The 72,089-nt window shown below is 45.3% G+C and overlaps 2 protein-coding genes across 4 annotated transcripts; one reads left to right on the top strand and one right to left on the bottom strand.

Moving 5' to 3' along the window:
* Positions 1 to 33,151: 33,151 nt before the first annotated feature.
* LOC109783094 (uncharacterized) lies at positions 33,152 to 38,850 on the bottom strand. 3 transcript variants are annotated; one of them, XM_073501010.1, is made up of 12 exons: positions 38,676 to 38,850; positions 37,871 to 37,958; positions 37,719 to 37,787; positions 36,953 to 37,330; positions 36,739 to 36,808; positions 36,477 to 36,636; positions 36,325 to 36,405; positions 35,959 to 36,132; positions 35,224 to 35,430; positions 34,397 to 34,749; positions 34,142 to 34,279; positions 33,152 to 33,431 (listed from the first exon to the last, which is right to left on the bottom strand). In XM_073501010.1, the coding sequence occupies exons 1-4, from the start codon at positions 38,749 to 38,751 to the stop codon at positions 37,246 to 37,248; spliced, it is 318 nt and encodes a 105-aa protein (XP_073357111.1). In that variant the 5' UTR covers positions 38,752 to 38,850; the 3' UTR covers positions 33,152 to 33,431; positions 34,142 to 34,279; positions 34,397 to 34,749; positions 35,224 to 35,430; positions 35,959 to 36,132; positions 36,325 to 36,405; positions 36,477 to 36,636; positions 36,739 to 36,808; positions 36,953 to 37,245. The 3 variants fall into 3 exon arrangements, 1 of the variants encoding a protein (XP_073357111.1); XR_012187153.1 differs by lacking the exons at positions 33,152 to 33,431; positions 34,142 to 34,279; positions 34,397 to 34,749; ... (4 more) ...; positions 36,739 to 36,808; positions 38,676 to 38,850 and adding exons at positions 38,179 to 38,240; positions 38,352 to 38,432 and having other exon boundaries at positions 37,045 to 37,330; XR_005759304.3 differs by lacking the exons at positions 33,152 to 33,431; positions 34,142 to 34,279; positions 34,397 to 34,749; ... (4 more) ...; positions 36,739 to 36,808; positions 38,676 to 38,850 and adding an exon at positions 38,179 to 38,355 and having other exon boundaries at positions 37,045 to 37,330.
* Positions 38,851 to 45,225: 6,375 nt separating this feature from the next.
* On the top strand, positions 45,226 to 47,357 carry LOC123494442 (protein FAR1-RELATED SEQUENCE 5-like). Its single transcript, XM_045230306.2, has 5 exons — positions 45,226 to 45,369; positions 45,444 to 45,509; positions 45,604 to 45,729; positions 45,809 to 46,604; positions 46,675 to 47,357. Exons 1-5 carry the CDS (start codon positions 45,226 to 45,228, stop codon positions 47,355 to 47,357), a joined length of 1,815 nt encoding a protein of 604 aa, XP_045086241.1.
* The last annotated feature ends 24,732 nt before the right edge of the window (positions 47,358 to 72,089 follow it).

Here is a 72,089-nt window from a genome sequence, read left to right as displayed (position 1 = left end):
GGGGAGGTGTAGGGATCACCGGTGGTGGGGGCGTCCCCGCCTTCTTCTTCATGCTGGCCGCATCCACAACTGTTGTATCCCGCGACGGATGCTTCCCAGCGAGTTTGCTCTCTGCGTGGCACCCTTGGCAGTGGATGGCGGCGTCCTTCAGTGTTACAATGGCGACGATGGTTGGTGGATGCAAAAGCCCTAGGCGGCAAACGGCCTTTGTCTTTGGCCCGGTAGCAGTGGTGACCACGGGAGCGACGACAACAAGGGAAGCTGGCAGCGGTGGCCGCGGGGATGCCTTCCATGGCATCTCGACGTCCAGAGCGGTCACGGCGGGTGGAATGTTCTCGCGCAGGTGGTTAGCTTTCCCATAGTTGTTTTTTGGTCCTTTTGATGTGTGGTAGGTTGGAACCAAATATGGATCCTTGGTAGCAAAATATGGGTGGCTAACTAATTTTTTTGGCCTCTCGTAGTCTAACATATATGTATTTTTTGTTAACATGGTATACAGACGTAGACGCTCATACATACGTACATACACACATCTTTATGAACGCACACACCCACACCTTATCCCTATGAGCACCTCCGGTTGACTGAGCTGGAACCTCATCTTGAGACTGACGAAGTCGGAGACGAGCCGTTTTCAAAATTTATGTTTCTAGGTTTTTGGCTAAAATTTAGGGCTATTATTGGAGATTTTTTTAGGGTGATCTATTATTGGAGATGCTCTAAACTTCTATGGATTAGGCTTTTGGCTGGTGCGTTCTGACTTTGATGGGTTCAGCTTTGAATTTCCATTGGGTTCATATATAGACGAGTTGATCGAGTACCTATATATACAGATATAGGTACGTGGCACGTAAAATTCGTTGGTCACCTGAATCCATTTACTCTGATACTCAGCGCACCATCTTGAGCAGTTTTGCCTCAGTGGTTTCTAAAGCCTGAATGATAGGTTGCAACCGGAATTAGGGGGCCAACGGTAATGATCCGACCGTGGAGAGCAATTTGAGTGAAACTAACGTTTTTACAAGCCAATGTGTAATAGTCGGCCCCATAAATGTATGTAGCCGATGTCGAGTTTGGAACACTTGCATTGATGTTTACAAGTCTCCACAAACATGTAAGGCTGGTCAATCAAGAGCCCTCTCAGGGCCTCCGGGGAAGAGCTATTTCCTGCCGTTCGATCTTCATTTGTTTCTATCTTTTCAATCTCAGGCTCCCGTGGAATGCATGCTCATCTTAGAACCAGAGTTCCACTTGACATGGCTCCCAGCCTTCGATACTCTTTAAATGGATTGGTAACATTGTACTGTTAGGGCGGAGCTTCCTAAGGACCATACCGGGCCACGGCATGGTCTTTCTAACACGAAAACATAGGTATTAGCCCCAATAAAATCAGTAAATGGTGGTCCATGTGAGATAATTTGCTTATTTGGCATGTGCTACTAGGGCATACCAATTAGCCCCTCCCTACTTTGTTGTCACACTCCGCCTCCTACTGTACATGCTCATTTTTTACCTTTATGTGTAATGACGTAAGGGAATACCTAGTGCGACCAATTCGGCTACTAATTTGACTTTGGCAAGTAGCATGTAAATTCTAAATATCATGAGTTGGCACGTATTGGCTTCAAACTATACTTGAATTTTGCAGTTGACCAAGTCTTCAACTCACTTCTCCATTTACAGTAATATCCCGCATTTCTGATCAGGCAGTGAGGCCTCCCGCAAGGCAAATGAGAAAAAAAAAGTCTTAGGCTCAGAGGCTTCTAGACTTCAGCATGAACATGCCTCGTTTACACTTTACATACATGCATGCATGCAATGTTAGGAGTGGACAACCCTGCGATTTACTCTCATGCAACTCAATTGCTCCCAACTACTACATGGTACTACTAGCGAGTTAGTAATTATCACATTGATGGTGATATCTCCATATATGTGCCCAGATCAAGAGAATTTGGAGCCCAAATCGGACAACCATATATCGTTGATATCTCAATAGGTCGAGTAGTGTTACTAGCTATGGCTATGCAGAGGTGGAGCACACTAGTATATGGTACTCCACGCATGAGTGTCTGGTTCATACAAATACTGGGTGTATATGGTCTCTTTGCATGTTCATGGTGCGGCTTGGGAGGCAGCGGGAATTCATGATGTGCAGAAACAGACGATCATACTTGCAGAATGCAAATCTTTAGCAGCCATCAAAATGGATGTCGCATATGCTAGGTTCTTTTCGTGTTGCACATCTGGATTAGCCTATTGACCGGTACTCACATGACACATTTTGCAAAGCAAATAAGCAGCACGACCGAATGTACAAGCAGAAGCAGGAACCGTTAGAATATTTACATGCCTAATTGATAGGCTGAACTGGAAGGTGCTACGAACATTAAGACCTGAATATTTGACAGGGCTACTGATGATCCACAGAGTCAGTCAGTCATCTCATGTACTAGTTGAGCTGTTCAGTCGATTCACACCCTGCTTTGTTATCATTAATCCTTGCATCAGGTGTTTGATTGTTATTAATATAGGTAAAATGTTTTTTTGACTGAATATAGATAAAGGCGACTACAAGAACCCAAGGCAGGCAAACCGACGACTACAAGAACCGAAACCAGCTGAAGGCACACCACCGTGTCACCAGAGCCAGACAAACCTTGTTGTAGTAGATAGTCGGAAAGTCGTCATGGTAAGGTCCCGATGACCAACGCACCGGAACAATAACCGTCTTCATGAAGAGAAGCGTAGATTGGAAGGATCCAACATGTAGCACACAAACAAAGACAAATGAAGGCCAGACCCAAGCACACAAACCGAAGACAAACACCTACCGAATCCCGGGATCACCGGAGACACAGCTCCACATTCCCTCCGACGTTGGACGCACCGGGATGGGGGCTAGGCAGGGAGAACCTTATTAAGTCTACAGGCCGCCGCCTGTCCTTTCTGAGCAGGATACATACCTTAAATAAACTCTGAAAAAACACTTTAAAATGAAAGAGCACCCCCCCCCCCCCCCCCCCCCCCGACAAGGGCTAAGATCCACCGCGTCTCCATGGCCCTAAGGCCACAAAGCACGAGGTACTGTATGTTATGGGTTAACTATTTTGATGGTTAATTTATATCATGTTCCTGTGTATATGTATAGAGTATATAATTGTTCACTTGACACGAAAGTGCATTCACCTAATGTTTTTTGGACTTCAAAACTTTAGGTTATAAGAATGTTGGACTACTTAAAGCCATGTTCAGCAATAAGTAGGAGCCCTTTTGCCAAAATAAAAAAGGCTAGGAACCATATACTAGAGAATTTTCTTGTCAAGTCACGACGTAAACATGCGTGCTATTGTTTGTCCTTGTTCACATCACAATGCTGTCTATTTTGTGGCCATGAGCTCGGCTTGGAAGGCATGGGGAATTTATAAGACCGACAAGCCTGAGAAAAGTGTATGACTTCTACTTGCCATAGACGGGCCTCAGCGGATTGCATGTACATCCAATCAGCCTTCCTCTTGATCGCAACATATAGGGTACATGTTTATTTTTCACCATTCTACGTAACGTAGTGATGTAAGGCCAGCTACGGAAATTTCAGTTACATTGTATCTACAATTATACCACACTGAAAAAGTAGCATGTAAATTTTCAGCATCATGAGTTGGCACATATTGGCTTAAAACTCCATGCAATTTTTTTTTGGCTTAAAACTACTATGGAATATTGCAGTTGATCACCTATCCAACTTATTTTTCTTTCTATAGAGATGTCTTTGACATACGGATTCCAATTCAGCTCTGGGGAACATTTGCTCGTACGCGCCAGAAATGTTACTGCCAGTGTAAAACTTATGATTATTTTAGACATGTTCATGTAAAAATGTTATCTGCACATGTTTAGGGGAAAAGGCCAAACAATTGAAATTTTCAATCTGTGCAAACAAAAAAGTTGAATGCCAAAATTTTGACCTTTCTAGTCCACCGGACTTTTTTTATGATGAAACAGTATTGTTCGTTGCACATTAAAATTGTCAAGCACGATTTGGATACCAACATGGACATTTAAAAATAGCAAAATATTTTGATATTGGTTTTGAATTTACTGTTCATCTCGGTAGCAAAAATGTTCTCCAGGGGCGCCAAAACAGTGTGCACCTTAGACGTATGAGTGGCTGTCTTCCGGGCTTCGACCACACTTCTTGCAGACATTGTCAACCCCCACTCATCCTATTGGCCATACACCATGCTTGTTGTCATTAATCCTTGCATCAGATACTATTTGATAAGTAGTACTATGCCAAGTACTTTGATGGTTCTTATTATACCAGAACAAAGATACAGATAAAATGAAGTTGAGGATAATGCCGAATGGAGTGATGTATTTCTGTTGCTTGGCAACTAATTTTACCTTCATTATTCAGATCTGGAATATCTTCCTAGTCTATAATCTAGGTCTGGACGATTTTGCATGACTTATCTTGCTTACAACTAGCTCAAACTAAAAATTGCAAGACACAAGTTTCAGATAAAGAATTTTCTGTTTTGAGTGATGCATCGCATCAAAGTCAAACTGCACCAAATGAAACTAGCCACCGTTGCCTTCCATCCGGACCTCACTCTTTGATATCATCTGATCTGAGCAAGGATAGATCTCACTAGTCACTACTACAAAAAAACGACAACTCACATGTGTCATCACTTCCTGGTTGTGATCAGCACATCAGTGGTCTAGATAAGCGCTAATGGGCTGCTGAAAAGCCATCAATGGTGACATACAAACGACGACGCTAATAGGTTGCCGATAACGTGTCACAAGCCCACCCCAGTCAGAGGTGGATGTAGCACCTACATTCAGGTCATGCATAGCCGACGGCGAGTGACCACTGACTACGGTCTCACGGGCTAGGTGGAGGCTTGTGAGTGGCTTTGCACAAAAAGCTGAAGCTTTGGGTGCATTAGTTCTGCTTCAAGGATGGAGCGATGGAAGATGGAGCTGACGGCCCTTGCAGCATGCGGTGTTTACTGGGAGTGTGCCGGACCGATGTGTGCCCCAATCCAGGTAGTGGCTTGGATGGGACACCCGGCTTTAGATGTTAGGTTTTGGTGCGATGTCTGTTTGGTATTAGGCCCGGACATTCGGCACGCCTTCGTCAACGAGATAGGTGTAGCAACAGCGTTGCCAAGTTGGTGGCTTCAGGCTTATTGATGTATCACCTTGTATGATCTTTGTGAATAATTAATAATATGGCTGCATGCATCGTTCAGATGCAGAGGCCGGGGGTACATCCTTCATTTCTAAAAAAATTCACTGACGTTGTGGGATGCCGTCAATGGTGACACTTTATTAGATGTATGTTATGTGTTCAATATTTTGATGGTTACTGAATGCCATGTGTCAAACTTAAAAGTACGGATGGACAAAACTTTAATTATAAATTATTTACCCTTAAAATTAAATAAATGGAGCATCAATTTAAGTTAGTGATTTATTTTTATTTTTTGCGAAAGAAGTTAGTGATTTATGTCTGCGCTAATCTCTTGAAAGTATGTATACCATCCTCAAATAATATTGGGAAGCAAGATTGTTCTCTCATGTTCGCTGGATGAACAGATCTTTAATTATAAACTATTTACCTTCAAAGTGAAATAAATGAATTATATATTTAAACATGGGATTTATGTTTGTGTAAATCTCTTGCAAGTATTGTTCTCATGGTGCTCAGCTCCACCGATGCGCCATCTATAGCTCAAGATACCCATATGCTGCTAACCATGTGTGCTTCTCAATGCTCCTGCCCTATCTGCCATTTCTTCAAGGTCATACGGCTCAAGTAATGGGCTCGAAATACTAAAGAAGAAATTTCCACCCATTGAATGGAAATTCCGCTCAGCTCCACCGATGCGCCATCTATATGCTGGGGTCGAATGTTTCGCCCCGAGTGTCAACCATGGGAAAGATTGTCCCAAGTGTTTCACTAGTTTCAACCAATGGAAAAAATAGTGTGCTATGACAAAATAGCGTGGCCCTTCAAATATGCTATTAGTGTGCTATATCGTACTATAGCGTGCTATTAGTGAGACATTGTATACTGATTTATTTAACGATGCATTTCTCAGAACGTTATAGCATGCTATTAACGACACTATAGCGCGCTATTTTTTCAACGGTCTCAAGTTTCAACCAGAGTTTTGGTAACCGCCGGAAGAATTCGGTGACCAGGCGGTAACCGCAGATCTCGGTGCCCCATGAGAAATCACCTTACTAACAAAATATCCTGAATTTTTTAATTTAAATAAAATTTAACTAAACTGAATATTGGATTAATTTTATCCGGACACAAAATTCATTCAAAAATTTCGTTCCGTAACCGATCGGTATTCTCTTTGTTGGTTACGGCGGTTACTAAAAATCTCGGTGTCCCACAAGATATTTTTTTTTCATCTGGTATCCAAAACCTTGGTTTCAATGAGTGTTTGGGGCACTCGGTAGACTAGCAAATTCTGGTAGTGAGTGTATACCTACTCTGAGTGTGTTGCAGGTTCTTGATAATTGCAAGATATGGTATATCTCATCTTTTTCTTGGAGTAAATAAAATGAGAGAGTTAGGGCAAAATAGTTGCTGGCGTGAAAACTTTAAGGGTTTTGGCCTTCAAAACTGTAGGTTGTAAGAGCATCTCCAGCCGCGCCCCCAACAAGGCCCCCAGGCGACTTTTCGGCCGCCGGCGCCGAAAAATCGGCCCAGTCGCGCCCCCAAGGGCCCATTTTTCGCCGGCTCAGGCCGAAATTGGCGCCGGCGGACCCAACCCGAACCCGACGCGCTGGGGGGGCGCTCGGGGGCGCCGGGCGAATCGTTTTTGGCGCGAAAGAGCCGCGGATCCTCCTTGCCAGCGACTCGTCTCGCTTCTCGCCGCTTCGTCGTCCTCATCGCCTCGTTTTCCGTGGTGAATCAATACCAAAACTGCTGCGCGCTGCCGCGCCGGTCAGCCTCCGCCATTGATGCCTCACGGGCAGCGCAGTGAAAACGAGACGACGCGCGTCCCCTCGCATGCCACGCGTACGCGTGGCGCCTCCGCCTACATAAAGCCGACCCCCAGCGCGCCGGTGGCACGCACAGAGTCTCCACCGCCGACGCCACCTTTCTCCCCCTTCCTCCCTCTCCTCTCGCCGTCTCCAGCTCAAAAAATGGCCGAACGCTTCCCAGGCGACGGCGCGGCGGCGAACGGCTTCGGCCGCCGCCACCTTCACGAGGACGAAGCTCGGCTCCTCTTCGAGGCTGAGTACCCGGTCTCGCCGGACATGCGGGTGCCCGGGGCGTGGAGAATCAGCGCCGGCGGGGTCCCAGTGCCACCACCGCCCACCGGGGCGGCGCGGCGTGCGGAGATCGCGCGTATCCGCGCCTCCCTGCCGCGGGCGGCGAGGGAGGGGCCACGCTACGTCCCCGACAACCCGCTCTGGGAGCCATATTTCCGCCGCCGCCACGCCGAGCAGCTCGAGGCCACCAACGGCGTCGTGCCCTCCGGCAGGCTAAACTCTGAGGGGCGGCGCCGATGGTGGGGCGTGCCGGCCGCACGCTGGAGGCCGTCCTCAAGTACATCGAGGGCGGCAACACACCGAGGCTGGAGTACCCCGCCCCCCCCCCCCCCCCCCCGTCCTTCTCTCGCCGCCGTGGGAGCTCGTGGACGCCGAGGCGCATGGACCCCGGGGCGTCCTCCTCCTCGTCAGGTCGGTCGACCGGCTTTCACTGCCTCCGCCCCGTCAAGCCGGAGCCCCAGGACACGCCTGTCAGCCGGCGCACCCGCAGCTCCGGCGTCTGCCTCGACGACTCCACCCCGCCTCTGGCCGCCTCGTCCTCGTTGCGCCCAAGCCGGAGCCCGGCCTCCCTGCGGAGTACGAGGAGATAGCCCGGCGCGGCATCTCCGACGAGGACGCCCTGCAGTGGGCGCGGGACGACTACCTCCGCGACGAGATGGTCCGGCAGCGCCGGGCCCTGGAGGAGATAGCCACCCGCAAACGTGGGCGCGAGGACGAGCACGGCGTCGTGATCCTCGACAGCGACAACGACGAGGACGCCCCCGGACCGTCCAGCCCGCCGCGCTAACCGGGGGAGGGTTGCAGCAGGGACGGCGGCCGTGGCGGGGGCGGCGACGACGACGACGACGGCGGCGGCGGCGACTACACGCGGTTCTACAGCCTCCTCGGCATGTAGAACTGCAAGGACGGCGGCCGGCGAGGAGCGGCGAGGGAGACGGCGAGGAGCAGCCTAGTAGCTTTTTTTTTCTTTTTGTAAAATATTTTAAATATGAACGAACTCGCCGAAGTTTGGTTGAATTTGCGCCGTGTTTGTGCCGTAATTTATATTTAAAAAACCATGGGCGCCGCGACTGGGAGGCATCACACCCCAACGCGTGGTTTATCGCCGGTGCGTCTTAGGGGGCGATTTTTAGCGCCTCCCGAGGGGCCAACGGCCGGAGATGCTCTAAGAACCGGCAGACTACTAAAGTCATGTGCAGCAATACGTACGAGCTTTTGGCCAAAATAAAGAAGGTGAGGCAAGGCTAGGAGCAAAAATTGCTTTTGGAGCTCGGCCTCCATGCAGGCCGGTTTTTTGACAAATTCAAACTTCAACAAAATTCATATTTTTATATTTAAAAAATTATGAAAAAAAATACAGACATATATGGAGGCATAACACACATGTGTGCAGATTTTCAAGACGAAATACGTTGAAATGAAGGTTGTGCAAAAAAGACAAATTTGTGGCTTTTCAACACATGATACTATTCATCCCTAAAGTCCATAAATTTGTTCTTTTTGCACAGATCGCATCTCAAGGTATTCCATTCTAAATTTTACACACATACACATCACATCACATCCTTGTGTAGTTGTAGAATTCTTTTCAGATTTTTTGAAACAAAAAAAAATGAATTTTGCATTATTTTTAAATCAGCCTCCATGGAGCTCCAAAATGCCGTTCTCGGCTAGGAGCCATAAACTAGTGGACTTTCTTTTCAAGTTATATGACCCAAACTTGTGTGCTAATTTTTTCTTGTTCACAGCACAATGTTCTATCTATTCTATGGCCATGAGCTCGAGCTTGGGAGCCAGGGGAAATTTATACTACCGACATTCCAGAGAAATCGAGTATGAGTTCTACTCGATTGGGTGAACATGCAATCCACTAGGCCTTCAATCATCCTAGTACCGGAGTTGTACTTTACATAGCGCTGAGCCTTCGATGCTCTTTAAATGGCTTGGTCAGTCTTCCTCTTGACCGCAATGTTTATTTTTCACCGTTCTATATAGTGATGTAAGAGAATACGTGGTAGGACCAGGCCAGCTACTAATTTGACTGCAAAGACAAGTCAAGCTTCGGGAAGACTATATTACTGTCTTTTCTGGAAAAAGAGGATACAGAAATTTGAGTTACATTGTATCTATATTTAGACCAAACTGAAAAAGTCGCAAGTAAATTTCTCAGCATCATGAGTTGGCACATCTTGGCTTAAAACTACAATGGAATATTGCAGTTGATGACGTACCCAAATCATTTTTCTTTCTAAAGAGATGTCATTGACAAACGAATACCAATTTAGCTCTGAGGAGCATTTGCTCCTACACGCCAAAATGTTATTGCAAATGCAAAACATACAGTGTCTCTCGCGTCGCTCCCGGGGGGCGGCACGGGTGAAACCTAGCCGCCGCCGCCCCCGTTTTCCCCACCTCCACCCCAGCTCCCCTCGCCGCCGCCAGGTGAATCCGACAGGCAAAGCCCGCTCGGTGTTCGGCGACGGCGGGGACTTCTCCTCGCGAGACGCGTAGCGGTGGCCCTGGACGATGCGAGGCGACTGGCGTCGGCCCCGGGCATGGTGGCGGCGCCGTTCTCTCCTCTCCTCCCTCCCTGTGGGTCGTGTGGGGCGGTGCTGGGCCGGCCGCCGCGGATCTGGCGCCAGGAGGCTGGAACCGTCGGTGGGGCTGCCCATGCGTGTGGCTCCGGCTGCACGTCCGGCTGGTTGAGCTGTGGTGGTGGCGGCGTGCTGCAGCTCCTGGATGGCGGCGCGGCGGCGCCGCGTAGGTGGATGTGCTGCGGCGGTCGCGGGGAGCGGTCCCTGGCCTCCGGGGCGGTGTGTGCTCTGCCAGCTCCGGCCGTGCGAGCAGTGGAGAGGTGGTCATGGCTGTTGGCGGCGGCTCCGGGTCGGTGTCGTGTGGCATGGCCGCTGGTGCTTCCGGTGAGGGTGGTGGCTCCCTGTATGTGTCAAGGGCTGCGGCGCGGTGGGCTGTCCTCGCGGCAGTACGGTGATGGTGGTTGTCGTGGGGCTCTGGACGAAAGTTTCTGCCCGACTTGATCGGTGCCGGTGACGGCGGCGCTCTGTGGCGCCGTTTCCATTTTGATGGCATCGTCGAGGAGCCCCGACCCGCCTCCAACCAAAGGAACCTCGTCTTCCGGGTGAAAACCTAGATTTAGTTTGCTGGATTGGATGGCGGCGGCGTCTTCTTGGACGTCATTTTCTTTCTTGGAGGCGCCATCTTTGGAGGCGAGGTTCGGTTGGCGCTTGTGGCTTTTGTGCTTCTGGTGGTATGCCGAGACGGTGGATGCCGGAGCGGCGGCTCCGGACGGTGGATGTATGCCGAGGCGGCGGCCTCGGACGGTCATGCAACGGCGGTCCTATGGGGTAGGTCCGCTGCTTTGCTTGGCATGGGCGGCGACCTGGTGCTGCGAGGGTGGCCAGTTCGTCGGCTCGGTCGACGCGATCTGTGGGGTCGGTCTGGCTGGAAGTCGGGGCGGCGGCCCCAGATGTATGGTACAACGTTCATGGTCTGCGGGCGGTCGTCTCATGTAGCAAGGGCTACGAGGCGCTTGAACCGCGCGGCATTGTGGCTCGCGTGCGGGCGGGGGGTGTCGGAGCGGCGGCTCCGGAGTCGGGGGTGTGTGTTTGTTGCAATGTTGCCTTGGGTCATGTGGTCGGCAAGGGTTCGTTGCGTGTGCGGTTTTTCGGTCTGGTTTTCCTCATAAACTGGTCCACTCTGTTAGGTTTTCGATCTGGTTTCCCTCATAAACTGGATCAACTCTCTTTTTCTATAATGCAAAGCCAGAGCACCTAGCCCTCTGACGAGGTTCCGTAAAAAAATGATTCTTTGACATGTTCATGTACAAATGTTATCTGCTCACGTTTAGGTGGAAAGCCCAATCATTTCAATCAGTGCAAAGTGCAAACATAAAAAAAACAAGTTGGTGCCAAAATTTTGGTATTTCTAGACCATTGGGCTTTTTCCCCAGATGAAACACTATTGTTCTGTTGTGCATGAAAATTGTCAAAGCTCGCTTTGGACACAACATGAACATGTAAAAATCAATATTCTCTTATTGATTTCAATTTTACTGTTCATCTGAGAAGCAAATGCTTCCGACAGCCAAAACAATGCGCCCTTTACACGGTTACACCCGAGTGTCTGATCAAGACCCACAAGAAAAAAAAGGTCTTTAGCATGACGACCATGCCATGTTTACGTTCCAGTACTACAAATCAACCGGCTGATGCTAACGATATTTAAGTCGCCTCCCTGGCCGTTTGATCAGCCAGATCGCACCGTTGGATCCCTTCTGTTAACCGGTTTGAATGGTCAATGCGCACCCGATCTTCTCCTCACATCGCACAACAAACCCCTTCTCTCCTTCGATCTCGCAACACCCGGAGCAGCCGGCAACGCTTCACTGAAGCGACAAACATTGACACGGCGGCGCTCCATGGCAGCACCCAACGCCGCCGGCGATGCTCCATTGAAACATCGGCCGCTCGACGAAGTTTCATGGCAACCTCGGCGGCCCCGTGAAGCCCATTGCAGCACTGGTGGCACCCCAGCGAAGCTCCATTGCAACACTAAATGACCTCGACGAAGCTTCATAGAAACACCGCCCCCCGCGAAGCTCCATCGAAGTGCCGTCGTCCCGACACGGCGGCGCTCCCGGTGATGCTTCACTGCAACGCCATCGATGCTCCATGCAGCACACAATGGTCTCGACGATGTTTCACCTCAGCACCGCGACGACGCGGCAGGCTCCATTGCAGCACCGCAACGGCTCCGCCGGTGGAGCTTCACTGCAACGGCACCACCGCGCGTTGGTGCTCCCTCACGGCACCGGCTGGCCCCGTCCAAACTCCATCGCAGCACCCCGTGGCTCGGCGAAGCTTCACTGCACAGGGCCATCACCGGCGCGCGGCCGGCTCCATTGTAGCACCGCGACAGCGCCGCCGGCGGAGCTTCACTGCAACGGCACCACCGCGGGTTGGTGCTCCATCGCGGCACCGGCTTCCCCCGTCGAAATCACAGCACCTAATGGCTCGGCGAAGCTTCACCGGCGCGGCGGCGACGAGTGTATGCTGCGACACAGCATGGCGGCAACGGGAATGCCGCGACGCAGCACGCGGCGGTGACGATGGCGATGGCGGATGCTTCGTCGTCTGTAGTACAAGCGGCCGCCATTGCAGCCCTCCCTGTGGCGCGCGGGAGCTTCGCCATGCAGCACGCAATGATATGTGGAATTGGCCGGCGTTGCCTCTTCCTTGCAAAAGCAGCAGGTGGCAGCAGCCCACGCGAACTGATAGTTTTCAGTGTTCGCTCGTCGGTCAGAGTTGCAAATGAGAGAGAGGGGAAAAAAGAAGGAAGAAGATGAGAAGTGGAATGAGCGGAAGAGAGAGCGTCCGAGGGGATAAGGTGGGGATGAAAGCGGTGGCTGAGTGGGGCACGTGGCGCGCGTACGAGGCGGCTTACAGAGCCAGAAAATCAACCGGTTTAAAGCAAACATTTTCCATATTCTATCGTGCCGCTCAATTGCTCTCAACCACTATATATGGTACGTTGGTACAACTAACTAGTTAATTAATTGCATCGATGGTGATACGTCCATATATGTGGCCAGATGGAGAGATAGATTGGAATCCAAATCAGACAGTCCTGCATCATCGATATCTCTATTGGTTAGTTATATTCATCAATCAGGCCGAGTAGTGCTACTAGCTACAACTAGGCAGATGTGGAGCACACTAGTTCGTGATAAATCACACATATGCATGAACGTATGATTCATATACATGCTGAATGTATATGAACTCTTTCATGTTCATAAGGGTGTGGCTTGGGAGGCAGCCGAAATCTAGGACCCGCGGAACCACATGATCATGCTTGCAAAACGCGAAGAGTCACCAGCTGCAGGAAGGAGTTTCGTATAGGCTCGATTTTCTCCAAGTTGCATATCCAGATCACCATGTCGACTGGTCCTCGAGAAACATGGTCCGTAGATTTGTTTTTTCCGAGAGAAACAAGAGGGCCAGCAAGGAGCCGGAGGCACGGAGCCACAGCAGCAATATCAGCGTGATCCGCCCCGCCGAATAGGGGAAGTTGCAGACCTGCCCAGATAATGACCGCTCCTTCCTGGTTCCTCGCCACCATTCCTGTGCTACCCTGCCCAATCTGCACAATAAACGATTGAGCCGCCAGTCCAGTTTAACCCACCTAGGGTCAGGCTTACTGCATGTCTCCTCTCGAGTGCCTACTCTGGTGTTTCTTTTGCCAACGAGCAGCAGCAGACATGTTCTGTTTTCCTTTCACATCCTCGGTAACACTCGACTCACGCCGTGTAAAGAAGAGGTAATTCTGGAGGTATCTCCCGTGGAGAAGAGCTACGCCGGGCGGCCGCCGCCCAGGTCTGCCTCCTAGACCGGGTCGCCTCAGCCTGGTTGAGACGCCCGCGCGATGTTTTCCTCTCCGTCGCCGACTCGCCATGCAGGGGCGACACGGAAGGAGAGAGAGAGAGTAATAGTACCAAAAGTCCGACACTGACTACAATGGAACAAATTAAATCCCTAAAAAAAGACTACAATGGAACAAATTAAATCCCTAAAAAAAGACTACAATGGAATATTGCAGTTGATCACGGATCCAACTCATTTTTTTGGTGTTGAGGGAAACTCATTTTTCTTTCTATGGAGATGTCTTTGACATACGGTTCCAATTCAGTTCTGCGGAGCATTTGCTTCTGCGCGCCAAAAATGTTACTGCAAATGTAAAACATATGATCTTCCTAGACATGTTCAAGTACAAATGTTATCTGCGCATGTTTATGTGGAAAGCCCAAGCACTTGAAGTCTTCAATCTGTGGCAAAAAATACAAGCGGAGTGCCATTTTTTTTTGGCATTTCCAGACCACCAGACTTCATTTTTCTTTACATGAAACACTATTGTTCCGTCGCGCATTAAAGTTGTTAAGCACACTTTGGACACCATTTCTTGCTGTTTATTTTGAATTTACTACTCATCTCAGGAGCAAATGCTCTCCATAGCTCAAACAGTATGCCCTTTTTGGACCCAAGAGTGTCTGATCAAGCCTCCCACAAGAAGAAGAAAAGGCGTTTGTTTTAGATTCAGAGGCTTCTGGGCTTTAGCATGAGCAAGCCAAGTTACATCCCAGCGACTACATGAATAATACAGAGGACGGTAAATTCTATCGTGCAACTCAATTGCTCTCAACCACTATATAAGGTACAAGTAGAGAGCAAATTAATTGCATTGATGGTGATGTGTCCATATATGTGGCCAGATGGAGAGACAGCTTGGAATCCAAATAAAACAGTCCCGCGTCATCGATATCTCTAGTGGTTGAGTAGCTATGACTGGGCAAATGTGGAGCACACTAGTTTGTAATACCCCTTGCTGGTTCCTCGCCACCATTCCTATGCCGCCCTGCCCAGTCTGCTCAATAAACACGAGTCAGTATTCAGTTTAACACACCCGGTACCAGGCTTGCTCCATGTCTCTCTCTCAAGTGGCCTACTCTGGTGTTTCTTTTGCCAACGGCAGCACCAAACATGTGCTGTTTTCCTTTCACATCCTGACCAAGAGGTAAAACTCCTAAAAAACAACTTGATCTATGTTGAAAGTTTATGTCAGCAAGCAAAGAGATTGCCTAGGGCGAAATAAAATAAAAAAGAGAATAAGAAAATAAGTGTTTCAAGCCTAAGCAAAAGACATTGTGAACCCCCAAAATTCGTCTCACCCTATTGGCCTTTACACCATGCTTGCAGCGGGTACTATTTGATAAGTAGTAACATGGTCAAGTACTTTGTAAGTAGGAGCTATATGTGCTAGGGAACTTTCTTTTCAAGTCGCATGACACACACTAGTAGGAAAAGGGGTTTTTACCCCGGTTCATAAGGGCCTTTAGTCCCGGTTCTGGAACCGGGACTAAAGGGTCGTTACTAATGCCCTAGCCCTTTAGTCCCGGTTCTTACACGAACCGGGACTAAAGGCCGTCCACGTGGCCGGTGCGGGGAGCCCAGGCAGGAGGGCCTTTGGTCCCAGTTGGTGCCACCAACCGGGAGCAATAGGCATCCACGCGTCAGCATCTGGCGGGAGCTGAGGTTTTTGTTTTTTTGAAAGGGGTGGTTTAGGGGTTTTGGGGGGTTAATTTAGGTGTTTCATATATTGTGTTAGCTAGCTAATTAATAGAGAGAAGTGTCCTCTCTTATCTCCGTGCTTGGTCGACGCTACGTACTATATACGTATGGAGAGGAGTAGACACGCTAGCTAGTAATCAAATGAAGGAAACAGAAAATCGTCATGAACATATGCATACAGAGAGAAGTGATATCGACCACCTCTCCTTCTCCGAGATATTGGTCGAACAACAAGGTCTCGTATATCTATCCGACACTACCGGCTATATATATACAATAATTATCTCTTACAATACAATCTCCTAATTATATTGTAGGAACACAGGGTCCACATAGTATTCTCCGTTTTCAGCGATCACGTGGTCAAGGAAGAACGCCGCCAATTCCTCTTGAATTCCTCGCATACGATCTTCTGCTAGGAGTTCATCCCGCATCCGAAAGATCTAATTTGAAGAAGGGGGTCAATACATATATATATATATATATATATATATATATATATATATATATATATATATATATATATATATATGAATAAATGAAACTCAACACAAATGATGGTAATAAAATAAAATTGTGAATATTATTGCTTACGCACTTCATATTGTTCTTCAGTGTAGCCCCGCTCACAAGTATGGTAGCGGATGGACTCGCAAACGTGGTATCCACAGTAATTATTCCCGGGTTCCTGCCACAACCACTTTACAAGAAATAGAGGTCAATCAAACTGATAAGCAAGCATGCTAAATGGTATTGATGAAACTACCGCTTGAATCACTAGGAGATGCGCGGAACATGCTACTATAGTACTTACTTTCGGGTGATTAAATTGCAGCTTTTTCGGCAGTCCCGGAGCTTTTGAGGTGAATTTTCTCCAAACCCTGCCAGACAAAGAAAACAATTACTTGATATCAGGAAATGAACAAAGTTGCTGATATGGTGGATAATGATCGATTTAACTTACTTCTGGAGCATTTGAGTCATGTTCGCATAGTCTTGGGGATCTTTTCGTCTCGAGTCTAAGACGGTTACTACTCCCGGCTCAAGCTTAATCTCTAGGATAATATAGTGTAAGATGCGCATGCATGCATAAGTCATCAATTACATTACCATAACCTGGACTAATAAAGGAAACCGAATATGCACAAGATAGTAACACTCACTTGAAGTTGTAAGGAAAGAGTATTATATCTTTGTTTTCATTTAATACCAACGATTGTAGCAAGTTGGCCTCGGCTTCTTTGGGATGTTTTTCAACCGTATATGCATCTATGAGATTTGTGTTAATGAACCCAATATCACCGATTTGTCTTTTCTTCAATTCGGCGATCTTCAATCTGCATAATATAGTGAGGATAAGTATAAATACATGCAATGAAGGAGCTGACCTATATAGAGAGACTTAATGACAGAAGTAGTACTACTTACAGACAGTAGCAAGTGATCGTTGTTTTATCGAGGGCCTTTTAATTGTAAAACTGGAACAAATCCTCAAATGGAACATTCAGCAGTTCAATTCCAACGAGGTCATGCTCTGGTTTAACTCTCAACGTCAAAGTACTCATCCCATCAGACTCTCTGCAGGTTTTCATGTACCAATCATGTAGTCTTCGCATCATCGTGCTTAGAGATCTGACATCTTTGACGAGAGGCTTCCCGTAATGGTATTTGTGTTCGTCCACCTCCATGATTTCATAATGTACATCGTTGGGTAGGTAATCTCCAAGATTGCTATAACCGGGCACCATACTCGGATCATTAGCGACGATGTCTTTTGACACCTTGAGCGGGGGGCACGATTGGTTCGCTTGTTCGCCGAGCTGGGCAATTTTTTCCCAGCTCGTCGTTCTTTCATCCTTTTATCACAGACCGTACTTCCCGACCGCTCCGCTTCGGCATATGTCTTTGCAAGAACGCGCTCATAGTTGCCTCTCGGCGGAGACTTTGGTGGTTTTGTCAGGGCAGCCAGAGTGCGCTTTGCTTTCACCGGATCTACCTTCTCCTCCGGAGGTGGATGTTTCTTTGCTTTCACCCCTTCAAAGAAGTTCTTCACTTCGGCTCGCACGATCTTCGCGTTCTCCTCCTCGGTCCTCTCATATGGTAACTTCTCTGGAGTCTTCAGAGAAGGACCGAATCTGTATTGCCTCCCGCCTCTGGCAGCTGTACTGCTAGACGCCGGCAGAGCAGACGGAGCGGCTGCGGCTGTCTTCTTTCCTTGCTTACGAGGCGGAGGAGAAGGACTACGACGTGCCGGAGCAGCCGCAGCGGTGGCGGGTCTCTTCCGCCCTTGCTGACGAGGCGGAGAAGGAGGAGGCTGGCTGCTCTGACGCGCCGGCGCTGGCGGAGAAGGAGGCGGAGTGCCGCCACGCGCCGGAGAAGGAGGCTGAGTGCCCTGATCACTCGCCGGAGGAGGAGGCGGAGGAGGAGGAGGCGGAGTGCCCTTGCTCGCCGGAGCCGTCCAGTTCGGAAGCTTGATGAGCTCCTTCCGCCATAGGCATGGAGTCTTTAGAGCTAAACCTAGCCGAGTCTCCCCTTCACCGGTAGGGTGGTCAAGCTGGAGGTCCTCAAATCCCTCCGTTATTTCATCCACCATCACCCTAGCATATCCTTCTGGAATCGGCCGGCAGTGGTAGGTTGCGCCTTGTTTAGTAGGTAAAACAGAGCCAACAGCCGCCTTGACTTTCAAGTTCTGCCATTCCGCCATAAGGTGGCAATGTTGAGACTCCGTGATAGCATCCACGGGGTAGCTAGCAGGAGCCGCATGCTCCAGCTGAGGCAGCTCGGTGGAAACCACGCTGCTTCTCCGCTGAGATGGCGGTGTAGCTTGGGGGGCAGTTTCGGCATCTCGATTGCCGTCTCGTTCCTCTAGCGCTTGAACCCTTTCGTGCAGCTTCTGAATTTGGATCTGCTCCACTTTTTTTCCTCCTCTCCTGGGTTTTGTAACCGCCCGCGTCCGGAAAACCAGCCTTCCACAGAACGGAGCCTGGCGTGCCTCGTGTCCGTCCAGGGTGCTCAGGATTCCCGAGGGCCATTGTGAGCTCGTCATTCTCTCTGTCTGGAACGAACGTCCCTTGCTGCGCTGCATCGATATAGTGCTTAAGCTTCTTGACGGGTATTGCAAGTTGCTCGTCCGTCCAACGACACCTCCCTGATACAAGGTCCAAGGTTCCGCCAGCCCCGAAGAACCAAGTCCGGCAACGGTCTGGCCAGTTCATTGTCTCTGGTTCGATCCCTTTATCAAGCAGATCCCTCTCAGACTTGGCCCACTTAGGCCGGGCTTTGAGGTAGCCACCTGACCCCGTGCGATGGTGAAACTTCTTCTTCGCAGCATTCTTCTTGTTTGTCGCTGACATCTTCTTACTCTTTTCCGATGTCCTGTGGGCCACAAATGCGGGCCAGTGATCTTTGATCTTCTCATACCGGCCGATGAATTCTGGTGTCTCTTCTTTGTCGACAAACGTTTTCAGCTCATTCTTCCACCTCCTGAATAGGTCTGCCATCTTCTTAAGAGCATGAGACTTGATTAATTGCTCTATAACTGGCTTCTCCGGATCCTCCTCTGGCGGTAGGGTGAAATTTGCCTTCAGCTCAGTCCAAAGATCATCTTTCTGCATATCATTGACATAAGACACCTCAGAGTCTTCCTTCTTAGGCTTATACCATTGGTGGATGCTGATCGGGATCTTGTCCCTAACTAGAACCCCGCACTGAGCAGCAAAAGCATCCTTTGTCCGGAGGGGTTCAATCGGTTGGCCGTCGCGCGCGATTGCTGTGATCTCAAACCTTTCATCCAAGCGCAACTTTCTCTTCGGGCCTCGTCTCTTTACCGCAGTTGTGCTCGATCCGGAGGGCTAGAAAAAAGAAGAAAGACGAGTGTTAATTAATATGTGTACATACCAAAACAATGAATGCATCAATTAGCTAGTCAGCACATGCTTAACTAATATATTTACCTGGCCGGACTCTGTTCGGTCACCGGAGCCGTCACCACGGGCTCCCTCTTGCACCAGCATTGGGTCACCGTCATGTCTTTCCTCCTCCACTCTTCGATCACCGTATCCTGCTTCTTCACCCTGTTCTTCCAGACCATCATTGTCGTTAAGATACGACAAGATATCACCTCCGGCTAAGATTATGTCCCCCAACACCTCTTCTGCTTGCTCATCTCGTCTGTGCTCCATTGTTTCTGCAAATATTAAAACATGGCAATTATTACACAAACATGACAGCAGGTGGATATATTAGTGCAAACGTAGACCTAGCTTATTCCGGGTTTGGGGTGGCCTAGGCAACGCTTCAAGGGTAGGGGCGCGGCGGGAGGGGGTAGGAGATCGACATCGTTTTTTTCTAGGGTTTGGGTGTCCTCGAGAGTTTTGGTCGAGCGAGAGAGCCGGGGGGTGCTCCCGTGATATAAGTTATCACGGTCGAGAAGGGGTATACATATCGACCGTCCATCATGTCGAAGTTATCTGGGAGGGAGTTATATATATCGACAACGACGACATACATACACGGGAAAATAATGTTATCGGGGAGGGGGTATATTGACCCCCCCACGTGTTGAAGTTATCGGGAGGGGGTTTTATATCGACAACGACGACATACATACACGGGAAAATAATGTTATCGAGGAGGGGGTATATCGACCCCCCCTCGTGTTTAAGTTATCGGGAGGGGGTATTATCGGCAACGACAACATACATACACGGGGAAATAATGTTATCGGGGAGGGGGTATATCGACCCCCCCCCACGTGTTGAAGTTATCAGGAGGGGGTTATATCGACAACGACGACATATATACACGGGAAAATAATGTTATCGGGGAGGGGGTATATCGACACCCCCCTCGTGTTGAAGTTATCCCCCCTCGTGTTGAAGTTATCGGGAGGGGTATATATCGACGACGACAGACCCGATAAAACATAAGAAAACGAAGAAGAAATAAAAATAGGAGAAGAAGAAAGGAATAGAGGAGAGGATTGAAGAAAAAAAGAGAGGAGAAGAAGAATCTTCTTCTCCTCTATTCCTTTCTTCTATTATCTATTTTTTTCTTCTTCTCCTCTATTCCTTTCTTCTTCTCCTCTATTCCTTTCTTCTTCTCCTCTTCTTTTTCTTCTTTTTTCCTCTTCTTCCTCTCCTCTTCTTCTTTCTTTCCTCTTCTTATTTTCTTCTTTCCTATCCTTCTTTTTCTTCTTCTTCCCTTCCTAGCTAGATATATAAAACTTTTCTAAAATTGTAACTTTTGCATATATAAAACTTTTCCATGTGGGTCATCATTTCTCATATATATCGAATATATATCCATTGTCATATATAAAAACTTTCTATATATGAACAAAAAACTTTCTATGAACAAAAAAACATTTTTGACATATATATTCATACATTTTGAACATCTACATACATACAATTTTTTTTTGTTCACATATACATTATAGCCACATACACATATACATCACATATGAACAAAAAAATTAAACTAATAAAAATAAAAAACATATAGCCACATATGAACAAAAACATATATCCACATACATACACATATACATTATATATATATATATGATCAAAAACAATTAACTAATAAAAAACAGAGCCGGGGCGGCGGCTCTCACAGCGGGGGCGGCTAGGACGATGGCGACGGCGGGGGCGGGACGGGGCGGGGGCGGCGAGGGCGGCGGCGAGCACGCGCGGGCCGGGCAGGGGGGCTCGGGGCGCCGAGGCGGCGCGCGCGAGCAGGGGAGCACGAGGCGGGGCGGCGCGTGGGGGCAGGGCGACGGCGACGAGCACCGGGCGGCGACCCGTCGAGGCAAGGGCGCGGGGCGATGGCGACGAGGAGCGGGCGGCGACGGCGAGCACGGGCAGCCTGGCGGCGTCGGGGGCAACTGGCGAGGTATCTGAAAATTTCCCAAGTGTTGGCTTATATAGGCACACCTTTGGTCCCGGTTGGTGGCACCAACCGGGACCAATGCCACCCTTTAGTCCCGGTTGGTGCCACCAACCGGGACCAAAGGTCCCTTTTCAGCAGCCCAAAGGGCGGGAAGCCGCGGCCTTTGGTCCCGGTTGGTGGCACCAACCGGGACTAAAGGGGGGGGCATTGGTCCCGGTTGGTGCCACCAACCGGGACCAAAGGCCTTGCGCTGCCCGCGGCCAAAAGTTTAGTCCCACCTCGCTAGTTGAGAGGGGCTCAGAGTGGTTTATAAGCCCCACTGCGGCTGCCCTCTCGAGCTCCTCTCAAATGCAGGCTTACGGGCCTAATGTCACACTGTGCTGTCTGTGGGCCTATTGGGCCTTCTGCGGGCCTGAATCCTGGCCCAGGTTGGGTTTCTAGTCGTATTCAGGCCGTGGTGGCCCAATAGGTGGCAGTTTTTTAATTTTTTTTCCAGTTTTTTGGTTTTGTTTTTTGCATTATTTATTTTCTTTTGTTTTTTGCTTTATTTTTTAATTCTTTTTGCTTTTAGGTCAGCAAAATTATAAACTGTCTGTTAGTGCCATTAGTTTTAGAAAAAATATAAACTTTCTATTAGTGCCATTAGTTCTTTATATGAAAATTCTTTTTGCTGTATTTATTTTTTTGTTTTCTTTTTTGCTATATTTATTTTGTTTTGTTTCTACTTACAACAAAAAACTTATTTTAATTTATTTTATTTTGTTTCTGATTACTTATTTATTTTACTTTATGATCATTCTTTCTGCTATTAAAGTTTCTATCAAAAAAGTTCTTTATGAAAATTCTTTTTGCTTTTAATGATTAAAAATAAAAAAGAGGCGCAATGCGCGTTGATTTGCTTCAAGCCTTTCGGAATAGTGTAGACTGCACTGCACATAGCTCGATGCAGTCTACCTTATTCCTCAAGGCTTTAAGCTAAGCAACGTGAGCATTACGCCTCTTCTTCATCGTCTCTGCACTCGGGGCTTATAAACCGCTCCTAGTGCCTCTCAGCTAGCGAGGTGGGACTAAAAAACTCCTTAGCTAGTAAGAAACTCTAGTACCGGTTCGTGCCACGAACAGGTACTAAAGGTGCTCGTGGGGCCACAGCCTCATTAGTACCGGTTCGTGGCACCAACAGGGACCAAAGGGTGGAATTGGTCCCGGTTCGTGCCACCAACCGGGACCAATGGCCTTGCACAGCGGCGTGGTGGTGAGTTTAGTCCCACCTCGCTAGCTAAGAGAGAGCCGCACCTGTTTATAAGGTGCAGTGCGCCTGAGCTGTCGAGCTCCTCTCTAAAGCAGGCTTACGGGCCTAACCTCTCTGTACATGCCTGTGGGCCTACTGGACCTTCTGCGGGCCTGAATCCTGGCCCATGGATGGGTTTCTAATCATATTCAGGCCGTGGTGGCCCAGTAGGTGGCATAATTTTTAATTTTTGGCCTGTTATTTTTCATGCATTTACTAATTATTTTGAGCTATAAGACCCTAAAATTGAAAAGCATTTCAAATGAACTCTGAAAAGGTTGAAAGTTGGCATGGTATCACCATTTCATCCACATAGCATGTGCAAGAAAGTTGAGAGGGTTACGGCAAAAACTAGATGCACTTCTTGTACAAAACGGACAATGGTATCATACTCGTCTATTACAAAGTTGGCATGGTATCATCATAATAGTTGCGGGAGAAAGTCTTCACTTTTTCTTCGCTTGTGTCATTTGCTTATTGCGCCGTAACCATGGATAATCTTCATCGTTTATCAGGATGCTTGGGTCAGCCTTGACTTTGAAGGGAGGAATTTCATCAAACTTTTCATAATCTTCAGACATGTCTGTCTTGCCCTCCACTCCCACAATGTCCCTTTTTCCTGAAAGAACTATGTGCCGCTTTGGCTCATCGTATGACGTATTCGCTTCCTTATCTTTTCTTTTCCTCGGTCTGGTAGACATGTCATTCACATAGATAACCTGTGCCACATCATTGGCTAGGACGAACGGTTTGTCAGTGTATCCAAGATTGTTCAGATCCCTGTTGTCATTCCGTACTGTGGGTCTACCTGTACCCCGCCTCCTGACAGATTGACCCATTTGCACTTAAACAAAGGGACCTTAAAATCATGTCCGTAGTCAAGTTCCCATATGTCCATTATGTAACCATAATATGTGTCCTTTCCCCTCTCGGTTGCTGCATCAAAGCGGACACTGCTGTTTTGGTTGGTGCTCTTTTGATCTTGGGCGATCATGTAAAATGTATTCCCATTTATCTCGTATCCTTTGTAAGTCAATACAGTCGAAGATGGTCCCCTGGACAACGAGTACAACTCATCACAAACAGTGGTGTCACCTCTCAGACGTGTTTCCAACCAACTGCTGAAAGTCATGATGTGTTCACATGTAATCCAGTCGTCACACTGCTCCGGGTGTTTGGAGCGCAGACTGTTCTTGTGTTCATCGACATACGGGGTCACCAAGGTAGAGTTCTGTAGAACTGTGTAGTGTGCTTGAGACCAAGAATATCCGTCCCTGCATATTATTGAGTCTCCCCCTCCAAGCGTGCCTTTTCCAGTCAGTCTCCCCTCATACCGCGATTTAGGGAGACCTATCTTCTTAAGGCCAGGAATGAAGTCAACACAAAACCCAATGACATCCTCTGTTTGATGGCCCATGGAGATGCTTCCTTCTGGCCTAGCGCGGTTACGGACATATTTCTTTAGGACTCCCATGAACCTCTCAAAGGGGAACATATTGTGTAGAAATACGGGCCCCAGAATGACAATCTCGTCGACTAGATGAACTAGGACGTGCGTCATGATATTGAAGAAGGATGGTGGGAACACCAGCTCGAAACTGACAAGACATTGCGCCACATCACTCCTTAGCCTTGGTATGATTTCTGGATCGATCACCTTCTGAGAGATTGCATTGAGGAATGCACATAGCTTCACAATGGCTAATCGGACGTTTTCCGGTAGAAGCCCCCTCAATGCAACCGGAAGCAGTTGCGTCATAATCACGTGGCAGTCATGAGACTTTAGGTTCTGGGACTTTTTCTCTGGCATATTTATTATTCCCTTTATATTCGACGAGAAGCCAGTCGGGACCTTCATACTGAGCAGGCATTCATAGAAGATTTCTTTCTCTTCTTTCGTAAGAGCGTAGCTGGCAGGACCTTCATACTGCTTCGGAGGCATGCCGTCTTTTTCGTGCAAACATTGCAGGTCCTCCCGTGCCTCAGGTGTATCTTTTGTCTTCCCATACACACCCAAGAAGCCTAGCAGGTTCACGCAAAGGTTCTTCGTCACGTGCATCACGTCGATTGAAGAGCGGACCTCTAGCTCTTTCCAGTAGGGTAGGTCCCAAAATATATATTTCTTCTTCCACATGGGTGCGTGTCCCTCAGCGTCATTCGGAACAGCTAGTCCGCCGGGACCCTTTCCAAAGATTACGTGTAAATCATTGACCATAGCAAGTACGTGATCACCGGTACGCATGGCGGGCTTCTTCCGGTGATCTGCCTCGCCTTTGAAATGCTTGCCTTTCTTTCAACATTGATGGTTGGTCGGAAGAAATCGACGATGGCCCAGGTACACATTCTTCCTGCTTTTGTCCAGGTATATACTTTCAGTGTCATCTAAACAGTGCGTGCATGCGTGGTATCCCTTGTTTGTCTGTCCTGAAAGGTTACTGAGAGCGGGCCAATCGTTGATGGTTACAAACAGCAACGCGTGCAGGTTAAATTCCTCCTGTTTGTGCTCATCCCACGTACGTACACCATTTCCATTCCACAGCTGTAAAAGTTCTTCAACTAATGGCCTTAGGTACACATCAATGTCGTTGCCGGGTTGCTTAGGGCCTTGGATGAGAACTGGCATCATAATGAACTTCCGCTTCATGCACATCCAAGGAGGAAGGTTATACATACATAGAGTCACGGGCCAGGTGCTGTGATTGCTGCTCTGCTCCCCGAAAGGATTAATGCCATCCGCGCTTAAACCAAACCATACGTTCCTTGGGTCAGCTGCAAACTCAGCCCAGTACTTTCTCTCGATTTTTCTCCACTGCGACCCGTCAGCGGGTGCTCTCAACTTCTCGTCTTTCTTACGGTCCTCAATGTGCCATCGCATCAACTTGGCATGCTCTTCGTTTCTGAACAGACGTTTCAACCGTGGTATTATAGGAGCATACCACATCACCTTCGCAGGAACCCTCTTCCTGGGGGGCTCACCGTCAACATCACCAGGGTCATCTCGTCTGATCTTATACCGCAATGCACCGCATACCGGGCATGCGTTCAGATCCTTGTACGCACCGCGGTAGAGGATGCAGTCATTAGGGCATGCATGTATCTTTTGCACCTCCAATCCTAGAGGGCATACGACCTTCTTTGCTGCGTATGTACTGTCGGGCAATTCGTTATCCTTTGGAAGCTTCTCCTTCAATATTTTCAATAGCTTCTCAAATCCTTTGTCAGGCACAGCATTCTCTGCCTTCCACTGCAGCAATTCCAGTACGGTACCGAGCTTTGTGTTGCCATCTTCGCAATTGGGGTACAACCCTTTTTTGTGATCCTCTAACATGCGATCGAACTTCAGCTTCTCCTTTTGAGTTTCGCATTGCGTCCTTGCATCGACAATGACCCGGCGGAGATCATCATCATCGGGCACTGGTTCCTCTTGATCTTTAGCAGCTTCCCCCCCTTGCAGCATCATTGGGCACATCGTCTGGTTCCTCTTGATCTTCAGTAGCTTCCCCCGTTGCAGCATCACCGTATTCAGGGGGCACATAGTTGTCATCGTCCTCTTCTTCTTTGCCGTCTTCCATCATAACCCCCATTTCTCCGTGCCTCGTCCAAACATTATAGTGTGGCATGAAACCCTTGTAAAGCAGGTGGGTGTGAAGGATTTTCCGGTCAGAGTAAGACTTCGTATTCCCACATGTAGGGCATGGACAACACATAAAATCATTCTGCTTGTTTGCCTCAGCCACTTCGAGAAAATCATGCACGCCCTTAATGTACTCGGAGGTGTGTTTGTCACCGTACATCCATTGCCGGTTCATCTGCGTGCATTATATATAATTAAGTATGTCAAAAACCATTACAGAACATCATGAATAGATAATTAAGTGACCAAATTAATAGAAGTTCATCATCACATTAGAACCAAAGTACATACATAGTTCTCATCTAACAACATATATATAGCTCTCCAGAGCATCTAATTAATTAAACCATACATTGAAACTATGTAAAACATTTCAATGCGAAAACAAATGCGATCATAATCGCAACCAAGGTAACAATTGATCCAACGGCATAATGATACCAAGCCTCGGTATGAATGGCATATTTTCTAATCTTTCTAATCTTCAAGCGCATTGCATCCATCTTGATCTTGTGATCATCGACGACATCCGCAACATGCAACTCCAATATCATCTTCTCCTCCTCAATTTTTTTTATTTTTTCCTTCAAGTAATTGTTTTCTTCTTCAACTAAATTTAACCTTTCGACAATATGGTCGGTTAGAATTTCCGGTTCAACCACCTCCTAGATAAATAAAATCTATGTCACGTTGGTCGGTATATTTGTCATAAACAATAAACGAACCAAATAGTTATAAAAAAATATATACCACATCCGAATCATAGACAGGACGAGGGCCGACGGGGGCGGATACCAAAACCATCGCACTATGTAATAAGAAGGAATAATAAAAGTAACAAAATTAGACAAGTAACTATCTAAAGTAAGAATTTTTTTCCTTTCAGAAAGAAGAAAAGACAAGAGGCTCACCACGGTGGTGCTGGCGACGAGATCAGCGCGGGCGATCGACGGCGGTGAAGACGGGGACGGGACGTGACGGACCGCTAAACCTAGACAAATCTCGGGGAAAATGGAGCTCGGAGGTCGAGTTTCGAGAGGACAAAGATTAACTAGTGTGGCTCAGACATTTCATCGAACACCTCATGTGCATAGGAGGTGAGCTAGAGCACCCAAATGCCCTCCCCTCGCCGGCCAGAAAAAACAGAGCACTCTGGAGTGCTCTGCTGTGGCGATGGGGTATATATAGGGAAATCATTGGTCCCGGTTGGTGGCACCAACCGGGACTAAAGGCCATTGGTCCCGATTTGTCCCACCAACCGGGACCAAAGGGTCCGGACGAACCGGGACCAATGCCCCCACGAGGCCCGGCAGGTCCCTGGCCGCACGAACCGGGACCAATGCTCACATTAGTCCCGGTTCGTGACTGAACCGAGGCTAATGTGAAAACTGTCCTGTGACCTAAGCCCCTTTTCCTACTAGTGACAGTAACGTGCCAAATATTCCCCTTTTAGGTTCACATCGCATTGCTCCGTCTCTTCTTTCATTCATGAGCCAGGCTTGGGAGTCACCTGGAAATTCTATGACCGAGACAAGCCAGAGAAGTGTGTGTGTTCTACTCTGACATAGCGTGGCCCAGTGGATTGCATGTTCATCCAGAATCACAGTTGTACTTGACATAGCTCGGACCTCCGAGCCTTGGATGCTCTTTCAAATGGCTTTGGTCGCCCTTCTCTTGTCAAAAAAAAAATACTATACATGTTCATCTTTTCAACTTTTTGTGTGTTGATGATGTAAGGGAATGCCTACTAAGACCGGGCCGGCTACGTGCTAATCTGAACCAAGAAGACAGCTCGAGTTGAGGTGAACGAGATTATTTTCTACTCCGTCTGTTTTAAAATACTTTAAGTTTTAGTTTTTTTCTAGGTCAACATATTTAAGTTTGAGAAAGTCTACTGAAAAATATACTGACATCTACAACACCAAATTATTTTAATTAGATTCATCATAAAATATATGTTTATACTAGATATATTTGATATTGTAGATATTAATGATTTTTTCTATATACATGGTCAAACAAAAAAAATGTCCTTACCTAGAACGGAAGAAGAGGCTTGAGAATTTCTGTTACATAGTATGTACAATTAAATTGAAAAAATAGCATTTCAATTCTCAGTATCATAGTTGACACATCTTGGCTTAGAACTATGTTGGAATTTTGCAGTTCAAGTCTTCAACTCACTTTTCTTTCTATAGAGATATCTGTAACACATTTGATTCCCTGAGTTTCTGCTCAAGCCTCTCACTAAAAGGGAAAAAAAGAATAAGCTTGTTTTAGGTCTAAATTTGGAGGCTTTTGGACTTAGCATGACCATGGCCCGTTTACATTTGAATGACTAAGGTACATGCATGCAACGTTAGCTGAGGATGCCACATATTATTCTATCGTGCAGCTCAATTGCTTCCAACTACTATACAATAATACTAGCGGGCTTGTAATTTATCGCATTGATGGTAATATCTCCATATATATATGGCTAGATGGAGAGAGAGCTTGGAATACAAATTGGACAGCCATATGTCATTCATACCTCGAATAGTTGATTAGAGTCATCAATCGAGTCGAGCAGTGTTACTGGCTACTGACTATGAGGAGGTGGAGCACACGATACTCCAAGCATCATTGCGTGGTTCATATATATATACCTAGGTGCCCAGGCACCTAGCATTTAATAGCTCACATGTCCACCCATTTGCATTTATTGATTTGAATAAAATTAAAACACACATTAATTGGTGGAGTGAGAATGACACAATAAAAAGGAAAGATATATACATGATTACATGCATCCTCTTTAGATCAAGGTATACTATGTACGCACAATGTAACTCGCCGGCTTGTGGATTTTCTATGCACAGATGAATACATGTATATATAAAAAGCGATACCTTCATGAGGTATCCATGACAATTTTTTTATTATGTATATCGACAAATTGTGCGCTGACTCCAAATAATATAAACATACCCTTGGTATATATACCTACTAATAAAATTATGTTCGTACACGGCTACGTATATATCTAATGATTTATTCTAGGTTTTAGGTAGTAAAGAAATTATATACATAGCGGAAATGTATATACCTACTAACGGAATTATGTACATACGTGGGTATGCATATACCTACTAACGAAATTATATACATACCCCGCAAAAAAAAAATTATATACATACGTGGGTATGCATATACCTACTAACAAAATTATATACATACCCCGCAAAAAAAAGAAATTATATACATACGCGGGTATCCATATACCTAACAAAGAAAAAATGTACATACGCGGGGTATGCATATACTCCTAAAAAATTATGTACATACACGCGTGCTTTTCAAATAAAGTACGGGTATGTGTATGTGTATACCCAATTATGTGATGGGTATGTGTATACTTACTACTGAAATTACGTAATATACATGTCTATTTACATACGTAGTTATTTATTTTACGAATAAATAAGTGCTATATAAGGAGGTAATAAATGTTGATTTTTATTCACTATGGTATTTTAATGACCTTCCTTTTCTATGATGTGACATGCATGCATGGACGGTTAAAGAATTAAAGTCTGCCAAATTAACTAGTAATTAAATCATTTATATTGGTTTCCAAATCAGTCGCTAAGCACGATCCAACGATGGATAGGCAAGGTGTCCAGGCACCTAGGTGTCCCAAACTGACGTCCTATATATACTAGTATAATGCCCGTGCGTTGCCACGGGCTTTTAAAATATTTTGCTGAAGTTATATAAACATAACACAAGTTAAATTTCACATGTAGAGAAAAGATAGCGTGGGCATAATTGGGTAATAATTGAAGTCCACTTCACTTGCAATGTAAATTGATTAAAAAACAATTTGACGATGTATGCATATAAAGCGATTATCTAACTAAAAATATGTTACAAATTGAAATTTACTTGATGCACTTAAGAAATTATCTCACAATCAAGAATGTTGTCTATCCATTTTTTTAGCTTACCTGCCTAGCCTTATTCTGACCTCAGCCACTTTCTCACCACAACCAGCCCTCTCACTCTTTCACTCCACGCACCCCTCACTCTATGTGTTCCTGTGCCGACAAAGCTGACAATATGTAGACGATGAAAATGACTGTCATGAACTACATTATTCCTCATCTCTTCACCCAAATAGATCTTTCTAACATAGTTCCACCAATTTCTCTATTTTCCGTGATTGTTCGGGATGGATGGTGCAAACGAAATGCTGTAACATGATGTGTCGGCTATCCCTCTAAACACCACCACCATCTCCGCCACCTGAGATATCCTGTACCCCGCCTTCAAATCCGTTAATCCCCTGCCCCTTCTCATCCAACGATGACCCGCCTCTAATTCTTCGTTTTCCTCCCGTAGCCGCAGATTTTTTATTCGACCACTTTGTCAACCCGCCCGCCTCTCCCTGCCTAAGCACCTGCCACCGCCACCCTACAGCCGGCGAGTGTTGCCACACGTCGCCACTTGCTCAAGTCACCACCTCTGTCAACGCTGACGCCAGTCGTTCCTCTAAAACCTACCATCATTTTGGTGCCCACGACCTCCCGCACCCCGCACTCGAGACCGCTAACCCCTTGCCTCTCCTCCGCCGCCAACACCCGCTGCTACTACTACTCTTCTTCCTCCCTCTGCATACCTTTTTCTCCGTCCAGTCTATTGACCCGCCCACCTCTACCTACGAAACCACTTGCCACCACCATCAACAGTCAGCAAATGTTGTCACGCACTACCTCCCTCTACCTGAGTTGCCGCCCAACCCTCTAAATAGTGCCACAATCTCTAGCGCTCACGACCTTCCGCACCACAATAATCAATGGTTGGCCATATATGAAGAAAAAAGAAGGATCAAGATGGTTCTCTGAAGAAGTCATACCATCTCTTGTCACACATCATGTTCATAGATCCTAGGCATACTCTCTTCTCTCAACTTCATTATCATCTTTTTGGACTACAAAATCTAACACTCATGTTCTGAATAATCAGTAGAATAAATTAATTTCAAGACATGTCATGGATGAATTATTTGGGTGCCATACTTCAAAATAATAACCATTTATGCCTGGGAGATATTTGGTAGGTTACACCGAATGCCATGTAGAAGCGATGCCCAATTTGAATGGATGCATCGTCTTTCGAGTCCGATAAATATCATTGGCATGCAAACTTGAGATATTTTGCCATCACCTGCGTTAAGTATGGCGCCTCTCCGCCGCAAGAAAGAGGTAGGCCTCAGAATCAGATCAATAAAAATAAGTGGGATCCGGGATTTCTGGATTCAATGTATTCCCTTGTGTTGCTACGGGCCTTTTAACTTTTTTTTCTGATGACTTTTTGTATTGTTGTATAAGACTTGGTGACTTTTTTACCCCTTCCAACGACGTCGTTGGGACCCTTCTTGATGGATTCATTTGAACTTCGACATAATTCATCTCCATCGCTATCGTAATCTACAAAAAATAATATATATATATATATATATATATATATATATATAGAGAGAGAGAGAGAGAGAGAGAGAGTGAGAGAAATACACCTTTTGTATTATTGTGTGTAGTTTATATACAAAGAAGAACCATAATTTGTATACATCTCTTCTGATTTTGTAAAGTTTGATGAGTTTTCAGTCTGGTCAATCATAATTACGTCAGTGACTTTGTCGATCAACAGTAGCATCATCCGCAACCATTGACTTTTATCTCTGATGTACAAAAGTGAACATATACATATCTTAAAAAAGCTCATATATAATACTCCCTCCGTCCCAAAATTCTTGATACATCCGTATCTAGACAAATCTAAGACAAGAATTTTGGGACGGAAGGAGTATATATTTATTCGTCAGCTGCTACATGCAAGCAGGTGACCGCTTTTAGTAGGGTGAGTCGCATCCCAATTTTAATAACATGTAGACTCATCTGTAAATCACTTGTTAGTAATTATTCTCAAGAAATAACTTGTTAGGGTTTGTGATATTTTTAACTATATAAACAAGTATGTGACATTTCTCTCATAGCAAACCATCGTTTTTTCCAAAAAAAGTAATCACCTTTTATTCTTATCTTAAAAATGCAATTCACCATCTTACTCTCTCGCCACATGACATAGTGCTGACACTCACATCTCGTCTCCCGGCTTGCTATCCCCGCCGCGGCTTCTTACAGGACCCCCCCACCTCTACACCACGACATTCAGCCCACACCTTACTCTCACAGTCATCCCCCCCCCCCCCCCCCCCCCCCCGCCCCCGCCCCCCTTCTCTCTTCCTCCACGGCGTCCCAAGCCAATTCCTGGTGCCAAGGTGTGCACACCATCGTGGTCGTGGGCGACCACCATGATGATGCAACCTGCTGCTCACCGTAGCTCCGCACCTTCTTGAAGTACAGCGGCCACAATCATGTCCCAAGCTTATGTGTCCATCCTTTTATCTAGAGTATATTATCACTGCTGAAATCATAATTCAAGATATGGTACAAACTTCAGTATCAATACATCATAATAAACCAAATGCATCGGGGATCTGGGTGTACTATCCTAACAGAGGCATTGTTTCGCTACGAAGCCTGAATATTTTCTCTACCACATTCGATTTTGCTGCAACACATAACCGATTTTGTTATCTTGAAAATTCAGTATTGTACAAGCTACCTGCCACCGGTGAACTCAAAGTGGATGCTTAAAAAAGGGCTCTGATAACTTCCACATTATAAGAAATATCAGGATGGATACATTGGCAAAAGCATGTGCAGATTTGCAGGTTATATCTTCTATGTGCAAAAGAATAGATAGACAACACAATTAAGCAAACAATTAATTAACAATTTGAACTATTTTTATGGATAGTTTAAGAAGGTTACCTTCAGATCAGATAAACCAAAATATATGGACAAAGGTAATAATCCAAGGAGTAGTGGAGCAAGGAGATCTGAGAACATCCACACAATATTTTCTCAATCAATCGATCAGCTCAATTTGTCCACACTCATGGAATAATTCCTCTCATTCAATGGTATATACAGTCCATTGGAAACTTCAAGCAAATGACCATGCTCCATACAACTCAAGATTTAGCCTTTTTGATTTCTCGGGCAACCAGCCAACATATAATTTTTGCCTTCCAAAGTGAATATATATAATGGAACCGCTGAAAAAATATGAAAGAAATAGATTGTAACACACGGATGAATGCAACAAAAAATCTATTGTGTATTTAGGATTTAGAGGACCATTTACGAATAATAATAGAGGAATGGCTGATTGTAAAAGAGCTATGAAGGAAACATCACAAGCACCATACTGAATAATTCCACTCACGAGCTTTTCTTCGCAGAATCACAACTTCATAAGACATCCTTAAAAATCAGCCATCAGTAAATAGCTTGTTCAATCCAGACATGGTATGCAAACATTTCACTACATCTGGTTCCATATTCTGTATAGAAATCAAGTAGACATGGAAGTATACTCATATATCGCCGAATCTTGTAAAACATTTAAAAGGTAATCAGACACATTTTAACAACACTCTCTCGGCTCTTAAATAAGTGATATTTTTACTTGCCGAGTTTGCAAGGTACAAATTAAATCATAAATTATAGTAAAAACATAATCCACAGGTTTGATAATAACTAATCGATGAGCAGAACTTGTTTAACACATGAATAATCCATGACTATAAAAGAAGCTCATTGTACTCGGCCACTCGTCTATTGTGTGCACTGTTTTTCCGTCTTTATTGATCATAGCAAGATGCTTCCTGATCAAATAGATGAATGATTTAAAGAGAGCGAATGTAAAGTGGTAGGATATTTGGCATGCATCATTGACTTGAGAAAACGAGAACAAGGAATTCACCTTGATAATTTTGGGTAAACAAATTAATCTGGCTATTGCCGTACATGGATAATTAGATTCTCTGCAGATTCACAAAACAATCATTTGTGACTGTTATGCAGTTGTGCAGATGTATGCACGCTATTCATATATAAGTGCCTGCATGAAACAAGAATAAAATCAGAGTCCGTAACTAAGTTACTGAAAAAGAGCATTTGCACACAAATTGATAATATCAAGGGAAGAACAGGAGGCGAAGGGAGTTAGATGGGTTACATATCCAGTGGGAGCAGTAGTAGATGCTTGGCGGCTGGTTGGATAGGATGGTGATAGTGGGGGGGGGGATGCTCCCCATCAGGTCGACAAGCCGGAGGTTGTCCCAGCAGGACCCCTTGTCGGATAGCGCCTGGGTGAACCTGTTGCCGGCTATGCTCAGGTACTGGACAGACAGTAGCGCCAACAGGAACGGCCCGACGAAGGGCTTCCGTGACACGTCCATATGCTCCAGCAGGTAGAAGGAGAGCCAGTGAACTTGTTCTGGCTCAGCACCACCGACGCCACTTTCCTCCCAAGACGCCCGAGCTATGATGTCATTACTCCTATCGTCTCTTACATAATTAACGTGTTTCCTATGCAATCATGGTACCGAGACACACATGAGTAATCTGCATGTATAGTTCTCTAATAATTAATCATACATTCTGATTTCCAACTAATCCAATGTGCTAGTGCATCAGGCTCAACCAACCTTAATGCTAGGTTGAGCGGCATTCTAATTTCTAACTAATCTGATGGAATCCTCCTATGACACATCCTCTCTGCTTCCCACCTTCCAGCGGCTCGATGATGGTGATGAAGGACTATAGATAAAAATTTAACGACCCTTACTCTGTACACATTTGAATCTATTTTCAAATGAAAAACACTGAACTATGATAAAATAAACAATAATCAACGACCCTGGCTGGGGAATAATATCAGTCCTTCCTTGTACTAAACAAGGTATTGAGGGAAAATAAATCTAAGAACAGAATGTACAGATTGGCAGAAGCTAAACATCGAATGCTCTATTAGCAAGTCTAAATAATTTTGAGAAGTATTACCAAAGAGATGACTCTCCAGGATGCTGAAGGGCATGTACTCGTACAACAGCAGCCGCTTGTCCCCTGCGTGCAGAAGCCGATCAGGCTGACGAAGTTAGGGTGGCTGAGCACCGCCAGTATCAGCACCTCCACCAGGAACTCCTTCCTCCCCTGCACGCTCTCTCGGGCCTGCTGCTTCACCGCCACCATTTGTGCATCGGAAGCGCCCTGCAAGAAGAAGAAGAATCACATTGTGCTGATGATATAATACATATATCATATATAGTCCAGACCAAAGAATGATCAGAAAATCAACATGGTAGTTGGATGTGTCAAACATCTGCGACAAAAGTGATTAAGAAATGTACTATGTGAACTAAGGAAGCAGCATCGAGGACGACACGCAAGGAAATATGCTTGTCACTTGTCAGTACATTCCCCTAATCTCACCAAATGCGCATACACTTTTATTGCTTTGAAGAATATAAAGATAGCAAATGAAGAAATCAGTTGCTGCCTGCCCGACTCAGGTTTGCAACATACAAATGATATACATAGACCATGAATGTATTATAACTTTAGAAGAATATACATTAATCTTTCACAAGTATAGCGAAACTTATCATGGGACGGAGGGAGTACTATAGTTTAGCACATTTTTCTATCACAAGTATAGTTGTTGAATAATAACGAGCAATCTGAAATCATCCACTTACAAAGAAAGAGGGAAGACATAACACGGGCTTGTTAGCTCACCCATACAAAGTTGAGTCAGTGATTAACTGGATTGCCAAAAAGAACATAGGGGAGACCATCATATCCATGTGTGGTGTACTCAGCTCCACCCTTTCTCATCACTATATTTGTTCATGTTCTCTGCTGGTTAGTTTTCTCAGAATCTGCCGGGGCAGAGGAAGCTCTGTTCAACTCCTGCTCAACAAAGAACCTTTGTGAGGCCAAACAACCAAAAATCCTTGTTCATACAAACATAAAAATGATGAACTATCCAATAATTTCTTCGTGATCATGCAATAAGCTGTGCCTTCCAAAACTTTCATATGGCTGCGGTAGATTCGGCTCACATGAAACATAAATAAAATAATATGTATATAATGATTTTACCTTATAATAGATGTTTTAGAAACTCATAATATATATTTGATAGCTCCACTCCAAAAGTATAAAATTCCTCACGTTGAATACCTATAAACAAAGGCGAAATAAGGATCTCTTTTGGACCTATCAATGAAAAGAGGAAAGGTTATGTCAGCGACCAATCGGAACCGTCGAAAGTTCAGCACATCCGTCTTTTAGCAAATGTACATGCAAAGCAATTCTTTCTCGGAGTGAACTCTGAACTATTCTGTGCCACATGTAAATAAATCATCAAATTACAGTAGGGAGACATGGTTTTTACATGTGTGGTTGGTGACCCTATAAGAATCAGCAGAAAGAAATCGAGTCAACAGAGATACTTTTGTAAGGGCATGAGAGGTTATATAATGAACAGAAGATTCATGGAAAGACGTTACTTACATGATACATGTAGCTAGAGAATCACAGTGCCCTCAATTGAAGTTTTATGTTCTCCCCATTAGTGATCGCACTGAATCAAAAAGCAAAATGTCAGACAAACAGATTACCTGGAGTGAAGGCATCAGGTAAACAAATTATCTGAATCAAGCTCACTAAAAATAGAATCAAAAAGCTAAATGCCAAACAGATTGAGCACTTTGCCTGGTATACATACTTGTCCCACCTTGCATCAACCCCATGCATGGTGGTGGCATCAACAGCGTCATGAGCTCCTGCTGCCCTTGCGTCGATAGAAAGGTTGTCATCGTCGGCGCCGCGCGCCTCCGAACCAAAGATCCGTTTGGCATGGAGGAGAGCGCCATCAGATTGATGCGTCCATCCCCAAACAACGAGCCAAGATAAAGAATATTATGACTGGGAGTTGTGTGTCCCCACTTTGTGTCTGCAACCACTTCCTTTCTACAGCTCCAAATCAGGGGAGCATCTCTTCGTTCCCAGCGATACGGTCTATGCAGGTGCCGCCGGCGGCGGCGACGCCCCACCACAAAAGATTGTCTTCGAGCCGCGAGTTGCCGCATCCAACCCCAAGGACCTGCAGTTGGTAGATATTTATTGGGGAGAAACGACCAATAAAGCATGACTGAAGTTTAAACTTTGCATAACTAAAAAGTAATCAATGTATCAACGGATTTGATCTATGGGCATTTTCCTTTTTCTCAAGTAACAACGTCAAACTTTTCAGGGGAAGGGTATATACAATATTTACTAAACTGAATGCTTTCCATGTGTTTTTAAATCAATGGATCCTCCTACAAATTCTTTAAAGAGTATAACTGGAAAACCATTGCGTGGGCAGCTGCTTTTCCCTCTCCTAAAGCATCGACTCTACAAATATAACACATTTTGTCACCGAAAACTCATGAATCATAAGGTACAGGGGTGGAGCACGCGACGCAACAGAGCAGAAGAGAATGTTGTACCTGAAACTTAAAGGCCACATTAAGGTTCGTGGGATTCTTGTCCGAGTGAAACAAATTGGTCTGTACAAACTGAAATATAGCCAGCGCAGCTATATCAGAACCCATGAGGCCATGAGCACACATATAGTCAGAAGCACAGCTAAATCACGTACCTTGTGAGCATACACCATTCCCTCCAGCCACTTGGTCGGGTACCACGGGGTTCACCTTGAGACACCTCGTGGATGACCTTCATCCCTTCTACACAATTAAGCACAAAAAAAAACAAATTGAGTTCACCTTGCAAGACTATTGAGAGGGATTTAGGTCCTTATGAAGTACAGAGTATAGTACGGAAAAGGGGTTCTCTCCTAAAGAAAATAATGCAGCCTCCATCTAGAAACAAATGGCGAATTAAGCACCCTCCAGTTCAATTTCACTCTCATCTAAATTCTATTTTCATGAGAAATTAATCAATTACCTAGGGTTAGTCCAGTTCATCCAAAACAGTGGAGCTCCAAGGAAGAAAGAAGAACGGTTGATCTAAAACAGGGAAGAAACAGGGCTATCACCTTCAAGATTAGTTCTGTATCAAAGCAAGAGCTCACGATTAGTTCTGGGAATTTTGAGTGATGAAGATAAGAAATGCAGTACCGGTACTCTTGCTCCCCTTGCTCTGAGAAGGTTTGCATACCTCAAAGTGCCCAACACCTGCCGCTGGCTAAAATAGTGTGCATAAAAAGATTAAGAATATAAGCTACATTCAGATTAGGCTAGATAAGGAGCTATGCGCTTGTACACATCAAGCCTATATCGTTATTTTCATACACCAAGGCAATTCGAATGCATTAGATTAGTCCAATGTGGCTGACGAACTACTGTTAGGAAGAGAATGAACGGAGTTACAACCAGTTAGGATCTGCACAAGTAGGAAATATAGTGACCACACCTACGAAGGAGACTCAGGGAAGTAGTTACCTGCAGCTGCATGCGATGGGGTGCCGTGCTTGAACGCTTTGTTGTGCCTCCACCATGTAGTTTCTCCGGTCCACATCCCTGTCCCCTCCGCTGCCGCCTCCACCCCTACCCCCTTCTGGAAGCCTGGATCTAAGCGCCTAGAGAGGCGGTGGCGCACGACCGGATCACATGATACATGGAGGGGGAGGTCACTGCTGGCGAGGCGCCGACCGATGGGAATCGTGGGGCGGAGTCATCACGGGGGTGCAGCGTCGTTGGTTGAGGCCGCATTGGGGAAGAAGAGGCACTCGAGGCCACCGCCCAGCCGAGGTAGGAGGCGCCAGACGGGAAGAGGTGCGATGCTAGGGATTGGGGAGGGGTAGGTCAGCGTGCGGCGTCTCCCGTCATCGGCGGCGGCTCCTCAACGGGATAGGCGGCGTCTCCCGTCATCGGCGGCGGCTCCTCAATGGGATCGGCGGCGGCTCCCGTAGTAGCGCAGGGATCGACGGCGGCTTGATGTGCGAGGGCGGCGGCGAAGGATGCGAGTGCGAGGGCGGCGACCAAGGGATCTCGTGCGAGTCGTTCTCGCTGGAGGGCATGTGACGTCGCTCGTACGTGCCGGTTTTTTTTCGCTGGTTAATTTTCGTAGGTTTTTTTATCGCTGGTTAATCGTCGTAGATTTTTTCTTCGACGCTTGTCTCGGGCGCGATCGGCTGTTACGACCTGAAGAGCGCGGGGGCTGGTGGAGGACTCAGTACGTGGTTTTTTCGGTTCGTGGCGGGTCAGCCTGAGGTGGGAGTAGGTACAAAAAAACCAGGTGAGGTGGGACGAAAATAAACCTGGAACGGAGACTACCAACTGAGACATTATATATATGAACTCCTTGCATGTCCATGGGTGTGGCTTGGGAGGCAGCGGGAATCCATGATGCGTAGGAATCCAACTTCAGTCTTGCAGATCATAAAGACTCGTGGCGGTACAAAACAATTTTGCATAGGCTCGATTCTCTTCATGTTGCATATCTAGATCAACATGTCGATTGGTCCTCGAGAAATACGCGTGTCAACAAAGATGATAGCAGTGGAAGCGCAGATCCCTCCAGAGTAAGGCACGTCGCTCGCAACACAACAAACGTGGACTGTCTCGCAACACAACAAACGTGAATTGTCGGGCCGGCATTGATCTGTCTCCACTTTGAAGTCTGAACTCAAAACTTGAAACACCTTTTATCTGCTTATAATTATTTAGGATGAACTGGAAGGTGCCAGCTGTATTAAAATTTGAATGTTTGAGATGGCAGCTATCTTGTACTAGTTGAAAATTAGAGGTTTTTTACGGTACAAAAATTACTAGTGGTAGGAGGGAGTAGTATTGGTAGGAAAAAACTTTGCTACAGCTACGGACATTTTACGGAAAGTACTTAAGGAGATGAGGTGGAGTCGTGGAGATCTGGGATGTACCACGAGTTGGGTCCCACAGCTGAATTCACGGAAGGAGAATCAATGAGACAAGGACACCCAATCCCGTAACAGGCGTCCGTAGGGGGAATCCCGTAGGTGTAACATTTTTCTGGTAGGAAATCCACCGTTGGTTTCGTGGGTATTATTGGCATTTTCTTTTGCTTTATTATTTTTTATAGTCGAGGGGAGTTTAGCTTAGTGTAACCACGAACATATTTTTAATCCTAAAATCTAAAAAGTGCGCGCGCACGATCTAACAGAAACGAGCGGCCGCGCTAGCCGACAAAAACAGTCGTCGTTGTCTCTCTTCAGTAGCTGCCTCTCTTCAGGAAAAAGAAAACAACTAATCCCCTCCATCTGGCGAAGCGCGCCGCCCAAGAGCTTCACAAGTCGCTGTCCGGTGCTCCTCCGCTGACCAGCCGTCTCATCGGCGACCAGGATTCGCGTCACGCCGGTCCACTCTTGCCTTCCCTCCTCTCTCTTCCTTCTCTCGCCTCCACACAGGTCGCCGCCAAGGATGATCCCCGCCTTGGGTCAAGCTCGCCCCAGTCGACCACCGCCGCGTCGGGCCTCCTCTGCATTGATGCCGGATCTGCACATCCCCGCCGCTCTGGATCCAAGACCCCCACATCCTCCTCCCTCTTGTTCGTCCATCTGCTCGACGCTGCCGCTCGAGCCGGGGGCCGCGGTGCCGGTGCGTCCCGCATCCCCATCGAGCCTGAGATCAACTCGAGGATCTACGGGGCCAACCGTGAAACTCATGATTCATACGTGTGTGGTTGCTGTAGATTTTGTACGAGGCGCATAGCAACTGGATTGATGTGGCGGCGGGGCTACAGCTCACCGAGGACAGGCGACTTCTATCTTTTCTATAGGGTAGCTGCTGAACTGGGACGGCCAAGATAATCAATGCGTATGATCTGCGTGCAGCTTTGGTGATTTTATTTTTCGATTAGTGCTGGTGGTCGTTACATGGAGACTTATTGGTTGAAGAATGGAGACTAAGAGATAGTAGCTCGCAAGAGAATCCTTTTGCACATTTTTGGATAATTATGAGCAACCAGCACCGAAGTTTTAATGTTTTTGTGTATGCATTTTTAAGCAAAGGGTGTCCATTTCCCATCGGATATATACAATCATTTGCTCACTAGAGAATTGCACATGATCAACAATCCTTTTTGTAATTGCTTACTTTTTTCACCCAATTGTACTTGTTTTATTCTTTAAGAAAAGAGGACAACACATTTTGGCTACTCACTCTGTACTAAATACATCCATGTTAAACACATCCGTTTGAGAGACACTTATTTCGGGATTGATAAAGTATTCGCCATCTTATAAAAGACCACTTTGGGGGTTTTGTTCAATATGTATTTAAGTAGCCGGCCAGGACGGCATCCAAAGTTGCACATCGGCAGCTTGACAGTTGGCTAGGACATCACGCGAAGTTGCACATTTCATTAATATCGTAGTTTGGACGAGACTGCAACACACATAAGGTCTTTTATAGAGAGGTCGATTGTATAAGATCTTGTTTCATTTAATTTCAGAAAACAACACGTTTTTTAACCATGCTGGTCGCTCGTCCTCACGTTGGCATTGTAGCTCACATACGATTGTGGTAGTTGCACAAGCGTGATGACAGAGTCGCACATACATGGTCTCAGAGTTGCACACTCTGATCGGTGTAGTAGCTCAGCACAGCCGCAGTGTTGCACACTTTTGTAGGCGTAGTCGCCCACGCGCCCATGGAGTTGCACACTCTCGTCCACATAGTCGTACACGTACGGGCACAGAGTTGCACACTCGAACAGACGCGGAGGTGCACACTCTAGTTGGCATAGTAGCTCACGCACGACTGCGGAAGCTGCACAACCGCGACAACATAGTCGCACATAGAACCATAGAGTTGCACACTCTGGTCGGCGTAGTAACTCACAGATGACTGCGGTGTTGCACACCCTCGTAGGAACAATCGCACACGCGCAGCCACAGAGTTGCACACTAGCTATTGTTTGCATAGTCACAAACGCACGATCAAAGAGTTGCACACTCTCGTCGGGATAGTACTTCACACACGACTGCGAAGTTGCACATGTGCGGTGGTATAGTCGCAGACACAGGACCAAGAGTTGCACATTCTCGTTGGCGTAGTAGCTCACGCACGAGCTCGAAGTTGCACACTCCCGTTGGCATAGTCACACATGCGTGACAACAGAGTTGTGCACTCGTCTGCATAGTCGCACCCGCACGACCATATAGTTGCATACTCTCGTCGGCATAGTCGCACACGAGCGGTCGCGGAAGTGCACACTCTCGTCGGCAAGTAGGTTACGCACAACTGCCGGACTTGCATATGCGCGTCGACATAGTCGTACGTGCACGACCACGGAGTTGCACACTCTCGTCGGCGTAGTAGCTGACACACGACTGTGGAGTTGCACACTCTCGTCGGCATAGTCGCACACACAAGGGAGTAGAGTTGCACTCTTTTTCGCATAGTCACACACGCACGACCGCGAAGTTGCACACTCTCACCCGCACAGTCGCACATGCACGGCCACAGAGTTGCACGCTCTCGACAAAATAGTTGCACACATATGCCGCGGAGGTGCACACTCTCGTCGGCATAATAGCTCACACATGACTACCGGAGTTGCACACGTGCGACGACATAGTCACACACACGGGACCATGAAGCTGCACACTCTCCTTGGGGCAGTAGCCCACACAGGGCCACTGAGTTGCACACTCTCATCGGATAGTTTCTCAAGCACGATTTCGGATTTGCCCACTTTCATCGGCATAGTAGCTCATGCACGGGTACGCGAGTTGCACACTCTCTTCGGCATAGTCGCACAAGCACAGTTGTGGAGTTGCACACTCTCCTCGGCCTAGTTGCTCATGCACGGTCTGCGGGAGTTGCACATGCGTGACAGAGTAGTTGCTCATGTGCGACTGTGGAGTTGGACACCCTGATCGGCATAGTTTCTTACGCACATACCTGGATTGCACACGCTCGCGGGATAGTAGTTCACACACGGCTGCGGGAGTTGCACACGGGCGACATAGTCGCACAATCATGGTTGCGGGAGTTCTCACACGCGATTGTCGCACGTGCACAATCACGGAGTTGCACGCTCTCGGTGGCGTAGTTGGCCGGGACAACAGACGAAGTTGCACATCCACTGGTAGGCACTTGGCCCAGGCATCGAACAAAATGAAAACTGCACATCCGTGGGCAGAGAGAAAATTTGCACACCGACTACTAGGCAGTTGGCAAGTGCAGCTGACGAAGTTGCACATCTCACTGGTAGCGGATAATTTGGGGTAAAGGCTTCAACAATGAAAACTGCATGTCTACAGGTATGAGGAAAGGTTGCACATTGACTTTTTGGTAGCTGCACACTGAAAGCTAGATTGCACCAAATAGGCAGTAAATTGCACAGAAAAAGGTTGTCGAAACATACCCATGTGGGATCTAGTTTCGATAAGCATGCGGATTCCAACAGAAAAGAGAATCTTAATTTTGACATTTGTTTCAAAAGTTAAGACATTTTTAGGAAAATAGAACCCGAAGTAAACGCGTTCACTCTCGTTCACATCACTGAAAACTGCTTGTCCACGAGTAGAAAAAAGTTACACGTCGACTCTGAGGTAGTTGCACATCGACGGCTAGGCAGTTGCACAAAACGGGGAGTAAATTGCACACACAAAAATTCGTCGAAACATACTCATGCGGGATCTGGTTTTGAAGAGCACACCGTGAGGATTCTAACAGTGAAAATGAATCTTAATTCTGATGCGCCGTTCAAAAGTTATAGCTTTTTGAAAAATCTAAAACCCGAATTAAATGCGTTCACACATGTTCATATGGGCACTTTCTTCCTTTTTCCCTGTTTACATGATACTTTTGCTCATATATGGATTAGGGGAGACAAAATATTTCCATATACGACCGGCCACTCCGGATGTCTAACGAGCCAACGGCCACTCGTTAGACGCGTCCATTTTTAATCAGGGAAGAAAACACTGACCAAGTCATTCGTGCTGCCCCAACCTCTGCATCTGTATCGTCAAATCCTCACTGCCGCACCGACCCAAGCCACTATCGTTGGTACTTGCCGCAGCTTCCCACCGCCACCACGATGTCCGTGCACCGCTACGCCGTCCATGGCCGCCATCGTGGCCGTGCACCTGCATCTGGCGGCCGGTAAACGTCGTCGCTCCATCAGTTGCGAGCTGAGGTAGCCCACGTTGTGCAGGTGGCCGTTGTGCCCGGCCAAAGCCTCAGCATCCCTTCGACGAGCCCTGCTCCGGTGCTCACCCCTAACCTAATTTCGGAGGGGTATTTTTGTCCCCGCGAGTTTTTTTTTCCTGGCCCGCCGTAGCCCAGATCCAAGCCCTGTATAACCCAGACCGTATACGTACAGTACCCTGGTCCGAAAAAAAACATCACACGACCCCACGTCCACGTAAGACCTGCCGAATCCAATCATTCACGCAGCTCCATCAATCTCGCGAGCATTGACGCAGCTCCATAAGTCACGTAGTAGATCTCTAGCGGCGGCTATCTCGTCGTCGGCGATCTCGTCGGACAGCGGGTGCGACAAAGTCGTGAATCTCCAACAAGCACGCACAGGTACCGCATCCCGCGTCCCCCCTCTAGTGTCGCTCGCGGCAACATCAAACGAACTGCCGCCGCCAGTGGTAGTGGTTAACCTAGCGGGGCGGGTAACCTAGCTACCCGGCGGCGCATGCGATCGTGGATCTTGTTCCGGTAGTGCTGCTCCTCGTGATCTGGGTTCACGTAGCGTCGGTTGCCGTCGGCTGTGCGCACCACCAGTATCGTTATTTGATGTGGCGGCTAACCTAGGTATCCGGCAGCAGAGGTAATCACAGATCTAGCTAGGTTTCGAGATCGTGCAGTTCCTCGTGATTGAAAGTGATCACGACGGGTGCCGTGGCCATCTTCCTTACTAAGTTTGGCAGATCTGAACGGCCTCGGTTGCGGTTGTTTACATAACATCCGTGATCGTGTGCTATGTGTTGTATATTTCATCATTGATAATGTTTGCACATGTGATGATACATATTATTGGTTGTAGGAAATGGCGGACGAGGAGTTAACTGATATCATGGTAGACATGGAGTTTGGAGAACTGATGAAAGACTGGGTAGAAGATTGGTCAGATAATGAAAATTCAGATCGTGAAGATTGGTCAGAGAATGGGAATGAATGGGACGATCTTAATGTGAGTGGCATTGTCATGTTGTAATTTTTTGGTGGCATCCGACAACATTAAATCTTTGTGTTGAAAATTTATAGATCGATGAGCTTGATGATGATCAGGAAAACAACTCGGAGCTCTCGAATGAAGATTACATTAGTCAGGTACGTAAGTGAAAAATTTTCTTGGCATGCAAATTGAATTTCTTCTGGAATATTATATGATAAGTAATTATGTATTTGTGTTGTATTTTTCCAGTTCATTTCCGAATGTCATAATGCGTACGACTATTTCGGTGAATCCGGCGCGGAGACAGGCCTTAACGACGAATCATTAGATGCACCTGATTCTGGGGAGTCCCAGTCGTCGGTCATCATGAGTGAGGTATGTGTGTAATCAATATTCTATGGAAGTAATGTTAAACCATAAAAACTGTTTTCATGGCTGTGGTTTGATTGTGTAGGTGACACAAGATGATGGGGCAAAGAATGTCCAAGATACTGCCAGTGCAGATGATAAGAGGGATATGTTCATGCAGATAATGGAAATGACCTTTACATCTCACGATGCTGCGTATGATTTCTACAACAGCTATGCTAGAGATAATGGTTTCAGCATTAGAAAGAATAAGGCCAGGTATAGCAAAACGGAGTCACGTCATATGCGTTATAGGCGGTTTGTTTGTTCGAGACAAGGGAAACATGACAGCAAATTGCTAACCGAGGAAGGACACAGCCAGAGGCTCAGAGCCGAGACACGCTGCTTTTGCGAAGCGCACCTGACCGTCAAGCTTGACCAAAAGCGTGGGGTTTGGTATGTTGAAAGTTTTGAGGACAAGCATAGCCATATGTTGGCAGGACCGGACGAGGTACCTTTTCTTTGGTCCCACAGAAAAATCAAAGAGTACCAAAAGCATGAGATAATGTCCATGGGAGCTGCAGAGATTAGAATTCACGACATGATGGATTGCTTCATCAGCAAACATGTATGGTACGGCGGTGTTGGTTTTACCAGGCATGAAATATACAACCTTTGCGCCAAGGAGAAGAGGAAGCTGCTTTCAAAAGGTGATGCTGCCACAGCCATAGGCATCATGGCCAGTAGGAAACAGAGGGATCCTAGCTTCTTTTTCGAGTACAAGCTAGATAAGGAAGGACATTTGAATAGGATGTTCTGGTGCGACTCCCAGTCTCGTCATGACTATGAGGACTTCGGCGACGTGCTTGTATTTGACAGCACGTACAAGATGAACCGCTATGGTAATGCCATTCATACCTTTTGTTGGTCTTAACAATCATCGGAAGACCATTGTTTTTGGTTGTGCCATAGTTTCAGACGAGACCGAGGAGACATACGTGTGGCTTCTGCAGACTTTTTTGAGGTCCATGTGTCAAAAGATGCCTAAGAGTGTTATCACAGACGCCGACGCTGCGATGATCAAGGCAATTCGCGAAGTCTTGCCAGACGTGTGGTACCGTATATGTATGTGGCACATAGAGAAAAATATGAAGATTCACCTCAGTCACAAGTCCTTGAAGGAGTTCCGAACTCTTCTGTACTACAGCACGTCCACGGCCACATTTGAGGAGAGATGGCACGCATTTTCCAAAAGATGGCAGTCGGGAAAAACTGTAACATGGTTGAGACGGATGTATAAAAAGAGAAGACTATGGGCCGCGGCTTATCTAACAGAGGGATTTTGGCTTGGCATGAAAAGCAACCAGCGGAGTGAAAGCCTGAACTCATGCCTTCACCTCCGCCTAGACGGTGAAATGACTCTGGTGGATATGATTTTGCACTATGAGAACGCCGTTGTGCGTATCCGTGAAAACGAGGCGCGAGATGACTGCACGGCCTCACAGAGTTTGCCGGTGCCAGTTACTAGCTGGAGGGAACTTGAGATAGCTGCTTGTCACGTCTTCACTCCAGCAAACTTCTATATGTTGCAAGATGATCTTAGAAAAATTGACGGCATGGAGATTGTAGAAATTAAGCTGGGAGACGGATCATAGCAGTACATCGTGGCCTGGAAGAATAACCGGAAGTGTCGTTTTTGGGTGGAGTATACACCAGTAAATTCCGCAGAAACTATAAGGTGCAGCTGCAGAAGAATGATTCAAAAGGGTCTACCTTGCAAGCACATATTCCATGTACGGAAGCACTTGAACATATCTGAAATACCAAAGTGTTTAGTTCTTGTTCGGTTCACGAAAGAAGCAAGGTTGGGACTGCCCGCGAGGCGCACAAGCGATCTGTTGGGATTTGGTTGGACTGGGGCCGGGGAAAGAATGAAATATAGCCAGGTCAGTGTGTTAGCGTATGAAGCTATGCATGCGGCATGCAAACACCCTGCTTTGTGGGATCAATTACAGGAGAGTTTGAAGGCTGTGATAGCTAAGAGTCATGAGTATGATCTGCTACAGGAAAATTTGTTGAAGCAAACAAATGACATCAGTAAGTGTGCAGTTGAATATGTGGACGATGGTGAAGGCAACATGATTGCGGTTAAAGATCCTATGAAAGTGTCAAGCAAAGGTGCAACAAAGGTAGATGAGAGCCGCCTTGTCTCGAAAAATGGTAGACCACTCTCTTTTGATGACTTGAAAACCCGGTGCGGCGCTTGCAAATTGGTAGGACACGCTAGACGTAGCAAGAAATGCAAACTAAATCAGAAGTAAGTGTTTGTATGCATTGTGGATTATTAAATTTTGTATCATTCATTAACTTAGCTTGTCTTTTATCATGTGCAGAAAAGTGGAGAAGGAAGAAGAGTAGAACACTTGCTTCAATTATTTACTGTGTTAATCGGCCGGCTCATACTTTGGCTAAGGTAGCTCTAGGCGATTGTGTTTATTTGGTTTGGAGGCTTTCGGCCCCTGATTGTATCCTTAGTGTATTAGCAGACGAGATCCCAGACTTTGTTTAAATAAAGTAAGATGTTTCCCTCTAAACAAAAATCAAAAAAATTCTTTACTGTGTTATGACCGGGGCAGAAGGTAGAAAGAATATTGTACATTTCCCCTACCCACGTCCTAAATGCCATTAAATAAGTAACTGTACCACTCTCCTCCCCACCACACACTCACCCAACTCCCACGGGCGCCGGTTCGAACTCCCCTCTTATCCCCACCTACAGTAGATCGAGAAAACCCTCGCCGGCGACTGCTGCAGCCGCCTCCATGGAGAGAAGCTTCGGCTGGTAGAGAGCGATGATGGACCTCGCCGGCGATGACGAGGGGTGGCGCGCAGCTGACGGAGGTGTGCGGCTGGTTCCCCAGCACGGAGATGTTGGTCAACCACGCGCGTGGCCTCGTCAAAGTCCTCACCGACGCCAAGAAGAAGTGCGCCTTCCCCTATGGCCGCGGTGTGCCGCCGGCTCTCCGCCTCGTGTGGGCAATGCGAGAGGCCACGCTGAGCGACTCCCCTGTTCAACGCGCAAGGTGGTGGATGTACCGCTCCACCACCATGACACTGCGGCCAGATCCAGCACGCGTCACGTCGAGGGCGGAGCGCGTCGACGTCGAGCTCGCTCTCCCTGCGCCCGTCAGCCCGGACTACCAGGTCCGCCACGTGCCGAAGCCAGTCCTGCCATTGCGCTCCGACGTCATGGAGGACGACGTGGAGGAGGTACTGGTCATCCCTGATGACCATGAGGAGGGCGAGGAGGACGCCGTGCAGATGGTAGCGCCGGTAGCCGTCGAGGGTGGCAAGACAATGCCCATCGACGTCGAGCTCCTTCCCCTCCTCCCTGACATAGTGAAGGTGGAAGAGGAGGTGGTGGCTCAGGATCAGGTAGCGCAGCTGTCGAATAGGACGGCGGTCAAGAAGAAGGCTTCTCCGTGTGTGGTGCGCCGCTCACGCCGCCTCAAATTTCTGAAGAAGTGAAGATGGGCACAGTTGCTGAAGGAGGAGGAAGCTGCTGGTTATCTTAAGTTAGTTATGCTGTTGTATGTTTCAGCATATAAGTTAACATTATTTTGGGTTTGATGTTGGTTATGTATGCTTTTATATGTAAGCATATAAGTTATGCAATCGGTACGGTTTGGTCGGCTTCTTTGTGGCTGAAGAACTGAATATCTACTGCTCACCCTAAGTGTCAAGTTCAGTTAAATTTCAGATTATTGAATGTGTACTGTTGCTTTGCTTCAGTGTTGCATCAAAGGTGTCAGTGCTGCTAGATGTTGCTCCTATGTTGCAACAACACAATGAATTGGGCTGCTGCATAAATCAGTAGTGTTGCAAGGTGATGTGCACATGTGCATCACTTACCAAATATAGAACATGCCAAAAGTGCATTGTCTGCCGAATATAGAACATGCCAAAAGTGCATTGTCTACCAATCATGATGGCCCCATGTTATTTATGCTGCAATCTCTGTTACACTTTGCCCATAAACTGAATAGCAAATAATTCACCAGCATTTCATCATGTCAATTACAATGATGTCAATAACTTGAACAATCTACTTGCTAACTATGACAGCAATCATAATGGCTAGCATGCCAAGATATAGAAGCCCTCCAAATCCTAAAATCCTATCCCTATAGAGCAATATTTCCTTGTGCATCTTAACCATTGCCCTCTTTTCTTTCTCATTCCTTTTAATTTCAGCTTCATATTCTGTAGTCTTAGTCTCCAATTTCTTGTTCTTCATGGCAAGATACTTAATGACTGACTTTGCTTTGCTATCCCACTCCCCATCAACCCATTCAACATACTCAGAAGTGATATCATCCTAAATAAATCATGAGCAATTCAAGTCATTTTATAACTGAACTTGTCACTGCAAGCGTTAAACACTGAACTTTTTTGCAGCTTGACCGCAATAGCAGTACTAGTTTGAAGATCATGCTCTGTAGACTAACCTCAAACACACGTCCCACGAATGCGCTGCCAAAATTGTCTGCATCTATGTAGACACGGCCACCAGGAGTTTCCTGATGACCACATAGATGGAGCTTGTCATGGCCACAGGTCATGAATTGTGGGCGATAATGCTGGGATGTAAAGAACAACGGTAAAGAACTTACCTTTTTGCCACCAAAGTGTAGCACTGAAGAAACCCTAGCCATGGGTTCTCCCGGCCCGCCGCCGCCCACGAAACCCCCGTCCCCTGTTCCACTCGATCCACCGCCGCTGCCTCCTGTGCCACTGAATCCGCCCCACATGCTTCCTGGACCCAGGGTTCGACCTAACTTGCGGTCGCCACCGCTCTTCTCGCCGCAGCCGCCGCCGCCCGACGCCCAGCTCGCTGTCATGCTTTCGCCGTCGAGATTTGGAGGCGCAAATGGAGAGAGAGGGCTGGGGATTTGGAAAGGGAAACGAGAAAACGGGAAAGATCGATGTGAACCTGGCAAAATGGGCTGGTGTAGCACTGCCGGCACGATAGGCCGCCTGTGGGGCCCCTCGCGTGGTTAGATGGGACGTGCCCGGCATCATGGTGAGTACAAAAGAATTAATTATACATACAATAAAAAAACGACGGGTTTGTAAAACAAAATAGAAAAACATGATGCCTGATAACACGCGATAGAGCCAACGAGCTGACATGACTAATTTTCATCTGTGTAATATTACGTTTTGGCTCGATATATTTACTTAGCTAACATGACTACTTTTCATAATCATGTGATGTGGGGGAATTACCAGGAGATTATGCAAGATGATGACATGCAGATAGCTAAGGCAGAAGGCTAAGCTTGGTAGAGTTTTAAAAAAGTAAAGAATGTGAAAATTTGGAGCAGTTGAAGAGAAAAATAGAATGCGAATACTATTAATGTGAAAAATACAATTATAAAAAATTGGAGAACGAGAAAAATATTAAGCAAGAACAACTGATAAGTGAAGCCAAAACTTTATTGGTACGACCAAATTGTCTTCTCCGAGCGAATTGTATGACCGAATTGTCTGGTACGAGCGAATTGTCTGACAGACACATACACATGTATGTGTCAGAATATTCGAGATGCCCTGTTTATTACATAAAAATGATAGAAACCCTAAGATAATCATGCCGTCGAAACCTTCGACCGGACTAAATCCAAACCACTAAAACTTGAATCTTGCATGCCGCATGAATTCTTCAGGCACGCCTTTTCCTTGCGATTTCGCGAATTTTGTTCTTCACACACTCCATCGTGTTCGAAGGTGACATAATCAACTCGGCGGCGAAACGTCTTCTCCTTGCGTCAACGGTGGCCTGCACAAAATGACATAAAGGTTACATCAACCGAAGTTGCTACACGACCATACTAGCTACTCTACAAACGTAAATAACAGCATGTGAAAAATCGCGGGTCATTCGGTCCCCGTCCCAATGTTCTAGACATTCTATGACAAAAAGGCCACAAGAGTTCCTGGTACATATGCAAACATTAGCGGTGGGCAATTCGAACATGTGTGTTGTTGTTTGAATGTGCATGATGTCCTATTAACTCACCCATCCTCTTGCTGGGGCATGTCATACTCGTTGATAGGCCACTTACTTACGTCCGGATATTTCCCTGGTGTAATAAGATTTGCTAGGTGCATATCGTGTGCTATAGCCATTCGCTATAAAGAGGATAGTGTTAAAGATGAATAATAAACAACATGGAAGACCAATGGTACAAATTTTTGTTATATTACCAGTGCTTTCACAGTCTTTTCTGTCAGGTCCAGAGGATAGAGCGACTCGAGAACTTGGAATTCTTGCTTGATCATGTGCATGACCACAGTCATCCAGTGGGCATTGTCGATATTCAACGCGATATATGTCTACAGTGCAAAAAACCATTGTGGATCAAACAAAATACTTGATGAAATGTCCTGTAGTGAAGAATTACAAACATGACGTACCTTATCACGCACAGTATACTCTTTCGTGACTCTATTAACTGCTCCAGCTTTGGACAGAGCACTATCCATGTTGTAGCTCGACGGCAATGGATCGTCTCATGCGATAGCACGATCTACAAGGAATTTGGACCTCCACGCTGGACAGAGGTAACGATCATGACCAACGCACAGCTCCAAATGTCCCATATAAGCATCAATAACCTTCATAGAATATCAGGGCATTACATGTTGAAAGTTGAGAATTTTAATAACAGGACATGCAAGTAGTACTTACATCGTCCGACAGCCATCTGTGAGTTAGTACCGGTCGAATCCTTTCGGAAGTTAGAGATATGCCACGCCCTTCACTGTAGTAAACTTTCTTCCCCTTATTCTTCTCGGTGCTAGCAGCTAACTCGACAAATGAAACAGCTGCATCAATTATTTCCGGCGTCAACTCATCTGCCACAACCTCCGGCTCATGATTTTTAGAAAACAGAGCTGCATGAAATAATATGAACGTCAACAATGGTGATCATATGCATTTGTAGCATATAAAAAAATAAGAAAGTTAGTTACGATACCTCTAGTAGCAGTAGAAGTACCGGAGGGTTTCTGACCATGGTTGGGACGCCTGCTGGGCTTGTCAAGTGCGTAGGGGGATTCAAATTTCTTAGGAACGGTCCTCTTGCTCTTACCGGACATAACTTCCTCATCCTTATCGATTGTTGCAGCCTTTTTTCCATTCGCCTTAGCCATGAACTTGCTGACAGAAGATGGACAAATGTCTATGTCCGATGAAGGTGCTTGAGTAGAAGTACCAACGACCCAAGGGTTTTCGGGTGTAGCGCCACATTCATCATTACGCCTAATAGGTGAAGCTTCTTTGTGTCCATTCATCTTCGGTGGGGTTTTCTGTTTCGCAAACAAAATCGTGTGAACATTTCAGCACGTAAATAAATTAAAGGAGAAAATTATAGACAGAAATATATATACATAGTACCTCAGGTATGGTTTTATGGTTGGGAACCACTTCATCAGGCTGCGTCATGTCAATGACAGGCTCTCCGCGTGAGTCTATGTCATCCTTGTACATGAATTCCTTCTTTTCATATGGACCGTTCTCGAACGAATCCAGTTCTTCATCCACATCATTGTCCGCGGATGGCACGGCAGCAGCCGGCTTGTACATGACACCTGATTTGTTCAACTTCTCCAACAACCTCTGCAATAAAAATATAAATTTAGTAATGCTAGCATGGTTTAAAACATCAAACATACTGTAAACTAGAAAGTTTGGGTGTGACACCTCAGCAACTTGATCAGGGATTTCCCTCATCTGGGTGTGTATGAAGTCCATGCACCGCTTCATTAGAAACTCCATCAAATCTTCCGACATTGGGGATGTCGTCGACTTCTTTGCGTTTCCATTTGCAGGCTTGGTTTTTGGCTTCATGGTAGGCGCATTATTTGGGATGTTGGGCTCCTGAGCCCTATACTCCTGGGTGATATTATTTTCGATCTGCATGCGATATTGAAGTACATGTGATGAATAAAAAATAAATATTATTAAGTTACAAAACATTTAAGAAAGACGGAACACAATGACTTACCCTCACGTTACCACGGCCGCGCCCATTGTCATAGTCGAACCGATCTCTCCTAGTGGCTGCACCTTCGGTCCAGTTCCTCATAAGAGGTTGTATGGACAAGTTGGGATTATAGGCGCATTCGCCTTCGACCGGTTGCACCTTCTCCCAGTACAAGTACTACAAAAAAATATAAGGATTTAGAGTTAGTACAATACATCACATAAAATTGCAATGATATGATAATTGACATTATGCAACAGGTCTCATATGTGTACCTGCAAGAGAGCCAAATTGCCTTTCGGCCATTAGCGGAGGTGTTTGCCTTTCTTCACTATGCGAAGGCAATCAAGGAGAAGACGCATGGTGAAGGCATTCCAGTTAATCTTTGAAATACGTTTCACATCATCGACCATAGCGTAGTACTGCTTTGGCACAATCTTGCGCGACATGGGAGCAATAATTGTTCCTAACAGGACAAGGACTACTTTCCGAAGGAAATCGTCGTCCGTGGATTTACTTTTAATTATGTCCTCAATGAGAACTATGTTTTCTGATGTCTTACTGAGAAATTGTGGCGGCACCCGCTCCTTGATGTCCTCACCTTCTTCAGTCAGAATGTCCGAAGCGGACAGTCCTTGGTTCTCGAGGTTAAAGATGCACTCGACGTCGACCGCACCGAGAGTCACCTCCCCAACCTGCTCTTGTATAATGAATCTGGCGGTGCTGGCCTGAAAATTCTCAATCATATACCTAATCAGTAGGGTATGCATCTTAATAGATGGTATCTGCAGCATGCTGCGCAATGTTGTATCAGCCACTCTAGCGCGTTGACCGCTCGATAGAGCTGCAACAAGCTTGCACCATTTTTCAACGTCGCATACTATTTCTCCATTCAGCTCGTCCATCCTGTTGAAAGAAAATATATAACTTCGTGACATTAGCGAACACTAAAGCAAAAATAACAATAGACATGCAAAAATATAAAACTTTCTGGCAGTAGCTAACACTAATGCAAAAATAACACTAATGCAAAAATAACACTAATGCAAATATAAAACTAGCACCATGTATACTGCAACATGCAGCCAAGTGTGTGCTGACATGAGGCAATAAAAAAATAACTACAATTGGTAATTGAATTTACTTGCATCTGATCAAGTTCTTTGAGTATCAGATAAATTATATAATCAATAAATTTAATATGGTAAACTGTAACTAATTCGTCTGGTTGTCTTATTAACACAGTGATAAATTGATCAGCTGTAAATAACTAGAGTCTATAGCAATGGTACCTATTTGAGGTTCATCAACATCTAATGCTTATAACTCTTTAATGTTCTATGTGCACAACAATATAATTGGATCGTGTGACAAAAATATAATTGGATCATGTGACAAAAAATCTATTGCATCACGCTTCTCGAGAAACAACATCTTATTCTACCATGCTATGAAAGAACCAAAGATTTATTTCATCTAGGCCATCTGGTCAGAACGCATCTAGTCGAGTTGATACTAGTTGAAAATATGTGGTAAACCTAAGTCCATCAAAGCAACGAGACGGAGGAACTAGCTTGCTATGAAGGCGCGAGGTAAGGAGGACAATTTACTTGATCGGTCGACGAAGATGAAAGAAGTCGGCGATGCGTTGTCGACGTAGTTCGTCGAGGTCGGCCTGCACGTGCGGACGACCTTGATCTTCTCGGGGTTTTTGTGGCGTGTGGGATGCGGCGGACGGAGCTGTCGACGACTCGCCGGCAGGAGGCGATCTAGTCGACGACATGTGCGAGGAGGAGGAGAATATATACGAGGTCGACTCCTAGGTCGTCGTAACTTCCCTGTGGCCAATCTCGCGATTTATATTTTCCTCCGTTGAAGCGAGGCTGAACGTGCTCCTCAATCGTAGGGATTAGGAACATATGGATTAGCACGATCCTAGAATTGTGTAACAGAACGGCAACTACTCCTGTGATTGACGTGCGTGTGATCGACGTGCATGGAAAGCGCAGCGATGTGGGCCCCCACAATATGCATCCGACAGTTATTTGCGGTCTGGGCTGGGCCACCTACCTACATTGTTTCTTTCCTCAAAATAAATATCATTGGTTCTTCCCTCAAAAAAATCTTTGTGACACCTATTAGTTATTGTATACTTGTATATGTTCAACAATATTTATAGTATCTCTATCATTTCTACAATATTATACATTCAAATGTATTGTTCCTCTTTCCCTTGTAATTTGGTTTTCCTGTTATTTTATGTTTTCTCCTTCTTATTCCTATTTTTTTGTTCATGTTTCATAATTCCATTTCACTTCTTATCATTGTTTTCAATTTCATTTAAAATATGTATGATTAAATGTTGTCCTATTTATGACTTCCTAATTGGTGGGACCGGTAAGAAAAACCACTTTCAGACCTGCCCTCCAGCAGACCCGAATGTTCATGCTTGTACATGGTGCTTGTGGAGGCATGGATGAGATAACCCCAACTTTTGGGACCATGTGGGCATGGCCAATGTGGTCCCCCAGGCAAGGTGTGCACAAAATCGGACACAAAACGCACGTTGCGTCACGTGGGAGCCGTGTTGTAGGGTTTTGTCGCCGAAAAAACCCTAGAAAATGCATCGAGTGTCGGAAATGAACGATACTTGTCATGCATGCATGCCATGGTTATCCTAGGGTGTGCATAAAGTTTGGGATCATTTGGTGGGACCGGGACGGAAAACCTCTTTCAGACCTGCCCTCCGGCAGACCCAAATGTTCCTGCTTGTACATGGTGCATGTGGAGGCATGCATGAGATGACCCCAACTTTTGGGACCATGTGGGCATGGCCAATGTGGTCCCCCAGGCAAGGTGTGCACGAATTCGGACACAAAACGCACGTTGCGTCATGTGGGGGCAGTGTTGTAGGGTTTTGTCGCCGGAAAAACCCTAGAAAATGCATCGAGTGTCGGAAATGAACGATACTTATCATGCATGCATGCGATGGTCATCCTAGGGTATGCATAAAGTTTGGGATCATTTGGTGGGACCGTCAAGGAAAACCAATTTCAGACCTGCCCTCCGGCAGACCCAAATGGTCCTGCTTGTACATGGTGCATGTGGAGGCATGCATGAGATGACCCCAACTTTTGGGACCATGTGGGCACGGCCAATGTGGTCCCCCAGGCAAGGTGTGCATAAATTCGGACACAAAACGCACGTTGCGTCACGTGGGGGCAGTGTTGTAGGGTTTTGTCGCCGGAAAAACCCTAGAAAATGCATCGAGTGTCGGAAATGAACGGTACTCGCCATGCATGCTTGCCATAGTCATTGTAGGGTGTGCATACAGTTTTGTCTCAATTGGTGTGACCGAGAAGATAAACCTGCTTCTAGTACATGGTGCATGTGGAGGCATGCATGCGATTGTCCCAACTAGATTTGATTTAATAAGATTTCAAGTATCAAACAGAAAATAAAATTTATAATTAGGAAGGACAACATATTATGTTACATTTAAAAAATAATTCAAATGTAAAAAAGATAAGATCTATCAGAATGAAGAAGTGAAATAGGAGATGACATATTATCTTACATTTTGGAAATATTTTAGTATATATTTTGTAAATATTATCAATATAAAAAATAGAACGAACAAATGAAATAAAACACAACAGAATTTGGCATATTTTTTAAATTTTAGTAAACACTGTTAGAAATAATATAGAAAAAAAAGAGATTTGATTTTAAATATTAGAAATATAAATAAGAAATGAAATTTTGGAGTTAAGAAGTGAAAAACAAAGAAAATATAAAACAGATCAGCGCGCGGGTAAGGCTGCCCTGGGCCAGCCCGCCCGAATTGGGCCCAAGGCAGAGCCGCGTAGGGCACATCGCAGCGCACAGCCGTTGGGTGGTGGGAGTTTAGTCCCACCTCGCCAAGCGAGAGAGCGCCGCACCGGTTTATATACCCGGCTGCGACTCCCCTCCCAAGCTCCTATCATATGCAGGCAGTACATTGCCTAACTCTCGTCCCCTCTGCCCCGTGGGGCCTACTAGCAGTAGAGATATTCTGCACCACGGGCCTGCATACTGGCCCGTGAACGGCAGAGTTTCTAGTCGTATGCAGGCCGTGGTGTATGAATTCTCCTGCTCTGGTAGGTGGGCACTTTTTTTGGCATATTGCCATGTGTTTTGATCTTCAAATCACACACTAAATTATACACATGCTCACTTGCATTCAATACACACTTTCTTTTGCATATATGACAAGTTAATGTTTTGACCATCAAGTCATCTAATAAATTTTACACATGCTCACTTACATGTAATACATATGGATATTAATGGGATTTCAAGTCATCTAATAAATTTTACACATGCTCACTTACATGTAATACACATGGATATTAATGGGATTTCAACAAAAATGAGGTTGTGGTGTATGAATTCTCCTCCCACATGCATGCCATGGTCATGGTAGGGTGTGCAAAAAGTTTGGGATCATTTGGTGGGGCCGGCAAGGAAAACCTCTTTCAAACTTGCCCTCCGGCAGACCCGAATGGTCCGGCTTGTACATGGTGCATGTGGGGGCATGCATGATATGACCCCAACTTTTGGGAGCATGTGAGCATGGCTAATGTGGCCCCCCAGGCAAGGTGTGCACGAATTCGGACACAAAACGCACGTTGCGTCCTGCCGGGGCAGTGTTCTAGGGTTTTTTGACCACCTCCAAATCACCTAAACTTTTGCACACATGATCTCTTGGACAAACAAAGCTAGGTTTCCAAGGTTTTATATATTTTTTAATTTTTTTAATTTATAATGACCTCTAGACTGACTGGTCAAAACATCGGTCTATACCTCAAGGGGGCATTGTAAAATATTCTTTTTCCAAATTTTCTTTCATAGGCATGTTTGGCACATGTGGGTCACCATGTGCAAGAAAGTATGTGTGATTTGGAGGTGGTGGGAAAAATCACATTTGTTCAAAAACTTGCTTAAGTTAGACCAAATGGCCCCTCCGGAATGCAGTCATTTTTTCGACCACCTCCAAATCACCTCAATTTTGGCACACATGATCTCTTGCACAAACAAAGCTAGGTTTCCAAGGTTTTATATTTTTTTTTGAAATTTTTATTAATTTATAATGCCCTCTAGACTGACTGGTCAAAACATCGGTCTATACCTAAGGGGGCATTGTAAAATATTCTTTTTCCAAATTTTCTTTCATAGGCATGTTTGGCACATGTGGGTCGCCATGTGCAAGAAAATTTGGGTCACAATTTTTGAATTTTTTCTGAATTTTTTATGCACTGCCCAATGCCGGTTCGAAACATGTGGGTTCACGGAGCCACTATAAATTGTACAAAAGGAGATCTTTCATATTACAAATAATCAACTTGCATTTCATGAAAAAACTCCTTAATATTACAAATAATCATTACATCTTTATTCAAATGTTGTTTTTTGCACACACACACACCATCTTTAACTACTTTTTTATTATTATTTGATGAAATGATGGAATATGTGCTTAGTTTTTGGAATATTTGATCATATGGTGGAGTATTTGCTATTTTTGCTTACTCATATGAAGGAAAGATGTCATATGTGTGGATGAACAATTTCCACTTACTTCACTAAACAACATTAATTAAAGTTTTACATTTGGTCCGATTTGCTTATGGGCAGAGCATGTTGCACATGGCCACAACATGGGAATTTATTGCACCATTGCCACAACATGTTCCACATGGCCACAGCATGAGAAGTGTTTGCAGCATGCCTGATCAGTGAAGCAACACTGATGCGGCATGTCTGATCATTGCAGCAGCTAAATTCAAGCAAATCATACATCTAAGGAACCATACATCTCAGGAACCATAATGGCAAATTTAAGGGACACAAATATAGATACCAATATATATTACTACCATAGATAGCAGCATCCACATAGCACACTTGCTGATGCAGACACCTCCAAGTTCAGACCACTAGCATATTAGATATGTTTAGACCACACATCACAGTACTACACTTAGATAAAGTTCATACTACATTACCACTAAAATTTTCCACCATCAGAATGCCACATAAAGTTCACCAAAAGAACCGAGGCTTCCTCCATCATATGACAACCAGGGTCTAGGGCAACTACATGTTAGGGTTTCTCAGGACTTTGTGGAGGGCAGAATGCTTAGCCCTGATCTTGTACTCATCACTGCTGATGGATGTAGCCCGACAATGTTCCATCAGATGCTCCAGCAACCCAGACCTGGGCTTGGGCCTGCTGCAGTAGGGGCACCGGTACATGTCCGTCCTTCAGTTGTAGTACATAGCAGATCCTTGGGCCCTGATCTTCTGCACCACCTTCTCTTCAAAGGACTCGACGTTCCCCTCGACCACATCATCTCCAGATTGATACTGCACACATTAATGACTGACATTAATACATTATGCATTCAAAAGCATTAATACTAACTCAATGCACAAATAACATTTCAACTAGGCCTTACCTCGTACGGCTCATCTTCGTCAGAGTCATATGGGTAGAACCCAGTCTTGTCCCACTTCCTCTTGTTGCCCACAAGATCCTCCTCCTCCTGCTATATTCTCAAACAAGCACATCAATTACAATGAATTGAATTGCAGTTCACAGCATGTCATTACAAACAAAATTGTGAATGTGAACCACATTGGTATGTTGCAAGTGACCAAATGCTTTCCTTATAAATACAGAATCTAAGCAATCAATCAACAGACAAATGCTTTCCTTCATAAATGCTAATGAAAATCCAAGCTGGATTCTTGACATTCCCTGGATTAACCCAACACTTTTCTTTTGAAGGAATCCCCCCCCCCACACACACTACTTAATGGAAACATATAGTATATTTTGTTGCTAGGATCCTGCCTTGGAATGTTTACTTCATAGTTATACAATGCTGACATCCTAGCTGCATATTTTTGTAATTCATCATAAGTATTTGCAAAAGAGGAAAATCTCTGGCCAGGTTAATTTTATGAGGCTCGACAATAGGCCTGCCTACAACATTTGATTTATAAAATTTTGGGCAAGGACAATATTTCAAGGCCATGTTACTGTTTTTTAGGCCACCCTTCTGCAATTGTAAAGTGAGTTATCTCTTAGCCCCCTAAATATAAAATTACATCCATTGCTACTAATTACAGAAGCCAACTACAAATTTTAATATGCACAAATTACTGTTTTTGGATAATGCAGCAAAGCTCCTACACATATTAACATAATGCAGTAGTTAATTAGGTACAACTTCAACTATAAATGCATACATCTCCAACAAACATCTAAAATTTCATTACTTACCTAAACAACAACAAATTATACTATAGATGAATCTTGTATCATCTAAATCAATTCATTGGCACATCAAAATTAATGCATTCCAAATCAAATATGTTTCCATCCAGTATCATTGAACCACAGATCAAATCAAATAATCATATATGTCTGCAGCATTGAACTACAGATCTAATAATCATATGACGTCTATCTGACCTTAAATTCCCCCTTAAATAAGGTATTCAACCTCATACTAATTAAAATCTAACAAGCAAAAATTCCACTACTAATCTAATAAGCATTTGAAAAAACCCCAAGATTCTTTTATCTCTGAAGCAACGACATTGCAGAGGATGTTCAATGCTGTAAATATCTCTGAAGCAACGGCAAAATTCCAGTACTAACCCAAACTAAATAAGCATAGACTGCCCCTTCCCCTCTCCTTCAGAAGCCCCAATCCAACACAAACAAATCCAATCACATAGCCTCTGCCTGACAGGCATCAATCAAGCATCAAAGAACTGCAACTATGACAACATGCATCAATCAAGCATCTAAGAATTGCAACTATGACAGGCATAATCCCTAGAACTAATCATCCATTTAATTAATCATCAAGCCAAAGAACTAAAGCAGGCACCAACCCAAACCAATAGAGAAGTATATATTTGACTAATCCATCATTTAATCCTCCAAACACCTAAAGAATTGCAAAAATTCCACTACTAATCTAATAAGCATCTGAAAAAACCCCATCCCTCAATCCGGCTACTTCTAACCTAATATAATAATCATATGTGGTCCACCATTCTTGCACAAATCAAATACAGAAAAACCCTAATGCAGAGAAAACCCTACCTCCAACAAATCTAACCAAACAAAGTTCTGGCCACAAACCCTACAATCTAAAAACTACCAACTAAAAGTGAGAAGCAGATACCTTCTGCTCCGCCTGCTCCTCGCCAGAGCCGGCCTCCACCTTCTCCACCTCGTGCGCCTTGCCAGAGCCCGCCTCCACCTTCTGCGCCTCGCCAGAGCCCGCCTCCACCTTCTGCGCCTCGCCGGAGATCGCTAGAGCGGGCGCATCTGGTTGGACCGCGGCGCTGCAGCCCGCCCCCGCCTTCTCCAGATCTGCAGTGGAGGGAGCACCGCGCTGGACGCCGGCACGCCCCCTCACAAAGGTGCCCGCAGCGACCTGTCGCCCCTGCTCCACCAGATCTGCGCCCCAATCGGGGCGCTCGCCTCCTGCGTCCGCCATGGCGATGGAGAGGATGCGGTGAGGGAGACGAGTAGGTTGGAGAGGAGAGGGAGTGGGGAGTGGGGAGTGGAGAGAGGGAGACGATGCGGCGGGGGGGAATGGTGGGCGATGCGGCCGGAGGTGGTTGCCGTCCACATTTATATGATGGGACAGTTTTGGCAACTACCGGTGACACGTGCTGCCCACGCGCGGGCGGCTGCACGCGTGCACGAAAGGCCGCCGTATAGAAATACATATACGGCCGGGCATACGATCTAACCGGGCTCGTACGGGTCTTCCAGGGCTTCTCGACGGCTATACGCGGGGGCAACAAAGACGATTGTGCCCCTCGTTATGAACCGTTTTTGATTCATCCTGGCCGTCGATGTGTTTTTCCACCTCGCGTTCAGCCAGGGGGAGCACCGGAGCAGAAACGCCCTTAGACGCCGCGGAGCAACAACACGGCGGTTTCGTGCGGCCGGTTACTTCTCACTGTTTGCACCTGCAAGTCTGCAACCTGAGCACGACCCGCGCGAGTATAAATGCCGCGATTTGCCGTCATGCCCGTGTCTGTGGCCGTCGCTGATTCTCCCACTGGCGGCGGACGAGTGGAATTTGATCCCCCAGTCCTACCCGTCGGTCTACTGGATATAATTTTTTTCTCTACCTATTTTGCCCTTCAACAAAAAAATACTACTCCTCGGCCTTTAGATCTGGTGGATGAATGGCCCACGTCTACCCGTCCCTACGGTAAAACTCCTCGAAAATTAACGCAGACTTTTTGTGAGGGAAGAGAGAGAGCTCCTATACATCGCCCGTGTGCGTCCGATGATCATCCAGGCTTCGCTAAAGCGACACGCACACGGTCCGGCCCAATTATCACGCGCTAAACGAAAAAAAAGAGAAGTGAATGCGTTGGATCGAACACCCAACCTCATGCTGGATTCTAGCTAGGCAACCCAGCCTAGAAAGCGAGCTCGAACGTTATAAACGCAGCGCCATTCGTAAAGTAGGAAGTACAACGGCTAATCCTAAAAAAAGCATTCAACATTTTTATGATATACGTTGAACAAAATTTAAAATACAGTGAGATTTTTTGCAAAATATACTGAACAAAAAATACTCAAAATGAATATTTTATAGTATACGTTCAATTTTTTTTAATATATGATAAACAATATTTAAATACACAATGAACATTTTCTAATATACGTTGAAAAATTTAATAATCTAGAGAGAACTCCTTATTTGACCCTTTCTTAAATTTTGCTTCCCTTTTTGGCCCTAAAAGCATTTTCCTCCCTTTTTGACACACACATTTTTTTTTGTTCCCTCCATGACACTTCTGTCAATTTTGGCGACTAACCTAGTGAAGTGCAACATGAAAAGTCACTTTTACCCCTGCTTTAGCTCACTGGCAAAAAAGAAAATCCCCACCGCACCTTCTCGCCCGAGTCCACCCGAGCGCAAATAGCGGCGGCGGCGCGAGGCTGAGAGCGTACAACCTTTGCACGTACAGTTTTTTTTTTTGAGGCAACATGCACGTACAGCTTTTTTTAGCAAAACTTGCACGTACAGCTGCATGGGCCTATAATTCCAAAAAAAAGCTGCAAGGGCCCATAGTGTGACGTCACCACGTCGCACGGCCCGCGTGATTTGCATGGTGGTTTAGCATGGCACGAGTCTTCAAGATCGTGGCGCCTCGGTAGGAAAACTACCGGCCATCACTTTCTTTCTGTACCAAAAAAATAAGAAGAAGATTACAGAAAAGTCGCATTCGTACGCGATGCAAAACTCTCGTCTGATCGTCTTTGTGACCGAGTGATTTAGCGAGTAGAACAAGGGCGTCGTCGCCGACCAGGCACTCACCTCCGGCAACACCACGCCCGCGCTTGTTGCGCAGAAAGCCAACAATATCTACTAGTTCGTCGGCGCCGGACAGATACGCACCAACTCGACAACTGCAGGGTGGTATACTGATCCGTGCATGTTACGGCTTCTCTTTTTTGTTTAAACTACACGGTCACTCTTAAACTGTCTCATTTCGGCCGGCTTCTCAAGTGGTAAACCGAATGCAACGGAATTACTCCCTCCGTCCGGAAATACTTGTCGCATAAATGGATAAAAATGGATGTATCTAAAACTAAAATACATCTAGATACATCAATTACACTAACAAGTATTTCCGGACGGAGGGAGTACTATCCATCAAGTGGTAAAACAAATGCGCATGAGATGTCAATCTTTTTTTGTTGCGGGAATCTGGTGAGCTGAAATCTGTTACGTGATACAGAAATAGTAGATTTGGTTTCATTAGTCATTAGTCATCAAAAGACAAAACATATCGCATCATGGCTGCTTTTGACTTGTAAATAATTTTGGTCAAATAATATACCAGGGGTAGAATGGTCTTATTATGTTAGACTAAACACTGTTATGTGCCAAAATTGACAGAAGTGTCATGTAGGGAACAAAATAAAAATTGTGTGTCAAAAAGGGAAAAAGATATTTTTTAGGGCCAAAAAGGGAAGAAAAATTTAAGAAATGGTCAAATAAGGAATTCTCTCAATAATCTATGATGAACATTTTTGTAATACATGATGAACATTTTTATAATTCAAGGTGAACTGTTTCATGGTATACAATGAACATTTTCTTAATACGATGAAATTTTTTCTAATACGCGGTGAACTTTTTATATAATATAAGCAATAAAGAGAAGAAGAACAGAAGAAGAAAATAAAAAAAGGAAACATAAAATAATAAATGAAAGGAGAAAAGAAACCAAAACATAAAAAACCCGGAACAAAACAGCTGAAAACCCGGCCAACAGAGTGAAAAAACTGGAAGCAAAAACCCAGAAAAGTAAAACGAAAAAAAAAAACCCGAAGAAACAAGGAAACAGCAGCGAACTAAATCCGTACGTGGGCCGGACCATTTGGTGACTCGCTTCAGCGAAGGGTCGTCCTTTTGACGCCCGCGGGCGTCAAATAGGATCTGCCGGGAAGAGAGCTTTACTAGTTGAACGCTTGTCAAAATTGAAACAGTATTAGTACAGTCATTACACACAAAGATGGAAGGAACACTCTCCAACAGGGAAGTATTCCCGTGAATATAATTCTAGCATTGCTTGCCAGCCCGTGTGCCAGTTTTTTGCTCTCTCTTTCTACGTACTGAACTTTCCACTCAGCAATTTAGGCGAGGAGATTTTTTGCTTCTTGATATTCATCGCACTAACTTGAACAATTTTTAGTCGTCGTTTATAAATTCTGTATGATCTGTTTGCAAGAAGCCGGAGGCGGGAGGTCTGCAACTACAACAGCAGTTTGAGTGTGCTCCGCCCCATCGGTCTGGCTTGCTCGCTTCGGTAGAACACCCCACTAAACGTAATATTAAAAAATTGGTATGCGCATTGAGATTTGATCCCCATACCTCTTCCTTTGGTTCCAACCACACTAACCATCCAAGACTGCACACTTAATAATATGCTAACTTCTACCACTTTTACTTCTTGTTGTGCACCAAACATGACGTTCAAAAAAAGGCAGCGGCTTGTTTCTTTCCCAGGTTTTGTTTGGCCAGTTTTCTACTGTTTAAGTTTTCCTTCTATTTTTTCATTTCATTTTCCTTTTTTTATATTTGTGAATTTTTTTAAATGGTGAACTTTTCTTAAATTCACGGAAAAATTCAAATTTGTGAACTTTTTCTCACTATTTCTGTTTCTTTTCTAGTGTTTGCTTTTTTTCTTTGTCATTTTTTCGTTTCTTTTTCAAAAAGTGCTCGCACTTTTAAAAAATTGTTCAAAATTTCAATTTTTTTGCCTTTTCAAATTTTGCTCAAAAATACAAAAATTCTAATTTCAAAGATTGTACCAAAATTTCAAAATAATATTTCCTGTCTTTCAAAATTGCTTAGAATTCCGCAATACAAACATTTATTTAAAAGTGAGAAAAAAATATTGATCATGAATAATTTTTGATTTTTTTAATCATTTACTAAAAAACCATAAAAAATTGGAATTTCAAAATATTTAGAAAAAACTGAAACCAATTTTTTTAGTTTCACTGAACATTTCTTCTGTTTCTGTAGAATTATTTTTGAAAATAAGAACATTTTTGAAATTCCAAACAAATTTTGGTAGTGCGAACATTATTTGAAACTCCCAAAAAATTGGAGCCATTTGACGGATGTGGGAAAGAAAACAGGCTCTCGAATGGAGCCTTTTCGTCTACCCGGACACCCTACGTTAAACATGATGTTTTTTTGGACATCCTTCAAATCACCCAAACTTGTGCCACAAGGTGGGCATACCCATGGTAGGCATGCATGCCATGTTTGAACGATTTCCGACACTATATGCACGTCTGACCATTTATTGGCCTTTTTCACTGAGAAACCTGGAGAAATTGTAAAATTTATCGAACAACCAAACAACTTGGCATGGTGCCTTGAATTGGTCATACAAGGCCATGAAAAAAATCTTTCACCAATTCCAAAAAGGGGAGTTTCAAATACTGGCTGCGCTTTCAAAATTAGTTTGTAATTTCAAACGATCATGTTTCTCAAAAAATATCTACAAAATACAAAAAATGTTCAGGGAAATTCAAAAATATAGTTTCATTTTTTGTATTTTTCTATTTTTATTAAATTCCAAATTTGTTAATTTTTTCAAAAAAATAAAAAATTTCCGTGTTCAGAAAGTTGTTCACTCCTTTTAGAAAATGTTTGTGTGTTGACATTCCGAGCAACTTTGAAAGAAACAAACATTTTTTTATTTTTCTTTCAATTTTCTAAAAATGCAAATATTTGTATTTTATGAACAGAATTTGGAAAAGTGAATTTGTTTTTGAAATTTTGAACAAAATTTTAAAAGCGCGAGTATTTTTTACAAAGGATAAAGAGGCAAAAATGTAAAACAAAAAACTGAATAGAAACAAAAAAACAAAAAACAAACATTAAAAGGAAAAAGAAATGATAAGAAAAAGACTAATTCGAATATGGGCCAGCACAGCGAACCGGGGGCATCCTTGAACTAAAGAAGAAGAAAAGGAAAAAAAGTTAAAGTGGAGAAGCGTTAAGATGTCCTAATTGGTTAGTGTGGTTCTCCGTGAATAAAGAGGCCGTGAGCTTGATTAATGTCACCTGCACCTTTTTTAAGTTTAAAAAATAAGAAAAAAAAGCTGAGGGTGCCGTCTATGGGCGATATGTATGCAGGTCGCGTATCGCCTTGTGCGACGTATTTTCTAAAAGGACCATCCTACACTTTATTATGAAGGTGTACGGAGAGATCTCCTCCATTGATATGTTTAGGGGGATTGTATCAAAGTGAAAGTGTTATGTAGGTATGTGACTAGCGCGTTTATAGAGGCATCGCCCTTTGCATGTATTACAGTTAGAAATATGCCCTAGAGGCAATAATAAATTGGTTATTATTATATTTCCTTGTTCATGATAATCGTTTATTATCCATGCTAAAATTGTATTGATAGGAAACTCAGATACATGTGTGGATACATAGACAACACCATGTCCCTAGTAAGCCTCTAGTTGACTAGCTCGTTGATCAATAGATGGTTACGGTTTCCTGACCATGGACATTGGATGCCGTTGATAACGGGATCACATCATTAGGAGAATGATGTGATGGACAAGACCCAATCCTAAGCCTAGCACAAGATCGTGTAGTTCGTCTGCTAAAGCTTTTCTAATGTCAAGTATCATTTCCTTAGACCATGAGATTGTGCAACTCCCGGATACCGTAGGAATGCTTTGGGTGTACCAAACGTCACAACGTAACTGGGTGGCTATAAAGGTGCACTACAGGTATCTCCGAAAGTGTCTGTTGGGTTGGCATGAATCGAGACTGGGATTTGTCACTCCGTGTAAACGGAGAGGTATCTCTGGGCCCACTCGGTCGGACATCATCATAATGTGCACAATGTGACCAAGGAGTTGATCACGGGATGATGTGTTACGGAACGAGTAAAGAGACTTGCCGATAACGAGATTCAACAAGGTATCGGGATACCGACGATCGAATCTCGGGCAAGTACTATACCGGTAGACAAAGGGAATTGTATACGGGATTGATTGAATCCTTGACATCGTGGTTCATCTGATGAGATCATCGTGGAACGTGTGGGAGCCAACATGGGTATCCAGATCCCGCTGTTGGTTATTGGCCGGAGATATGTCTCGGTCATGACTCCATGGTTCCCGAGCCCGTAGGGTCTACACACTTAAGGTTCGATGACGCTAGGGTTATAGGGAAAGTATGTATGCGGTTACCGAATGTTGTCCGGAGTCCCGGATGAGATCCCGTACGTCACGAGGAGTTCCGGAATGGTCCGGAGGTAAAGATTGATATATAGGAAGTGAGGATTTGGCCACCGGAAGTGTTCCGGGCATCACCGGTAATGTACCGGGACCACCGGAAGGGTCCGGGGGTCCACCGGGAGGGGCCACCAGCCCCAGAGGCTTGCGTGGGCCAATAGTGGGAAGGGACCAGCCCCTAGGTGGGCTGGGGCGCCCCCCACCAAGGCCCAAGGCGCCTCAAGAGAAGATGGGGGCAAACCCTAGGGCAGATGGGCCCTAAGGCCCACCCTAGGTGCGCCTCCCCCTCTCCTCCTTTGGCCGCCACCCTAGATGGGATCTGGGGCTGCCGCACCCCTTGGGGTGGGAACCCTAGAGGGGGCGCAGCCCCCTCCCCTCCCCCTATATATAGTTGAGGTCTAGGGGCTGCCCAATACACGAGTTATTCTCTCCCAGGCGCAGCCATACCTCTCTCCCTCCTCGTCTCTCGTAGTGCTTGGCGAAGCCCTGCTGGAGTTCCGCGCTCCTCCACCACCACCACGCCGTCGTGCTGCTGCTGGACAGAGTCTTCCCCAACTTCTCCTTCTCCCCTTGCTGGATCAAGGCGTGGGAGACGTCACCGGGCTGCACGTGTGTTGAACGCGGAGGCGCCGTGGTTCGGCGCTTAGATCGGAATCAACCGCGATCTGAATCGCTACGAGTACGACTCCTTCATCCGCGTTCTTGCAACGCTTCCGCTTAGCAATCTACAATGGTATGTAGATGCACTCCCCTTCCCCTCGGTGCTAGATTACTCCATAGATTGATATTGGTGATGCGTAGAAAATTTTAAATTTCTGCTACGATCCCCACCAGTGGCATCATGAGCTAGGTCTATGCGTAGTTTCTATGCACGAGTAGAACACAAAGTAGTTGTGGGAGTCGATTTTGTAAATTTACTTGCCGTTACTAGTCTTATCTTGATTCGGCGGCATCGTGGGATGAAGCGTCCCGGACCGACCTTACACGTACACTTACGTGAGACAGGTTCCACCGACTGACATGCACTAGTTGCATAAGGTGGCTAGCGGGTGTCTGTCTCTCCCACTTTAGTCGGATCGGATTCGATGAAAAGGGTCCTTATGAAGGGTAAATAGAAATTGGCATATCACGTTGTGGTTTTGGCGTAGGTAAGAAACGTTCTTGCTAAGAAACCTATAGCAGCCACGTAACAATTTGCAACAACAATTAGAGGACGTCTAACTTGTTTTTGCAGCATATGCCGTGTGATGTGATATGGCCAAAAGGATGTGATGAATGATATATGTGATGTATGAGATTGATCATGTTCTTGTAATAGGAATCACGACTTGCATGTCGATGAGTATGACAACCGGCAGGAGCCATAAGAGTTGTCTTAATTTATTTATGACCTGCGTGTCAACATAAACGTCATGTAATTACTTTACTTTATTGCTAAACCGTTAGCCATAGTAGTAGAAGTAATAGATGACGAGACAACTTCATGAAGACACAATGATGGAGATCATGGTGTCATGCCGGTGACGACGACGATCATGGCGCCCCGAAGATGGAGATCAAAAAGGAGCAAAATGATATTGGCCATATCATGTCACTATTAGATTGCATGTGATGTTTATCATGTTTTACATCTTATTTGCTTAGAATGACGGTAGCTTAAATAAGATGATCCCTCACTAAAATTTCAAGAAAAGTGTTCTCCCTAACTGTGCACCGTTGCGAAGGTTCGTTGTTTCGAAGCACCACGTGATGATCGGGAGTGATAGATTCTAACGTTCGAATACAACGGGTGTTGACGAGCCTAGCATGTACAGACATGGCCTCGGAACACATGCGAAACACTTAGGTTGACTTGACGAGCCTAGCATGTACAGACATGGCCTCGGAACACGGAAGACCGAAAGGTCGAACATGAGTCGTATAGAAGATACGATCAACATGAAGATGTTCACCGATGATGACTAGTCCGTCTCACGTGATGATCGGACACGGCCTAGTCGATTCGGATCATGTATCACTTAGATGACTAGAGGGATGTCTATTTAAGTGGGAGTTCATTAAATAATTTCATTAGATGAACTTAATTATCATGAACATAGTCTAAATTGTATTTGCAAATATGTTGTAGATCAATAGCTCGCGTTGTAGCTCCCTGTTTCAATACGTTCCTAGAGAAAGATTAAGTTGAAAGATATTGTAAGCATTGACGCGGACTAGGTCCGTTGCCTGAGGAGTGTCCTCACTGCTACATAGAAGGCTTATGTCTTTGATGCACCGCTCGGTGTGCCAACCCCTCCAGCGTCGTCTGTGGATGTTATGAACATCTAACAGATACGTCCTGATGACTACTTGATAGTTAAGTGCACCATACTTTACGGCTTAGAATCGGGATTCCAATGACGTTTTGAATGCCATAGAACATATGAGATGTTCCAAGAGTTGAAATTGGGATTTCAGGCTCATGCCCATGTTGAGAGGTATGAGACCTCTGACAAGTTCCTTGCCTACAAGATGGAGGAGAATAGCTCAGCTAGTGAGCATGTGCGCAGAATGTCTGGGTGCTACAATCACTTGAATCAAGTGGGAGTTAAACTTCCAGATAAGATAGTGATTGATAGAGTTCTCTAGTCACTATCACTAAGCTACTAGATCTTCGTGATGAACTATGACATGCAAGGGATGGAGATGATCCCGGAGCTGTTCGCGGTGCTTAAGACCGCAAAAAGTAGAAATCAAGAAGGAGCATCAAGTGTTGATGGTTTAACAAGACCACTGGTTTCAAGAAGGGCAAGGGCTAGAAGGGAAACTTCATGAATGGTAAACCAGCTACCGCTCCAATGAAGGAACCCAAGGTTGAACCCAAACCCGAGACTAAGTGCTTCTATTGTAAGGGGAACGATCATTGGTAGCGGAACTACCCCAAATGCATGGTAGATAAGAAGGCTGGCAACTTCAACAAAGTATATACGTGTTATTAATGTGTACCTTACTAGTACTCCTGGTAGCACCTGGGTATTGGATACCGGTTCAGTTGCTATTATTGGTGACTTGAAGCAAAAGCTACGGACTAAACGGAGACTGGCTAAGGGCGAGGTGACGATGTGTGTTGGAAGTGTTTCCAAAGTTGATGAGATCACCATCGCACGCTCCATCTGCCTTCGGAATTAATATTGGACCTAGATAAATGTTATCAGGTGTTGGAAATATGCCCTAGAGGCAATAATAAATGGTTATTATTATATTTCTTTGTTCATGATAATAGTATATTATTCATGCTATAATAGTATTGTCCGGAAATCGTAATACATGTGTGAATACATAGACCACAACGTGTCCCTAGTAAGCCTCTAGTTGACTAGCTCGTTGATCAACAGATAGTCATGGTTTCCTGACTATGGACATTGGATGTCATTGATAACGGGATCACATCATTAGGAGAATGATGTGATGGACAAGACCC

Source organism: Aegilops tauschii, chromosome 6 (assembly GCF_002575655.3).
Source record: "Aegilops tauschii subsp. strangulata cultivar AL8/78 chromosome 6, Aet v6.0, whole genome shotgun sequence".
Lineage (NCBI taxonomy): Eukaryota > Viridiplantae > Streptophyta > Magnoliopsida > Poales > Poaceae > Aegilops > Aegilops tauschii.
The sequence above is the reverse complement of the archived record's forward strand: the minus strand, read 5'-3'. Positions and strand labels throughout refer to the sequence as shown.

Excerpts from the sequence above, each read along its gene's own strand:
- LOC109783094 (XM_073501010.1), bottom strand. The coding sequence starts at position 38,751 with ATGTGGACCGGAGAAACTACATGGTGGAGGCACAACAAAGCGTTCAAG. Across the intron at positions 37,959-38,675 it reads CCCATCGCATGCAGCTGCAG|AAGGGATGAAGGTCATCCAC; the intron begins GTAACTACTTCC and ends TTAATTGTGTAG. Across the intron at positions 37,331-37,718 it reads ATGTGGCCTTTAAGTTTCAG|GTCCTTGGGGTTGGATGCGG; the intron begins GTACAACATTCT and ends TACCAACTGCAG.
- LOC123494442 (XM_045230306.2), top strand. The coding sequence starts at position 45,226 with ATGGCGGACGAGGAGTTAACTGATATCATGGTAGACATGGAGTTTGGA. Across the intron at positions 45,370-45,443 it reads ATGAATGGGACGATCTTAAT|ATCGATGAGCTTGATGATGA; the intron begins GTGAGTGGCATT and ends GAAAATTTATAG. Across the intron at positions 46,605-46,674 it reads GTACAAGATGAACCGCTATG|TTTCAGACGAGACCGAGGAG; the intron begins GTAATGCCATTC and ends GTTGTGCCATAG.